The 55409-nt window shown below is 48.1% G+C and overlaps 3 protein-coding genes and 3 pseudogenes across 5 annotated transcripts; 3 read left to right on the forward strand and 3 right to left on the reverse strand.

The window, feature by feature from the left end:
- Positions 1-1032: 1032 nt before the first annotated feature.
- Positions 1033-1506, reverse strand: LOC110299521 (U1 small nuclear ribonucleoprotein C pseudogene; annotated as a pseudogene).
- A 9124-nt stretch (positions 1507-10630) lies between these two features.
- On the reverse strand, positions 10631-11233 carry LOC115031522 (peptidyl-prolyl cis-trans isomerase NIMA-interacting 4-like; annotated as a pseudogene).
- An 11836-nt stretch (positions 11234-23069) lies between these two features.
- Coro1a (coronin 1A) lies at positions 23070-28118 on the forward strand. Of its 3 annotated transcripts, none has more exons than XM_021166713.3 (11): positions 23070-23216; positions 24704-24902; positions 25758-25880; positions 25967-26096; positions 26177-26361; positions 26474-26593; positions 26787-26891; positions 27003-27148; positions 27247-27304; positions 27417-27632; positions 27907-28118. In XM_021166713.3, exons 2-11 carry the CDS (start codon positions 24705-24707, stop codon positions 28009-28011), a joined length of 1386 nt encoding a protein of 461 aa, XP_021022372.1. In that variant the 5' UTR covers positions 23070-23216; position 24704; the 3' UTR covers positions 28012-28118. The 3 variants fall into 3 exon arrangements, with proteins under 3 accessions (XP_021022372.1, XP_029335977.1, XP_085697451.1); XM_029480117.2 differs by lacking the exon at positions 23070-23216 and adding an exon at positions 23351-23441; XM_085841325.1 differs by lacking the exon at positions 23070-23216 and adding an exon at positions 23877-23898.
- Positions 28119-31053: 2935 nt separating this feature from the next.
- Bola2b (bolA family member 2B) lies at positions 31054-31894 on the reverse strand. The gene is made up of 3 exons (XM_021168495.3): positions 31648-31894; positions 31467-31564; positions 31054-31192 (listed from the first exon to the last, which is right to left on the reverse strand). The coding sequence occupies exons 1-3, from the start codon at positions 31708-31710 to the stop codon at positions 31093-31095; spliced, it is 261 nt and encodes an 86-aa protein (XP_021024154.1). The 5' UTR covers positions 31711-31894; the 3' UTR covers positions 31054-31092.
- Positions 31895-31958: 64 nt separating this feature from the next.
- On the forward strand, positions 31959-37345 carry Slx1a (structure-specific endonuclease subunit SLX1A). Its single transcript, XM_021167794.3, has 6 exons — positions 31959-32322; positions 35180-35231; positions 35325-35663; positions 35939-36066; positions 36181-36265; positions 36345-37345. The coding sequence occupies exons 1-6, from the start codon at positions 32144-32146 to the stop codon at positions 36372-36374; spliced, it is 813 nt and encodes a 270-aa protein (XP_021023453.1). The 5' UTR covers positions 31959-32143; the 3' UTR covers positions 36375-37345.
- Positions 37346-38030: 685 nt separating this feature from the next.
- Positions 38031-40257, forward strand: LOC110298065 (sulfotransferase 1A1-like; annotated as a pseudogene).
- Positions 40258-55409: the final 15152 nt, after the last annotated feature.

The following is a 55409-nucleotide window of genomic DNA, read 5'->3' on the forward strand; positions in this document are numbered from 1 at the left end:
ATCCACTATGGAGATCAGTGTGGTGGTTTCTCAGGAAGATGAGACTTGAAGACCTCGGGACTCAACTATACCACTGTCGTGGTTTGTATATGCTCAGGCATATACCCAAAGGATGCTCCATTCCACCCCAGAGACACTTGCTCACCCATGTTCATTGCTGCTCTTTATAATAGCCAGAAGTTGGAAAACAACCTATATGGCTGTCACAGATCAATGGATGAGAAAATGTGGTACATTTACACAACAGAATATTATTCAGCCATTTAAAAACTGAAATAATGAAATTTGCAGGCAAATGGAAGGAACTAGGAAAAAAAATCACACTGAGTCAGATAACGTAGACCCAGAAAGACAAATAAGTAATGTATTAGCTTACGTGTGAATATTAGCTGTTACGTCAATGATAACTGAGCCGCAATTTATATAATACCACAACAGTTAGGTATAGAGTAAGGGACTGGAGAGTACAGATAGATCTCCCGAGGAAAGGGAAATAGAATAGATAGTTATGAATGGATGGGGAAGGAGACTAGAACAGAAGACTCAAATGGAGTGGGGAAGGAAAGAGGGATAAGGGAGGGAATATGAAGAGAGAAAGGTATAAAGGTATCTGTGTTTTTTTTTTAACTAAAAGAACTGGGGGGCTGGCGAGATGGCTCAGTGGTTAAGAGCACCGACTGCTTTTCTGAAGGTCCTGAGTTCAAATCCCAGCAACCACATGGTGGCTCACAACCATCCGTAACGAAATCTGATGCCCTCTTCTGGAGTATCTGAGGACAGCTACAGTGTATTTACATATAAATAAATAAATAAATCTTTAAAAAAAAAAAAAAAAAGAACTGATGATTTTATTTTCACATTTCACAATATAAGTGAAAACTGCACTTTTTTGTATTACTTCTCCCTCCAAAAAATATTCTGTCAGGAAGGGAAGTTTCCTTGTCATGCATCCAGTACACACTCAGGCTCAGCACCAAGATCTCCTGGTGGAACAGAACAAGAAATACAAAACAATCAAGAGCGCTTCTGCTCTTATCTGTCTGGCCGGGTCATGCCAGGCCGTGTGGGCACCATCATAGGGCAGGCAGGAGGTCTCATCATTAGAGGCAGGGGCATCATGGGCATGTGGCCTCCCATGGGCAGTCTCATCCCAGGAGCTCGTCCCACGGGCACCATCCCAGGCAGAGGGGGGCTGTCCATCATTGGCATCATGGGAGAGCCTCCCATGTGGGGCACAGGCATCATGCCAGGCCGAGGAGGGCCCATGGTGGGAGGTGGGATCATGGCCCCTGCAGGTGGAGGAACAGAGAATAGAGCTGGAGGTATCTTTCTGTGAAATGCAGCTGTTGTTTTGTCATTCAGGCTCTGGGCCTGCTCTTCCATCCATTTCTGGTAACAGTCTTTTACATTCTCTTTGTGTTTCCGACCGCTGCAGTGTGTCTTCCTCACAGACAGAGAATTGTGGGTAAGATACGTATCACAGTAGTCACAATAAAACTTGGGCATGTTGCTCCACAAGCCGTTGGCTACCCGGGTCCTAAAGGTATCTTTTATTTGCCTGAAGTAATTGTTACCACAGAGGCTTCTTGCTGAATAAAACTCACTCTTTCTAGTCCCTTCTGAGCTCTGGCTGGCTGGTTCAAACTCCACTCCAAGCTGGCTGATTCAGTCTGACTTCTCTCAGCTTCTCACTGAAGTGCTCTGCTTGGTCTCAAATTAATTCTGGCAGTTCGTTCTAACCTTCTGGCTCCTTAATCTCTGGCTTCAGCTGCCTCTGCTGCCCTGCACTGAGCTGCACGAACTCACAAATGAACTCAACTACTCACTACTCCCACCTGACTGACCGAACTGACGACTGCCTCTGCCTGCACTGCTCTTTTAAGTCTCTCTTCTTCTCTGTCTCCAGAGAGTCGGGCGTATCCTATCTCTGACTCATTCTGCCAAATCTTACTCTGAACCGTCACTTTGTCTGCCTGCTCCTCAACTAGACATCCCTTTTTTCTTTCTTTTTTTGGTTTTTTGAGACAGGGTTTCTCTGTGTAGCCCTTGCTGTCCTGGAACTCACTCTGTAGACCAGGCTGGCCTCTAGCTCAGAAATCCACCTGCCTCTGCCTCCCGAGTGCTGGGATTAAAGGCGTGCGCCACCACTGCCCAGCTACACATCAGTTTCAAACATGGCTGCTTCCTTCTCTCAACTAACCTTACTTTCATTGTTTCTGATTAAAGGTGTGTACTAAGAGCGTGTCTGCATTCCAATCAGATCACATAGACCTAGATGTGATTCCCTTGCCAGAACAGTCATGTTGCTAGATTAAAATTCCTCTAGGATAGTCCGAAAACCTAATACAGAAGAAACTTCCTAAAATATACACATATATAAAGGTGATCAAAATGAAATCGCTGACGAGTGGGAGAGACAGAGCCTCAACTGGACTTCTCTTGTCATCAAATGAAACTTTTGATATCAGATTGGGTTGTATCTAATTAAGTTGTTAGCCAAAGAGACCCCATGGAACCCCACATACAAATCAAGGTGTTGTCAAGACTACAAGTTGTCCACAAACTGATGGCAAGGCCCCGTGGCTGAAGAAAACACTTTACAACTCATTGATCATGGAGAAGTCAGGTGGTAGCGTCTACATCTAGTTTCTTTGGCACAGGAAAGCAACACTGCAAGCTACCAAGGAGAAACTTGGACTCCAATCCAGCCACAAACCCTCTGATCTACTGCTGTCCTGTCTGTAAGATACCCTAGTGCAGTGCTGTCACAAAACTGTTGGAGTAACCAACCAGTATCTGATTTGGCTTAAGGCTCACTCCACAAGATGGAACCCATACCTGACACTGCTTGGGTGGCCAAGAACCTGAAACTAGATAGCCAGGCGAACTAGGGCAAAACCAAATACTATTGTTTTAAACAAGCAAGCAAGCAAACAAACAAAAACAAGCAAACAGCAACAAGAAGAAGAACAACAAACCAAGAGTAGTAATAAACTGACTCCTAATGACATTCATAGATCCCTGTTTTACTCAGGCCATTGTAAGAAAAGCTTCCTCTTGCCCAGAGGGGAACAAATAGAGAGCCACAGCCAGATGTTATGCAGAGTGAAAGACCTTGGAACACACAGCCTTAAAAGGGATGGCTCTATTAAATCCCTCCCCTCAGGGCTCAGGGAACCCCAAGAAAGAGGAAGAGGAAAGAGTCTAAGAACCAGAGGGCAAGGAGGACACCAGAAAACAAAGCCCTCCAAATCAACACTATCAAAGCTTATATGAATTCCCAGAGACCGAGGCAGCATAGCGTACATAGGGTCCACACAGGTTTTTACGAAGTGGGCCCTGGAGGTGATGGAGAAGTGGACACATGCCCCATCCCTAACCCAAGAGCAATCTCCAATAGATAACCACTTGCAAATGAAAATGTACTTTCCTCCAAGGAAAACCTACTGTAAAAAACTACTCCTAAGGCCAAGCCCCACGCCCAGCAGTAGCTGGTCAACAGGAACCAAACTCGGGGCACCTTTGCAGGTCCTAGTCTCATAAGAGTGAGGGCTTTTCCTTATTTTGGTGTTTCCTTATCTTATTTTTTAATTTAATTTTATTTATATTTCTCCTCTCTCTTTTTATCCTACAGTTCCTTTGTGTATATACTGTGGATTCTAATTTAGTGTTTTTTTTTTTTTTATGGGATTCCTGTGTGCTAACAAGTGGGTCTCTGCACTGATGTCTGTGTCTCGTGCCTTTTCTTGGGTGCCTTTCTTCCTGCTTCTTTTGTCCTATTCTGATGTATTCGTTTTTGCTTTATCTTATTATATTATTATACTATATTATACTGTGTTAATCATATACTATACTATATTATATTGTGTTAATTATACATTATATTATTAGCCCTTAGAAGCCTATTTGGTTTTTTTGTTTGTTTGTCTTTTCAAGTCATAGTCTCTCTGTGTAGTTCTGTTGTCCTGGAACTTGTCTGCAGACGAGGCTGGCTTGGAACTCTCTTACATCTGCCTCCACCACAACTCTGTTTGTTTTCTAAAGGGAGACAGAAAGGAGGTAGATCTGGATGGAAGGGGAGAAGGGGGGATTGGCAGTAGTAGAAGGAGGGGAAACCATAATCAGGATGTATTATATGAGAAAAAAAAGTCTTATTATCTATAAAAGTGGGAAATGCACCTCTGAAGAGGTCAAATATGTCATCCTCTCTACCTTTGGATTAGAGGGGAGATTTGGACCTTTTTGGTCAGACCCAGATTCCTTAGACTGAAGAGATGGCTCAGTGATTAAGAAGAGCACTGGCTGCTCTTTAAGAGGTCCTGAGTTCAATTCCCAGGACCCACGTGGTGGCTCACAACCATCAGTAATGGGATCCGATGCCCTCTTCTGGTGTGCAGGTGCATGTGCAGGTAGAACACTCATGTATAAAGTACATAAATAAGTCTTAAAAATAATATTTAGATTCCTGTCCTACTTACTGTTACATGATAGGTTGGATTTATAGTTTACAAAGTTCCTGGTGAGTACTCTTGGACTGGCTATTGCTGTCTCTTGAGGAGTCCTCAGACTCCTCCCTTGGAGAAATTTGAGAGGGTCTTGCAAGTTTCTAGAATTCTGGCCCCAAAATTGAAGATGCTCTTGCTGACTGTAGCAGAGGGGCCTGGGTGAATCTTCACAGATGCAGAAGCAGCTGGTCGGCCATTCTGCCATTCTCGAAATAGTTTCCTTTGACAATTTTTATTTGTTTATAATTGTTGTATGTGTACATGATGATATATGTATGTACATGATACATGTATGTGCATGATACATATGTATACACGATGCATTGTGTACCTGATGCATGTGTGTGCATGCTGTCTGTGTACATGATACATGTGTGTACATGATTCATGCATGAATGCATGCGAGGTGAGAGTGTCAGAAGATAACTGTGTGGAGTTGGTTCTCTCCTTCCCCTTATACGGGTTCCAGGGATCAAACCGTGGATCTCCTGGTTTGCAGCCCTCGTGAGCTGACTCATCCTGCGGCCCCCTGAACGCTTTACAGTTTTATTTAGGCTTTGACTCTTTTCCTCCAATAACTTGTAGAAGTTGGACAAAGGGAAAAAGAGAGTTTGTTTTGTTTTGAAATAGGGGATAGTTGGATTTCCTTTCGGGCTGTGCCGAGGTGGCGTTTTTAAGGTGGCATACACCACCAGATGTTGCGGTCTTTGCGGTTCTAAGGATCCAACCCACAGCTCTGTTCTGCTATGGACTGGAATCCATAAAAAACTTAGGGAATTGTTTTTCTGCCAACGTTGGAGAATGCAAGGTTTTTATAAAACACTTTGACAGATGGGTATATTTTCTCACTCCTTTAAAAATATCTATTGTGTTATGTGTGATGTGCGCATGTGTGTAGGTGCCCACTGAGGCCAGCAGGGGGTGTTAGAGTCCCTGAAGTTGGAGGTACAGACAGTTGTGAGCCACCCAACATGGTACTGGGAGCCAACCTCTGGTCCTTGCAAGAGCAGCAGGTGTTCTTAACCAGTGAGTCATCTCTCTGGCCCCTCAGTGATATATCTGTTTATTGAGTCAAGGTCTCACTATGTAGCCCTGGCTGCTCTGGAACTTCTATAAAGACCAGGCTGCCCTTGAACTCAAAGAGATCCATCTGCCTCTACCTCCCAAGTGCTAGGATTAAAGGCATGTGCCACCACACTGTTTTCAGGATTTAAGAAAATATCTGTCTGTCTGTCTGTCTATCTATCTATTTAATTAAATTTTTTTGAGACAGGGTTTCTCTGTGTAATAGTCTTTTTTTTTTTAAGAGATAAATCTTGGGCTGGAGAGATGGCTCAGCAGTTAAGAGCACTGACTGCTCTTCTGAAGGTCCTGAGTTCAAATCCCAGCAACCACATGGTGTCTCACAACCATCTGTAATGAGATCTGACACCCTCTTCTGGTGTGTCTGAAGACAGCTACAGTGTACTTATTTATAATTATAAATAAATCTTTGGGCTGGAGCAAGCAGGGCTGACCAGAGCGAGCAGAGGTCCTAAATTCAATTCCCAGCACATGAAGGCTCACAACCATCTGTACAGTTACAGTGTACTAATATACATAAAATAAACAAATAAATCCTTTGAGAGAGAGAGAGAGAGAGAGAGAGAGAGATCTTTACTGGGTTTGAACCTACAATCTGGATCTCAATGAAGATGCTGCTTTTGTTGATAGGATTCAAGATTTAACCCTGTCAAAGCTGGAGAATAGAAAATTAAGAGCTAGGCAAGCTACTAGAGGAGATAAGTCATCCCTGGTCTTCCCCAGGGGTCACTCCTGTGTGCTACAGCACTGACCTGCCAGGCAAGATATGCCAGCCTCCTGGTGCTATAGCGGCATGAACATTAGTGGGCAACCAACTTCTTTCTGATTGGATTTGAAGCTTTAAGTGTATGGGTGTTTTGTCTGGCACGTATTTATGTGTGCCATATGCATGAAGTGCCTCTAGAAGTCAGTCGAGGGAGTCAGATCCTATGGAAGTGAAGTTCAAAACTAGTACCACTACCCGGGTGCTGGAAACTAAACCTGGGTCCTCTGGGAGAGCAGCAAGGGCTCTCAGCCACTGAACCATCTTTCCTGGCCCAGAAGGCATTTCCTGCCTGACTGTAAACCTGGCCCAAAGTCCATGGCCCTGTAGTTCACAGGCTCATGATGGGGTGGGGAGGACTTACTACTGTTGTTTGGGTGAATGGATATGTTGTCAAACTGCTTTCTAAATATTTATGATTATAGTAATAGATTCATGCTGTTCTCAGCCTTGGTAATCGTCTTCCTATAGCGGGCAACAGTTAATGTGGAGTCTTACAATCCAAGTGCTGAGAATAAATCACTGTTGACTTAGCCCTAGGTGGGACTCAGGGGACATCCTAAAAGAAGGACCAGGAAGAATATAAGAGTGGGAGGGTGGGGAGGAGCACTGTGGGACGCTGACTTCCGAACGTGACACGGTAGCTGCCCTCACAGCAGCTGTGGTCACCTGCACAGGATCAAGCCAACAAACTCAGTCAACAGTCCAGAAGGCAGTGTGGACTGGGCGCAGTTTGTGACAGGGACAGCAGAGGACGCGAGAGTGGGAGAGGATGTCTAGGGGTGGTCATGGGAGTAGGAGGGAGGACAGACACATTGTATCACGGATTATATTCCCCCCAAACAAATAAAAATATTCTTTACAGATATTTGAAGTTTGTAAATAAATTCTATGCATAAAAAGCAAGGAAGAAAATGATGTACGAGGTACTCAAGAGTTAGAGTTAGAGCTTGACAGTTTACAGCTCGGATGGTAAACCACTTATCTCGCAGGCACTCGATCCCACAGAAAGGAAAAGGGGAATTAAAATATGCTTGCAAACGACTTCATTCACAGAACATCCTAAGGGGTTCACTGAGGATTAATTATTACAGAGAAGAACTGAAAGCCGCAGTGAGATTCCACCTCACCACCGTTAGGACGACTATGAAAAGCACAGATCGGGAGAATCAGAAAACCTAAGTGTTGATGAGAGCATAAAGAAATGGTGGTGGCGCACGCCTTTAATCCCAGCACTCTGGAGGCAGAGGCAGGTGGAGCTGTGAGTTCAAGATCAGCTCGGTTTACAGAGAAGTTCCAGGACAGCCAAGGTTACATAGAGAAACCCTGTCTCAAAAAACAACAGTAACAAAAAAGTGTAGAGAAATATAGACCTTAGGACCACTGAGATAGCTCAGGAAGGAGGCAGGTGTGCCTGGCGCTAAGCCTGAGCACCCAAATTCAATCCAAATAGTCCACATTGGTGAAGAGGGGAGGTACCTATGAGCCACAGTATGTCTATCCATGCATGAACATGCACACACAGAGACATTTATTCAGTGTGTGTGTGTGTGGGGGGGGGTCAGAAGACAACTTGTGAGGGTCCATATTCTCCTTCCATGTGGAATCCAGGGACCAAACTTGGGTCATCTGGCTTAGTGACAAGCACTGTTATGCTTTGAGCCGTTTTGAAGACTCGCTAAAGTGAAAAAAAAATTTTTAAAGAGGTGTAGCTGCTCTGGAGAGCGGTGTAGTGGTTGCTCCAAAAGGTAAATATAGAACCGCGTCTGCTTCAAAGAGTCCAGAAGAACTGAGATCAGACTCTCAAACAGTACTATTTATAATTGCCCAAAGATGGAAACAGCCTAAATACCTATTGATGGACGAATGAAGAAAGTGTGGGGTTAGAGAGATGGCCTAGCCGGTTGGTTACCTGCCTGCCCAGTTGAGACTGAGAACCTGGGTTCAGATCCCTGAATCCATGTAAAACTGGACACAGTGGGGTGAAGCCTATAATCCCAGCACCCCTTACAGGAAGATGGGGAGCTGTCAACAGGGGAGTTGCTAGACACATGTTGAGCCAGTTAGCATGGTATACACGGTGGTGAACAAGAGAGACCCTGACACAAACAAGCAGGAAGGTCAGGACTGGCATCCATGTACCTCCTACCATAGATGTACTGCACACATGCACACATGCACACATACATATGCGCACTTACACAAACTCTCAAACTCTCAAACTCTCTCTCTCTCTCTCTCTCTCTCTCTCTCTCTCTCTCTCTCTCTCTCTCAGAGAGAGAGAACCTAGCAAAAAGGAATTGTGATACCTACATTCAAGTCAACTACTATTATTCATCTATAAAAAGAATTTTATCAGCAGGGCAGTGGTGGCAGCACATGCCTTTAATCCCAGCACTCAGGAGGCAGAGACAGGTAGATTTCTGAGTTCGAGGCCAACCTAATCTACAGACTGAGTTCCAGGTTAGCCAGGGCTATACAGAGAAACCCTGTCTTGAAAAAACAAGCAAGCAAACAAACAAACAAAAACCCCCTACAGAACCAAAACTACAGGATCTCCATGACACAGGGCAATGACAGGATATCCGAGAGGAGTCCCAGTGAGGATGCAGTATTGATAGAATAGCAAAAGCCAGAGGCCTCATATCAGACCAATGAGTTATTGCAATGAACATTTGTAAGCAAAGAAGTGTGGACAAAAGGGTATGCTGTGGGACACACTGTAACATAATACAGCTTTCACAGTGGGAAGGGGAAATGAGTGGGATTGGGGTACATGATGTAAAATTCACAAACAATAAAGTTTTTTAAAAAAGAAAAGAAAACATTGTGTTTAGTGAAGTAAGTCAGATACAGGGTACAAACACTGTGGGGTCTATTGTGAGGCATCAAAATTGTTACACTCAGAAACAGAAACCAGAATGTTACTTTCAGGGCGTTTGAGCAATTGCTGTTCAGTGGAGGATATACATTTCAATTAAGCAAGATAAAACATTCTGGAGATTTGCCTGCAATACTGTGTTTGCAGTTAAGCCCTAGTCTCTCTCTCCCCCTCCCCCTCCCCTCCCCCTCCCCCCTCCCCTCTCCCCTCTCCCCTCTCTCCCTCCCCTCTCTCCCTCTCCCTCTCCTCTCCCTCCCTCCCTCCAGAGGGTATTTTCATTTGTTTTAATTTGTTGAGACAGGACAGCCCTGGCTGTCCTGGAACTCACTCTGTAGACCAGGTTGGCCTCAATTGAGGTAGATATTTGCTACCTCTGCCTCCTGAGTGCCGGGATTAAAGGCATGTTCCAATACTGCCTAGCTTACACACATATTTTAAACCTTTCTTTCTCCCTTCCTTCCTTCCTTCCTTCCTTCCTTCCTTCCTTCCTTCCTTCCTTCCTTTTATTTGATTTGATTTATTTTAAGACATCTCACTATGTAGCCCTGGGTGTCCTGAAACTCTCTAAGATGGTTAGGCTAGCCTTGAACCCATTAAAAACAAAAACAAAAACAGCAACAACAAAAAAGTCTTCCCATCCCTTCTAGGGGCTAAAATAAAATGCCTGTCCCAGGGTGGTCATTTGAATGACGATGTCCCTATAGACTCCACTATTTGAACATTTGGTCTCCAGCTGATGGTGCTATTTGGGAGTTTGTGGAGGGGGCTTGAGGAAGTGCATCACTAGGAATGGGCTTTGAGTATCTGAGTGAACCTGCCACCATGCCTGCTGCTCACCTCCCACCACAATGAAATCTAATCCCTCTGGAACCATAACCAAAAACAAATCTTTCCTTTCACAAGTTGCTTTGCTCAGGGTGTTTTGTCACAGCAGCTGTAAGTAGCTAATGTTGGGGTCCAGGAGTCGCCTCACAAACCACATGAACACTGGCGATCTCAGTCAGACAGGGATGGTTTCTTGAGCATACACTCCAGGACTGTTCAGTCCAGGCTCTGGAGCTGAACTGTGACACCCAGTCAGATCCTATAGGGCTTTTAAGCCTAAACTCTACAAACATCTGTGCCAAGTTACTCCACCAATCAGGATTTAGGGATAGAGAGATTTCCTTAGGACCATGTCTTTGCTGTACACGTATCCTGCTCCCATTGGTTTGGGTATCAACTGAGGCAGGGGACTTGCCTTGTCTAACATTTATGTCTCAACTTGCCAACCAGGATGTCAGTTCCCCACGTACTTGTCTCTTTCTGCCAAGTAGGATGTCAGTTCCCAGGAAGGTCTTGGGAACTTTAATTTTACTCAATTCCTATTTATTTATTTTTTCAGTCTTTCATGTTATTTTATTTTCTCCCTTCAACCATAATAATATAATATTCAAAATTTGTCTTAACTGGTGGGTCTGTAGACACAGGCTTATCCATCCCACTTACAGGCAAGGCAAACGCTGCTTCTTGAAATGGCCCCAGCATGGATCCTCTGTCACTCAACCCGAGTCACCCCCTTGTCTGGCTTTTTTGTTTGTTTGTTGTTTGTTGTTTTTGTTTTTTGAGACAGGGTTTCTCTGTATAGCCCTGGTTGTCCTGGAACTCACTTTGTAGACCAGGCTGGCCTCAAACTCAGAAATTCGCCTGCCTCTGCCTCCTGAGTGCTGGGATTAAAGGCGTAAGCCACCATGCCTGGCCTTGTCTGGCTTTATATTCACTATATTGTGTGACCACTTCACTGAACCTCATCCCAGACTTTAACTTTTCCATGGCTTCCATGATTCCCCCATGATTTTCACATAGAGTGTGTCTGACCTTTACTGCATTGTCACCGCCTTCAGGACCCTGAGCCTTCTTGTCAGCACTGTCACTCCCAGAGGCTGCACCTCCTTTCCCTCCTTTTCCAGAACCAGTTTTCCCCTTTGGTGGCAGCGGCATCTCTTAAGCTCACGGTTGAACTCTCCAGCAACTGTCCTCAATTCCAATTTAAAATGGAAGTCTTATTCTAAATAGGTGCAGGAGTCTCTCTTGTGTTGGGGTTCATCCCAGGGACAGCTTATGAAGGCAAAGACCATAAAAGCTCATACACAGATGCAGGCAGTGCTGCTGGGTGGTTGGCTAGGGTCTACGCTTACTGTGGCTAACTACATCAAACAGTTCTAACTGACTTCGTGATTGGTGTTCCAAGAACACCAAAGCACAGAGCACCCTAGTTAACAGCATGTAAGAAAGTTTCCTTACAATATTAGTAACAGCACAGATTGGCAGGCTAGACAGGTAACAGTTACCTACACCTTAATGTTTTTTACCTCGGCCTGAACAACTAAAACAGCCACCATGCCAGACTCTCTTTTACAAAGATAAATCTGGGGTGTATGATGTATGCGTGTACACATAAGGAGGCACGCTCGTGCTGTGTTGTGTCATGGATGCAGGAGTCAGAGGACAATGTGGGTGCCGGTCTTTGCCTTCTGCCTTGCTGTCTCTTGTTCCTCTCAGAACATGCCAGGATTCTCTCGCTGTGTCTCCATGCTGCTGTATCAGCTCTGAGATTACAGACGCTGGCTAAGCCTTCAGGTTTCCATAGGTTCTAGAGATCTAAACCCAGGTCCTCATACGTGCCTGTCGAGTGCTTTCCCTCAGATCTCTCCCCCAATTCCTCCTCTTCCTCCTTCCTTCTCCTTAAAAAAAGTATCTGTGTATGAGTGTATGAGTGCCTGCATGCATGTACATGCACCAACAGTGTGTCTAGCACTCTAAAAGACAGGGTGGGGCTGGAGAGATGGCTCAGCAGGTAAGAGCACTGACTGCTCTTCTGAAGGTCCTGAGTTCAATTCCCAGCAACCACATGGTGGCTCACAGCCATCTATAATGAGATCTGATGCCCTCTTCTGCTATGTCTAAAGACAGCTACAGTGTACTGTCATACAATAATAAATCTTTTAAAAAAAGAGACAAGGTGTCATATTCTCTGGAACTCAGGTTCCAGGTAGCTATGAATTACCATGTAAGGATTTGGAAACAAACCTAGGTCCTCTGGAAGAGTGGCCAGTGCTCTTAACCACTGAACCATCTCTCCAGTCCCATTTTCTCCTTTTTTTGAGATACGGCTTTCCTCTGTAGCCTAGGCTGGCCTCTGCTTCCTGAGTGCTGGGATTACAGATGTAAGCTGCCACATTCCAGACCATCAAAGAAATCTTGAAAAAGAATAAAGTTGACAGACTCACTCTCCTCATCTTTAAAATGTGCTCCAAGCCACTGAGACCAATACCTGGTGGCACTGGCTTAAGAATGGATCCACAAGCTAGGCTTGGTCATACACACCTTGGATGCCAACCCTCAGGAGCAGAGGGTAAGTGGGTATCTGTGAGTTCAGGGCTTGGCTGACATGGCAAGTTCCATGCCACCCAAGACTACTAAGAACTTGTGTCAAGAACAAAACAGAACAAAACGCCGGGCGTGGTGGCGCACGCCTTTAATCCCAGCACTCGGGAGGCAGAGGCAGGCGGATTTCTGAGTTCGAGGCCAGCCTGGTCTACAAAGTGAGTGCCAGGATAGCCAGGGCTACACAGAGAAACCCTGTCTCGAAAAACCAAAAAAAAAAAAAAAAAAAAAAAAAAAAAAAAACAGAACAAAACAAAATAAAAAGCATAGCTCCCCAGATTGGTGGGCTAGAATAGAGTGTTCAGAAAGAAACCCACAGTCCTAATCAGTCAATAGATTTTGGACAAGGATGCCAAGACAAAGCAATGGAGAACAGAACAGCCTTTGAATAGATAGTGTCAGAATATTCATGGACAACACACACACACATATATACACGCGCGCGCGCGCGAGCGCATTAAACAGTAAATTTGGAGTTGTGACTTTATGCTATATACAAAAAAACAACTATGCAGATATAGAATTCCCCATGTAAAAGCGAATGCAGTAAAACTCTGAAGAAATCCTGGGCTGAGTCTTTTGTTTTTGTTTTTGTTTTTCGAGACAGGGTTTCTCTGTATCACCCTGGCTGTCCTGGAACTCACTTTGTAAACCAGGCTGGCCTCGAACTCAGAAATCCTCCCGCCTCTGCCTCCCGAGTGCTGGGATTAAAGGCATGCACCACCACTGCCTGGCAGGCCGAGTCTTGGGATTGACTGTGGCTTCTCCTACATGTCACCCAGCAGAAGGCAAAAATAGGTAAGACGGACTTCACTAGAACCTCAAAGATTTTTTTCCCTCCAAGATTTCTTTTGTTTTCACTTTTCCCCTGCCATGGCAGAGTGGAGGAAGCAGAACTTGGTGGCACCGAGGATGTGGCTTCACCCATCCCAGCTCATCCCAGCACCGTGATTGAGGCAGGCTCTGCTGCTGGAGGTGTAATGGACATCTGTACTGCTTCGCAAGAGTTTAAAAAGGCCCTCAACAGAGATGGAATTCACAAAGCTGCTGAGACCTTTCATGCCAAGCCCAGCACAAATGCTTGCATCCAATGGTGATAAGCCAATAACGTCAAGTTGGTGGGGGCCCTTTGTGGTGGACGCCAAGTTAACCTAATGAAGACTGAAAACAAGTAGAACTCAGGAGAATTGGCAGGGCTCTGTGGAACTGACAGAAAGGGGAAACCTGTACAGTGGCTGATTGCAGTTCGTATAGTGGTTAAGGGCTGTGGGGGGAAAAATCAGGCCTGGGATGTCTTTGAAGAGTACTTCAAATATGAAAAATGAATACATTGTGAAAATATTATGTTCAATACAGGAGCACAACACAACTTATTATCATGGTGGAGTTTTCCAATGTAGGCATAAGTGAGAAATCGGGCATGGTAGCACGTACCTGCTGTTCTAGAGCTTGGGAGGTGGAGGCAGGAGGATCATGAATTTGAAGCTTGTCTAGGCTCTAAGTATAGAGATCGATCTGAAAACAAAAGAAGAAGAAGAAGAAAAAAAAACCAAACCAACCAAACATGGCTGTTATGATTAGATTTGCCTCTTAGGAGGTGGCTCTAGCAATGTTATATAAATGTGCTACAGAAGAATGAAATGCATAACGGGCTCAGAAGGTAAGACGGTCAGGGGCCTCAGAAGGTAAGATAGTCAGGGGTCTCAGCAGGTAAGATGGTCAGGGGTCTCAGCAGGTAAGATGGTCAGGGGTCTCAGCGGGTAAGATGGTCAGGGGTCTCAGAAGGTAAGACGGTCAGGGGTCTCAGCAGGTAAGATGGTCAGAGGCCTCAGCAGGTAAGACGGTCAGGGGTCTCAGCAGGTAAGATGGTCAGGGGCCTCAGCAGGTAAGATGGTCAGGGGTCTCAGCGGGTAAGACGGTCAGGGGTCTCAGCAGGTAAGATGGTCAGGGGCCTCAGCAGGTAAGATGGTCAGGGGTCTCAGTGGGTAAGATGGTCAGGGGTCTCAGCGGGTAAGACGGTCAGGGGTCTCAGAAGGTAAGATGGTCAGGGGTCTCAGAAGGTAAGATGGTCAGGGGTCTCAGCGGGTAAGACGGTCAGGGGTCTCAGCAGGTAAGATGGTCAGGGGCCTCAGCGGGTAAGACGGTCAGGGGTCTCAGCAGGTAAGATGGTCAGGGGCCTCAGCAGGTAAGATGGTCAGGGGTCTCAGCGGGTAAGACGGTCAGGGGTCTCAGAAGGTAAGACGGTCAGGGGTCTCAGCAGGTAAGATGGTCAGGGGCCTCAGCAGGTAAGACGGTCAGGGGTCTCAGCAGGTAAGATGGTCAGGGGTCTCAGCGGGTAAGACGGTCAGGGGTCTCAGCAGGTAAGATGGTCAGGGGCCTCAGCAGGTAAGATGGTCAGGGGTCTCAGTGGGTAAGATGGTCAGGGGTCTCAGCGGGTAAGACGGTCAGGGGTCTCAGAAGGTAAGATGGTCAGGGGTCTCAGTGGGTAAGATGGTCAGGGGTCTCAGAAGGTAAGATGGTCAGGGGTCTCAGAAGGTAAGATGGTCAGGGGCCTCAGCAGGTAAGACGGTCAGGGGTCTCAGAAGGTAAGACGGTCAGGGGCCTCAGCGGGTAAGATGGTCAGGGGCCTAGCGCAGTGGAACAGGAACCCTATCAGGCAGCCTCTGTGGAGATGGAGAGAAAGGGAAGGAGTCAGGCTCAAGAATTCCGGGCTGGTGAGATGGCTCAGTGGTTAAGAGCACTGACTACTCTTCCAAAGGTCCTGAGTTCAAATCCCAGCAACCACATGGTGGCTTACAACCATCTGTAATGAAATCTGATACTCTCTTCTGGAGTGTCTGAAGACAGCTACAGTGTACTTACATATAAGAAATAAATATTTAAAAAAAAAAAAAAAAGCCGGGCATGGTGGCGCACGCCTTTAATCCCAGCACTCGGGAGGCAGAGGCAGGCGGATTTCTGAGTTCGAGGCCAGCCTGGTCTACAAAGTGAGCTCCAGGACAGCCAGAGCTATAAAGAGAAACCCTGTCTCGAAAAACCAAAAAAAAAAAAAAAAGAATTCCTTCTCCCCAAGGTGGCAGCACCCAGAGGTGCTACTAGGACATACAAGTCAGAGCCACAGGTTCAGGGGCAGGGGGGGTTGAGTCATAGACATAGGCTGCAGATTGGCACTGCAGGTGGTAATTGAGGCTACAGGTAAGTGTAAAATAGTGTGGTGGCTGGTGTACCACAAGAAGGGCTAGAAGGCTTGGCATGTGGTATCAAGTGAAGGAAGACACTGGGGGGAGGGGGGAGGAGAGGCTGGAGGCATGGCTCAGTGGAACACCTGTCCAGCATGCACAAGCCCTGAGTTTTGTCCCAACACCCAGAGAAAAATTCATGTTTTTCTAGTGAGAATTTTGGAATATTAGTTTCTTTTAAAAACACAGAAATAAGCCGGGCGTGGTGGCCCACGCCTTTAATCCCAGCACTTGGGAGGCAGAAGCAGGCAGATTTCTGAGTTCGAGGCCAGCCTGATCTACAGAGTGAGTTCCAGGACAGCCAGGGCTATACAGAGAAACCCTGCCTCGAAAAACAAACAAACAAACAAACACCCAGAAATATAAGACTATGGTTTTGATTAACCCCAGGTCCCAGGTGTGGGGATATGGGGCTGCTTCACAGCAGCTGAGTATGATTTGCCTGGTGCTCTAGGAGGGGCATGGTTTTGCCAACTGCAGATAGTTTCTGTGACTATGTGACATTTGGAATTCTGGGGACTTCTCAGAGGGTATATACATGCTAGGGGTCCCAAGAGGCAGGGTGGGTTGTTCGTTGTTGATTGTTGTTGGTCATAGCTTGTTAAGTAGTTGTGCACAAAGGAGGAGGGGGAGGAAGAGGAGGAAGAGGAGGAGGGGGGAGGAGAAGAAAGAGGAGGAGGAGGAGGAGGGGAAGAGGAGGAGGAGGGGGAGGGGAGGAGGAGGATGGGAAGGGGGAGGTAGGGGGAAGGAGGAGGAGGAGGAGTGAATAATAATTGTATATCCTGATAGCAAAGACCAACCTTGACCTATGGAACACAACATCCCTAATCAGCAGGAAGTCGTCTAACATCCCCCCTTTCTGACCCCTGACTTTATTCTGGAATCTCTTTCCTTCCCTCTCTAACCTTTTTTCTTTCTTATCTGTGTTTGAAAAGGTTGAAGAAAAGGGATGGAGAAGGGTGGAAGAAAGAACCTATCAAGCAGCCAAAGACTGGCTACAATGTTTCTTATTTTCTGTTTTTTTTTTTTTTTTTTTTTTGGTTTTTTTTTTTTTTTTGGTTTTTCCAGACAGGGTTTCTCTGTGTAGCCCTGGCTGTCCTGGCACTCACTTTGTAGACCAGGCTGGCCTCAAACTCAGAAATCCGCCTGCCTCTGCCTCCCAAGTGCTGGGATTAAAGGCGTGCGCCACCACGCCCGGCTTTGTTTTGTTTTTTTAATTTACAGATAATTTATTCTCAACTTTAGATCAAGATTTTGACACATAGGAAGTTCCAAATAAAACAAAATGTGGAAAAGAACACTTTGCTATCAACACCTAAAGTAAAATGGGAACAAAAATTATTCTAAATAGGTTTTAATATTAGATAACCAAAAAGAAGCACTTCATATTAAGATCATAGGACTACTGCTGGTCTTGTCCAGGCAGTGTCCATGTTGCACAGCAGAGGCAGAAGCCTCAAGCAGGGAGAAAGGAGCTGAGGAGGAAGTGAAGGCCAAGCAGAAACTAGCCAGTCACAAAGTGTGAGTGTGAGGGGGTGGGTTGAGGGCGTGGGAAGTGGTTTGGGGCTGCAGCTTCTCCTGACACAGGGAACACGAACACCTACTCTCTCTCTCTCTCTCTCTCTCTCTCTCTCTCTCTCTCTCTCTCTCTCTCTCTGTGTGTGTGTGTGTGTGTGTGTGTGCTACGCAGAGTGTAGAGAGGTTAGAGGAGACTTTTTAGTAACCCCTTCTTTCTACCATGTGGGTTCCAGGGGCCACACTAAGATGGTCAGGCTAGGCAGCCGAGTGTCTTTGCCCACTGAGCCATCTCACAGGCATATTTAAAAAAAAAATGTTTGGAATGAGCACAGGAACATAGATAGGTTGGGCATGGTGGTATATACTTTTACTTGGGAGGGCAGAGGCGGGTAGGCAGATCTCTGTAAGTTTGAGGCCAGCCTGGTCTATATAATGAGTTCCAATCCATCCAGTTATATGGTGAGGTACTGTCACAAAAAGAAAAAGAGGGAGAGGGGTCTATATCTTCCCACAATGTCAGAATTTATTGCGTAACGATAAATTCACAAAGAAGTGTTGTGTCAATGGTAGCAGTTTGCTAGATATTCTCGCATTTCCTTGGTAACCCTGGCTGAAGCAAACACAGGCTCTTTTTATAATTTTATTTATTTTTATTTTATGCACGTGGGTGTTTTGCCTGCACATATGTCTGTGAGCTACGTGTGTGCAGTGTCCATGGAGGCCAGAAGACAGAATTACATCCCCTGGAACTGGAGTTTCCTTCTCTGTTTTGTTTTGTTTTGTTTAGATTTCTTTATGTAGTCCTGGCTGTCCTGGAACACACTACCCAGACCAGGCTGGCCTCGAATTCACAGAGATCTGCCTGCCTCTGTCTCTCAAGTGCTGGGAGTAAAGGAATGCTCCACCGAGCCTGGTTTGGAATTGGAGTTAAAGACAGTTGTGAGCCACCATGTGGGTGCTGAGAATTAAACCTGGGTCCTCTGCAAGAGCAGCAAATGCTCCTAACCACTGAGCCATCTCTCCAGCCCAGAACACAGGTTTTCTTACTCCACTTCTAATTAGCTATCCTGACTCCCTGTGGTGGTTTAGATGAGAAGGAACCCCCATAGGCTCATAGTTTTGAATTCTTGGTTCCCCATTGATGGATCTGTTTTAGCAGGATTAGTAGATGTGTCACTAGGGACAGCTTTTGAGGTTTCAAGGCCCTCCTGCACTTCTCAGGGCCCTCTTTCTTGGCTTCGTAGCTAGATACAAAGATGTGGGTTGTTTCCGCTACCGAGCCTGTGCTTTGCCACCACGGACTCTGACCCTGGGAAACCATAAGCCTAATTAAACGCTTTCTTTTGTAAGTTGCCTTGGCTGTGGTGTCTTATCACAGCCACAGGACGGTAACTGAGGCAGGTAATTTGATGTTTCACATATGTGGAATGTCTTTACTTCAAGGATAGCCTGCCCCCTTCACAGATAGCTCAGCCTTGGGGTGGGTCTGGAATATAGTCCTCAGGTGTGTCTTCTTCTCTTCTGTGCCTCTGCTGTCCTCTCAGTTACTTCTGTTGTCAGGCAGGTTTGTTTCACATGAAGGAGAGATGACACCAGAGCCACATAGACGTTTCATGCCCTGCATTTGTCTCCCTACTCCACAAAACTAGCAAGCTATGTACTTTGTAGACACATCAACGTCACTTGGTGAGGAGCCACAGGAAACAGCAGGGACAACTCTCCATGTCGTTGATCTCTGTCATGTCTCACAACCTCTTGAGAGGCAGACAGACTAGAGAAAGCTTTAAGAACCTCCTGCAGGACTTGGACTTCCTATATTTCTGTCTGTCTTTACTGTGCATATTTGGCTTCGAGAGTCTCTATGTCTCCTTCCAGGGAAGCTAGACCAGTTGGAACTCAGACTTACTAGTTTAGGTGTGTATGTGTGTGGGGGGAACGTTCTAACTTATATTTCACTGTACAGTAAGGTTAAGTGATTCTGGCCCGGCTTGATCCAGACGCTCCAATGATGCACAGAATCTGTCTTTGTGTCTTACCTCTCCAGTCCTCATGTGGGCTATTCTGAGTAGTTTTTTCCTACACGGTGACAAGATGCTCTCTCTTAGGGTTGTGTTTTCATATTCCGTGCAAAGAGGGCTTTCCCCACCTCACACAGCTCCAAGATGTGACTCTATTTCACAGCACAGATCAAATTAGTGATCTTCCCACAGCTAAGACAGGGAAAGTGGAGTTCACTAGACAGAAAAGCATGGCCACAGGGTGAATCCCAGATGGTCTGATGGAATGCTACATCCCTAAAAGAAAACCAAGGTGATGTCACAGATGAGGACTCAGGGGATAGCCGAGGGGCAGAATGCTTGCCTGGTATGCTCGAGACCCTGAGTTTGGTCTCCAACACACGTACACACCCATGCACACACACACACACACACACACACACACACACACGCCTATATTAGTGAGAAGCTGGGCCCACCTGTCACTGAGCTAACACTCATTCTTGTGTTCTGTCAACATCTGCTTTGGAGGACTCCCTCCCACTGGTTTCTGTGTCTGTCCTCTATAACAGCTTCCTGTCTTCATGCTATCTTCCCCTTCCCATACTGCAGACTGCGCCTAGGCGTGTGACTGCCTAGCTTTCTCTTGCTAGCCTGTAAGGCTCACCGCCCCGAAGGCATGGGTTTCACCGAGTTCTCTGTTTGAGTGTGAGTACTAGGCCCTCCGGGGCTGACGGTGGTATATGTCTATAAACTTCCTGCCAGAGCGAGAGTACCACCAAAGAGTAGCCACCCTCAGGGTGGAAGGTGGTTTTAGGATTAAGTGAATAGAGTACTTTTTGTTTGCTTGTGTTTGAGATAAGGTCTTGCTGTGTAGCCCAGGCTGGTGACCTGCGTCAGCCTCCATAGTATTGGAATTGGAGGCGTGTACCAGCATACCCAGAGAGCACATAAATCTATAATGTTTAGAACAGTCTGGCATATAGTAGCTGCATAATAAACACTAGCTATTATTGTTTGCAGGAAAGGCTTGAGATGGGATCTCATATAACACAAACTAGCCTTGAACTCCTTAATGTAGCTAAGAATGATCTTGAGTTTCTGAGCCTCCCACCTCTGCTATCCAAGATTATGGCCAATCACCATCTTACCTGGTTTCGTTTTTTTTAGATTTTTATCTGTTATTTTTCTGAGACAGAGTTTCTGTGTGTAGCTCTTGGAACTCATAGAGAACTCATAGCTCTTCAGACCAGGCTGGCCTCGCAATCAGAGATCTGCCTGCCTCCACCTCCCAAGTGCTGGGATTAAAGGCATGTGCCACCACCTCACGATTTAGACTTTTTTTTTTTTTTTTTCGAGACAGGGTTTCTCTGTATAGCCCTGGCTGTCCTGGAACTCACTCTGTAGACCAGGCTGGCCTCGAACTCAGAAATCTGCCTGCCTCTGCCTCCCAAGTGCTGGGATTAAAGGCGTACACCACCACTGCCCGGCCACGGTTTAGATTTTTAAGTTTTATTTTATGTCTGTGGTAGTTTGAATAATGATGGCCCCCAGAGGGGCTCATACATTTGGATGCTTGGATCACAGTTGGTGGAGTGCTTGGGATTCATGTGTGGTCTTATTGGAATAGATACAGACATTGGAGGAAATGTACCACTGAGAGTGGGTTTTGATGTCTCAAAAGTCCACACCAGGCCCAGTCTCTGTCTCTGTCTCTCTGTCTCTGTCTCTCTCTCCATGACTGTGGATCAGAATGTAAACCTCTCAGCTACTGTTCCAGAACTATGCCTTTCTGGCTCCCCGCCCGCCCCCCCCCCCCCCCCCCCCCGCCGCCAAGGTGATCATGGACTGACTAACCCTCTAAAACCGCAAGCAAGCAAGCTCCTAGTTGAATTCTTTCTTTTATAAGACTTGTCTTGGTCATGGTGTCTCTTCACAGCAATAGAACAGTAACTAAGGAAATAAGTGTGATTGTTTTACATGCCTGTATGTAGGTGCATCACATGCATGCCTACAGATGGTTGTAAACCACCATGTGGGTGCTAGGAATGAAATAAATCCTGGTCCTCTGCAAGAACAGTGAGCAGCGCTCTTCACCACTGAGCCATCTCTCTAGCCCGACACGTAGCTTATGTGATGCTGGAGGCCATAACTTTATGCATGCTATGAGGCGTTCTGCCAACTGAGCTCCATTCTCAGCCCCATTACTGTTATCACTTTGGCTGGAGACTCTAGAGTCGCTGGCTACAGTCACAGAGCCTCAGGCACTATCCAACCCTGTACTGAGTAACTGCAGAACACTTCAGGCTACACCTTCGTTTACGCACCGCACGTGTTAGCTGTGAGGTGGGCAGGACTTCTTGTTTCTCTCCTACAGAAACTGAGGTTCGGGGAGGTGGGGCCTCTTGGCCAAGATCACACGGCTAATCAGTACAACTGGAGCCAGGCCCCTTCTGCTCTTTCGAACTACTTCTACCTTAAAGAAGCATTTCTTCTGACTGGATCTTGCGATGTAGCCCAGGCTGGCCTCCTGCCTCAGTTTCCTGACTACAGATGACTGTCAGCACACCTGTGTCCTTGAGCTTTGCTGACACTGCGCCTCCGCCCCCTACCCTTCTCCAGAGCCACGTCTGCTGTTTCCTCTTCCTCCCAGGATAGCCCAAAGCTTTGGTAAATGGCAATAATGAAAAGACCCAACATCTTTTGGGTTTTTTGAAACAGGGTCTCACTATGTAGCCTTGGTCTGGAGCTTACATGTGGACCAGGCTGGCCTTGGTTTCACTGACCCTTCTGCCTCTGCCTCCGTAGTAATGGTTTTACAGGTGTGCGCCACCATATCTGACTGTAAGACCCAACACTAATTAGCACCTGCTACTCTGTAGATGCAAATCCAGTTATCCTTGGAGTGACCATCTCCATACTGAGGCAGGTAAGACTGTTATAGACAGGAAACTGGGGCTGAGATTAAATTAACCTGCCCAAGGTCACTCAAATGAGTGACAGCTAGGAGTCACAACAGTGGTTCCAGCAAAGGCCTTTCTTCCTCTGCCCTTGCTACTGTGACAACCCACCCCCCTCAAGGGACAGGAATGGACGATAGCCCAGTTGTGTGTGATATCAGACTTCTGTGTGTACTCAGTGGCTTTTAAACTGTGGCAGATGGACTCCCGACTCCCTCTTCCCATGGCCTGGGACTTCTCTAGAGGGGTAACACTACTCACTTGCCTCCTTAGCCCCAGCACAGAACAGGTGCTCCATAATGCCCAGTTATTTTACTTCTTCCGGGCCTCAACGCCACGAAGCAGAGGACAAGGATGTCCTCGCTGAAGCCCTGAATCCCTAGAAAGGAGAAATCCAAGGCCTCCCAGAAATCCATCTGGGGTAACGACAGGAGAGGTCCCTCCTGTAGCAGAGAAGGCTCTCAAGCTGGTTGAAGCCGTTCTAGAGCTTTCTGCGGTGCCAGGGAAAGGACCTCGAGGAGGCTGCGGGCGGCTGGGGGAGGGATGAAGGAACGGGATATTTTTGCGTTCTGACATTAAAAGAAGAGTTGATTCGCGTCAGCATCTGTTCGGGGGTTGGAGCTGACAGCATGGGGAGCGGTCCCAGTCTTGCAGCCCCGGAGCGAAGGGCCGGGCCTCCATGAGCTCCGCCCAAAGGGGCGCTACCACCCGGAGGAGGCCGGCGCACGGCCGCTGCTCATTCATTGTCTTGACAGAGCATCCTCGGTGGCCAGCCTGCGGCTCCTCCATCCTTCTCTCCTTCCTCCTCCACTTGGGAGGGGTCACGCTCAGCTCTCCGCAGCAGGTGAGGCTGGGCGCCGGGGGGAGGGCTGGTCACAAGGGCCAGGCAACGCTGCCATGGGCCACCTGTGGGGCCAGCGCCAGTGTGGGGGCAGGACTGTGGGACTGTGGGGGCGGGCGAGCTGTCAGGGCCACCAGGCTGGAGACAGAGAGCCGATTTGTGAGCCCTGCCAGGAGGATCGAGGACGAGGGAGTTCGAAGGGGCAAGTAGATCCCAGAGTGCTCCAAGGTGAGGGCTAAGGACCATCGTGACCAAGATGGAGGTGGGCTCTGGGAAGCGGCCGTAGCTGGGCTCAGAACCTATGCCCCGGGGAGGGAGCTTCTGAAGGTGGGGGGGTGCAGGGTGGGGTGAGCCAAGTAGCTGCCCTGAGCTTTGAGACAGGAAGGGGTTGAGTGCAAAACAAGACTAAGTTCCCCTTTCCGTGGTTTCCGGGCTTGGTACCTGGGTGGGGGAGGAGGCCGGGTGGGGCACATCTTCCGCCCCTACCTTGGATCAGGCTTTCCTCCCAAATCCAGACTGCTCACTGGGGTCTTGTGACCCCTTCCTGTCTTGGTGACTTCACTCAGGCACTTCACCTGCTTTTTTTTTTTTTTTAATAGACCTGGGAGCCTCCTTGGTGATACTGGGGTGTGCGAGGACTGGAGTCCCAGCACGAAGGGGCTCCCCATTAAGGCAGAGCAGATGGGTGAGGCTGGGGAGGTGGATAGAGGCTCTGGGCAGGATGCCTTCCACAGCGCAGCCGAGGTTCCTTTACTGAGCAGGAAGGTGGAGGGATTGGGCACAAGGATGGAGCTCTGGAACACAAGGATAGAGGCAGCCCCTGGGCTTCACTGGCTGGCTGCCTAGCCACAGTGGGTAACCATCTTAGCGGACCTCAGGGAAGTCAGGGTGGGCCTCTTCTGAGTGTAGCTTAATGGAAGCAGAGATGGCTCAGAAGAACATCTGCTTTTTTTCTGAGCGGAGGTTAGGAGCAGAGGTCTGGGGAGATGCTGGGACCCAAGCCATTGCTGCTTCTTGTAGCCAGAAACCTGGGGAAGCCATCCTGCTACTGCAAGCTGGCTTGCATTCCTCTGTGTGCCATCCCTGAGCTGGAAGGCCAGGGAGAAGCCCTGCCCTGCCTTTAGGAAGTTCTGTGTGGGTGTGAGGGATGTGGGATCTAGAGTTCAATAGGAGGGAACCTACCTCCAGGGTGTCTGGACCGCTAGGAAGGAGGTACTGTGACTTAGTCAAGAACCAGACCCTTGGAGCCACACCATAGCAGACTGTTGTAGGGGCTGATGGTGCAGGATTGAGGGTGTGGCTTGAAGTGCCTGGGAATTTGACAGAAAAACTGGGGAGGGTAAGCAGGGAGATAAGCAAGCTGTCAGTCATGGTCAGGGTGCCTCAGACGCCATGCTGGAACCCTCAAGGCCAGGCCAAGGGTTGCTCTGGGGATGACAACGTGTGGCTGGGATTGACCCAAAGAAAAGTTTACAATCTGTGTCTTTCAGGATGAGCCGGCAGGTGGTTCGCTCCAGCAAATTCCGCCACGTGTTTGGACAGCCAGCCAAGGCTGACCAGTGCTATGAGGATGTGCGCGTCTCACAAACCACTTGGGACAGTGGCTTCTGCGCTGTCAACCCCAAGTTCATGGCTCTGATCTGTGAGGCCAGTGGGGGAGGGGCCTTCCTGGTGCTACCCCTAGGCAAGGTGAGCTTCCGGAACCTCAGTGGTCCTGGGGAGGACTCTGCTGTCCATTGAGACTGTGGGGTCCTCAGTAGGTGACTGTGACCCAGCTTTCCTGGGGTTCTGTGTTGATATCTGTAAATGGGACAGGGCCATTTGCTGCTTAAGCTCTCTGGGCACAAAACAAGGGGGGGGCAGGTCCCCCAAATCTTGGCTTGGGGTTTTCTGCTAAGGATAAGGCTGCAGGTCTGGCGAGGACTTTGGGGACTCCTCAAGCGTAAGCCCTGGCTCACAGGTGGAGACGAGACAAAACCCTTTTGCTCCCCTCTGAGCCTGCTGCTCTTCAGCTGCAGTTCACTCCTGGACTCCTCAGGGGGTGAAACAGGAAGGGGAGATAGGCCCCAAGTTTTACCTTAAAAGGGCCGATGGAAGCAGAAGAGAAGAGGAAGTGGTTGTCGGGTTGAAGCTGGGCCTGCACCCTGCTCAGCTCCTTACACAGGAAGCAGTTGGCTCTCGGAAGAGGCCGTTTCCAAACCTCTGCTGCTGTCTAGAGGCATCAGACAGACCTCCAGGCCCAAATTTATAGGACACATCCAATAGCACTCTTCTCACACTCTCCTCTTGGGGACCACAACCCCATGCTCACCCTGGGTCCATGGTACCCACACGTGACACTGAGAAAGAAAGAGGGCCAGGATCTTGGCCAGAGTCTCATTTGGTGCTAGCTTTCTTGGGACTAGACAAAGCCAAGTTCCTCCCTACCTCAGTGCTCCCAGGGACCCCACAGCCTTCCTCTGTGTCCCTCTATAGGGGTGTGGGGAGGTTGGATTGGGTTCAGAGGTCAAATCGCCTCCATTAGAATCCCCGTTGTGCCCCCAGACTGGACGAGTAGACAAGAATGTGCCCCTGGTCTGCGGCCACACTGCCCCTGTGCTAGACATCGCCTGGTGTCCACACAATGACAATGTCATTGCCAGTGGCTCTGAGGACTGCACTGTTATGGTAAGTCTGTTAGGGATGTGTTCCGAAGGAGTCTGGAAGAAGAACCTGGTGTTTGAAACCCCAGACTCACTCGCCCCTTTCCGCAGGTGTGGGAGATCCCGGATGGGGGCCTGGTGCTGCCCTTGCGGGAGCCTGTCGTCACCTTGGAGGGCCACACCAAGAGGGTTGGCATCGTGGCCTGGCACCCCACAGCCCAGAATGTGCTTCTCAGTGCAGGTAGGGGGCGGAGGGAAGGGCTAGGCGACTTGACAGGGGGCAAAGGCTCATGGTTCAACGTTGGACCATCAATCGTGCAGGTTGTGACAATGTGATTCTGGTGTGGGACGTGGGCACTGGGGCAGCTGTGCTGACGCTGGGCCCGGATGTGCACCCGGACACAATCTACAGTGTGGACTGGAGCCGGGACGGTGGTCTCATCTGTACCTCCTGCCGTGACAAGCGTGTCCGTGTCATCGAGCCTCGCAAAGGCACTGTTGTGGCTGTAAGTTGCCGTGAAACCTAAACCTTGGGTGTTGCTCCCCCTGCACCCACCTGGGGTCTAGTCCCTTGGCGAGACTGTGAGAAGCTGACCTACTTTCTTTCTTTCCTCTCAGGAAAAGGACCGTCCCCATGAGGGGACTCGGCCGGTGCACGCTGTGTTTGTGTCAGAAGGGAAGATTCTAACCACGGGTTTCAGTCGCATGAGTGAGCGGCAGGTGGCGCTGTGGGACACAGTGAGTGCTGAGACACAGGGCCCTGCAGGCTGGGGATCAGGGCTAGCCGCTCACCCTACCATGTGTCTGTGGCCTCAGTTTTCCTGTGAGATGGGGAGTTTCCATGCTTAGTCTGAGGGCCCTTGCCTGCTGATTGTCCAGTGAAGATTTGACATGGCCCAGCCTGTTGCTCTATCACCCCCTGTCTCTACAGAAGCACCTGGAGGAGCCACTGTCCCTGCAGGAACTGGACACAAGCAGCGGAGTCCTGCTACCTTTTTTTGATCCTGATACCAACATTGTCTACCTCTGTGGCAAGGTGACTCAGGCAGGAGGGTTTGGGGGGCAAGGGAGGTGGGAAGGTGGCCTGGTGAACAGACAGCCGGGTGCCCTGTTCTGGTGGTACTGACTGTCTTGCCCACACCCACAGGGTGACAGCTCTATCCGGTATTTTGAGATCACTTCTGAGGCTCCGTTCCTGCATTATCTTTCCATGTTCAGTTCCAAGGAGTCTCAGCGTGGTATGGGTTACATGCCCAAACGTGGCCTGGAAGTGAATAAGTGTGAGATTGCCAGGTGACTGACCCCTAATTGACTGACCCCTAATCCTAGCCCGATCTTCAGCACCCAGCCAACCGTGCTGAAGAGTGCCGCTCATCTTCCTGTTTCCACAGATTCTATAAGCTTCATGAGCGGAAGTGTGAGCCCATTGCCATGACAGTGCCTAGAAAGGTGATACTCTTATGCTCCTCCCAGGGTGCCGGGACAGGAAATGACCACGGGGGTTTGTAGGGTGGGACAGAAACATAAACACTCTTGTGACCAGCCTTGGCCTTGCCCACAGTCGGACCTGTTCCAGGAGGACCTGTATCCGCCCACTGCAGGACCCGACCCTGCCCTCACAGCTGAGGAATGGCTGGGTGGTCGGGATGCTGGCCCCCTCCTCATTTCCCTCAAGGATGGCTACGTGCCCCCAAAGAGCAGGGAGCTGAGGGTCAACAGGGGCCTGGACAGCGCTCGCAGAAGAGCTACACCAGAGCCCAGCGGCACGCCCAGCTCGGTAAAGCGGGTGGGGGGCTGGGGCAAAGCCTGCATGGATGTGCTCAATGTCTCGTGGGGAGAGAGTCCAGTGTTAGACATGCCCAGGCCAAGGGCAAGGAGTGGGTGACCTGGAGGCCTTAGAAACCAGGTTGCAAGCTTATAGGCATGCAGTAACCCGGGTAGCATCTGCTGGGAAAGAGGGGCCCACCAAGCCTTGCAGCTCTTGGAAAGGTTAGCGGATGTCAGAGGAAGCAAGAGAGAAGCTGGGCCTGATGCAGGGCTGGGTCTCCTAGGATATCGTGTCAAGGCTGGAGGAGGACGTGAGGAATCTGAACGCCATAGTGCAAAAGCTACAAGAGCGCCTGGACAGGCTGGAGGAGACTGTTCAGGCCAAGTAGAACCCCAGAGCCCTCATCTGGGGCCAGCCATCCCCTCTGCTCCCACCCCACCCTCAGGCCATACGGTGAATAAGACGAAAATAATAAAACGGCTTTATTTTCTGGTACCTCTCTGACTCTGGTGAACTGGCGAGCCCCAAGGCTTCCCCCTGACAGTTCTCTGAATGCGCTGCCCCTGTTCGGGCTGTGGGTCACTTCCAAATGCACACTATAGCAGAGGAAAGGGCCTTGCCTGCAGGGATGGATGGAGCTGGACACTGTTCTCTGTTCCCTAGCTCCACCTCGGAGCAGAAGGTCTGAGTCATCCAAATCCCTAGCTTGGGGCCCCCAAGATGTCCACAGTCACCCCAAAACTTTTCTTGTTTTCTTTGACAGTGCTGGACTAAAGCCGTTAGTATGCTATAATAAGCTGTCATTCTAGCTATGTCTCTAGCCCTGACCCCAAATTAGCATTTCCTGGTCAACTCCAGCACAGCCTGCAAACCACCACACTGATAACTCCTTGAGCTACAGACTCAAGGAACAAAAATAACAAGACTGTGGAGCAGACGCCACTCACATCTATAATCAGAACACTTGGGAGACCGAGGACTGCTGCGGGTTCAAGCCAGAAACTCAGTTGACAGTGGCTATAGAGTGAGATACTGCCTCAAACCAAACCAAACCAAACCAGATGGGGCTTGGGTGTGGCCTGGCTGGCAGCATGCACCAGGCCCTGGGTTTGATCCCTTAACCCTGCATAAACCAAGTGTGGTACCCCCTATAATCTCAGCACTGGGGAGGCGATGGCAGGAGGGTCAGAAGTTCAAAGCCAGCCTAGAATAGAGACCCTGTTTCAAAAACAACTGTAATAAAGCCAAAACCAGGAGGTTGGAGGGATGCCTTAGTGGTTCAGTGGTTCCCTTGCAGTCATAGGGATTAGAACTCAGATCCCAGCATCCACACTACAAGCTGGGTAACCTTGCAAATATCTGCAACCCAGCTCTGATGCGGATAAAACAGGATTGCGGGGCTGGTGGCTTCCAGCCTAAAGAAGCAGCAAACATGAGTTCAGAGAGAGAGAGCCTGCCTCAAAGAAATCAGTTGAAAATGACAGAAGGCTGAGCAGTGGTGGCGCATACCTTTAATCTCAGCACTTGGGAGGCCGAGGCAGGCAGATTTCTGGGTTCGAGGCTAGCCTGGGCTACAGAGTGAGTTCCAGGACAGCCAGGGCTACACAGAGAAACCCTGTCTCGAAAAACCCAAAAAAGAAAAAAAAAAAAAAAAAAAAGACAGAAGACAGATATCTGACGGCCTCCACTCTCGTGAACAGGCTAGGGCAGCCAGGGCTACAAAGAGAGTCCCTGTCTCAAAAAAAAAAAAAAAAAAAACCCAACAACAAACAACAAAAACTAAGGGGAAAAAACTTGACAAAACAGACAACATCCCATAAAGACAAACAGAAATAAGGAAACAGTCTGACCCTGGGCTGAAACATGGAACAGGGTAGTGGTTGGTAGTTCCAAAACTATGGTCTAAGACCCCCAACCCCACTTCATTCTCAGCATCCTCCTGCCTCAGAGAATTGCCTGTAGGTTTCAGAGGACCTGGCCTCTGAGGAAGACAGGAAGGAACAGAGCTCTTAAACCCTATCTATAGGAGTAAGGTGTTTGTTTTTGTGTATTGTGACCGTTTCACACAGATCCCGGTGGTCTTGAACACCTGATACTTCTGCCTCTACCTTTCGAGTCCTATTCCAGGTGTGTGTCACAATGCCTGGTTCACATGGTACTAAAGACTGAACCTGGGGCTTCATGGATGCTAGGCTAGCACTGTCGACTACCTATATGAATGCATGCTTTTAAAAATATTCTCAATATGACAGCAGCTTCTGGTGCCTGATTGGTGGGAGACTCTAGTGCTGGGGTGACACAGAGCGGTTCCAGAGAGGGTAGAGCTGGGATGACACAGAACTGTTCTAGAGAGTCGGAGACTCTAGAGCAGGGGTGACACAGTGTTTCTAGAGAGGGTCAGAGACTCTAGAACAGGGGTGACAGAGAGGTTCTATAGCGTACCATGGCTGAATTGATACAATGCAGAGAACACCCAGGACCCCACCCCGACCCTCCCCTCTTCAGCACACCATGGAGTTTTCTGGGTATAGATAATGGAAAATTCTGCCTGCCAGCTTGTGCCTCACCCTGACAGGGCATGTGATCCTGGGCAAGCCCCCTCTCCCTATAAACTGGAGGGGGCCATCACTGGGGAGTGAAGGGGTCAGTGCTCTGGGGGTACAGGACCTTTCCTGTCCTCTTTTGGGGTCCTTGTGAGGAGACTAAATCACTAGTTCTCCAGAGGAACTGAAAATGTTCAGGAAATGATGCCAGGGACGGGGAAGACATGAACACCGACTACTATGACCCCAGCTTGACCCATCTCTGTGATGGAAGCAAGAGAAGATGGAGACAGAGGAAACTGGGTGGCAGAGACAAGCCTTGACAATATGGGAAGGACTGGGCATCGTGCTGAACGTCTGTAGCCATAGCTGCACGGAAGACTAAAGGCCAAAGGATCACCTGAGCTCATGAATTTACAAACAGCCTGTCTGAAAGACAAAACCAAAGCAAAGATTCACAGTGGAGAGGAACTAGCTGTGGGGAGCTGAACCGAACATCAGCGTGCACATCACCGTGCATCGTGTCCATCCCCCCTCTTGAGTGTGAAGAGACTGACAGAAATTCTGTATCTTGTCTCTGCTACCTCCAGGAACCTGGAGTGAGGGACCGTGGGAGAATGCTCAGGGTTTCTGACGGCTGGCAGAGCAGGAACACCCTGCTTTTTGAGGGCTGACCTTGGTGACAGTAGAGACCACAGGGATTGACAGTGAAGGCTTACAAGGCAGCCTTAAGAGCTGAACTTTCATCTGTTTCAGTTGGGACCTAGAGGGCTCAGGAAAGAAATCCATCCAAATTTGCTGAAACAATGGCTGGAGGAGAGTCAGGGGAAAGCCACATCCTTGATTTGGCCTCAGGGTCTTCAAACAGCACACTGAGACCAGCTGGGCCAGGTTTAAAATTTAATGGCTGTTCAGGCCTGGGCCCCTCATTCACGTCGCTGTCGGGTCCACTGCTCTGGGGTCAGCGTTTTCTGCTCAAAGGCATGGATGTGCGGGAGCTCTTCGGCTAAGCACTCGTTCACCAGCCTGGAGCGAGAGAAGGGAATGGGAAATGAGCGGCCTCAGCTGGAGTGGTGGGTTCCGAAGCTAGGGTGACCAAGGAGATCGGAGACGTCTCCTGGAAGTGGGGATTCAAGGAGAGGACAGGAATCCAATCACAAAGGCAGGAGCACCCTCGGGGCTATGGGTCACATCTCCAGGCTTTGGGAAAGAGTTGGTCCCACCCATGGCGGGCGGATGCCCGGGCTGTCATCCCGAGCCCGAGGCTCGGCTGGGCGAGAGGCTGGCTCCCGGGGCTCACCGGTGTCTCTGGAGCAGTGGCTTTCCCTCGAACTTAGCCGACACCACCAGGACTCGGAAGCTGGTCGCGCAACGGTTCAGAGTCGTGTCCTCCACCTCCTAGCGGGCAGAAGACCCGGACGATGGAACACGCGCCCAGGAGTCCTTCCCTACCGCCCGCGACCTCTCAGCATCGCACTCACCACATGCTCTGCCTCCAGGTCCTGCCGCAGCTTCTCGCGGAGGTAATCGGCGCTGAGTTCCATAACCACAGCCCGGCGGGGCCACAGCCCAGCGTGCAAGGAACCTCGCCTTGGGTCCCGCCACCTCGCTTTCCGCCCTCACTGCAGCCACTTCCTCCACGCCGCTCACTTCCGCCCTTCCTAGGGCGGCTTCGAAGGCAGCACTTCCGCCTCCTGGCTCCCCTGAATTCCCAACACTTGGGAGGTTCCCTTCCAACAGTTAGCCAATCCGAGCCGGGCTGGAGGGCAGCCGGTCCTGCGGTTCCGCTTGCACATCCTCCTCCTGCCAGCAGGCGGCGCAGCAAGTCGCTCTGCTGGTTTTCCAGGAATTTGCAGGACCATTCTCCCGTGCTTTTTCCTAAACCAAGGTTTTGCAGTCCTGGCTACCCAGCCCTTTCCGAGGTCCGAGGTCCCAGAAACCACACCCAACTCTGGCCCTTCAACCCAGAAAGTCCGGATGGACCATGCAGCAAGACCCGGGCGCTTCTTCGGTGTCTACTTGCTCTACTGCCAGAACCCTCGGCATCGGGGCCGCGTTTATGTTGGATTCACCGTCAATCCCGCTCGTCGGGTCCGGCAACACAACGCGGGTCGCAAGAAAGGTGGAGCATGGCGGACCAGCGGGCGAGGACCCTGGTAAGAAGGCGCGGGTGTCTGGTCGGAAGGCTCCGCGTAGGCAAAGGAGTGACAGAGGCGGGACCGTTTTTTTTTTTTTTTTTAAATCTGGGGCGGTGCTGAGTCCCTAGCCTGCCACCAGGGCAAGTGTAGCAGGGAGGTGGCACCGTATGTATATCAATACTCTGCGATGGCTGGATTAAAATTTGTGATGCTTAATTGGATTACGAGTGCACAAGTAGCCGGGCGTGGTGGCGCACGCCTTTAATCCCAGCACTTGGGAGGCAGAGGCAGGTGGATTTCTGAGTTCAAGGCCAGCCTGGTCTACAAAGTGAGTTCCAGGACAGCCAGGGTGATACAGAGAAACCCTGTCTCGAAAAACCAAAAAAAAAAGGAAAAAAACAAAAAACAAAAAACAAAAAAAAACCCACGAGTGCACAAGTTTAGGGCTGCTTTGTAACTCCACTACCAGAGTATCAGACGCCCTCTTCTAATCTCTGCATATACGTACAAAACATTCATGCACATAAATGGATTTAAGAAAAAAATCAGTTACAAAAGCTATGCTATGGGGCTGGTGAGATGGCTCAGTGGGTAAGAGCACCCGACTGCTCTTCCGAAGGTCCAGAGTTCAAATCCCAGCAACCACATGGTGGCTCACAACCATCCGTAACGAGATCTGGCGCCCTCTTCTGGAGTGTCTGAAGACAGCTACAGTGTACTTACATATAATAAATAAATAAATCTTTAAAAAAAAAAAAAGCTATGCTATGCAATTATCCTAGGTCCTTATCTTAGGGTTACTATTTTTTAAAATAAAAATTTAAAGATATATTTATTCATTTTATGTATATGAGTACAGTGTAGCTGCCTTTAGACACGCCAGAAGAGGGATTGTATGCATTGCAGATGGTTGTGGGCCACCACGTGGTGGCTGGAAGTTGAACTCGGAACCTCTGGAAGAGCAGTCAGTGCTCTCAACCTCTGAGCTATCTCTCCAGCCCCCTTAGGGTTACTATGGCTGTGATGAATCACCAGGACTGAAAGCTTACTGGGGAGGAACGCGTTTATTTGGCATACACTTCCATGTGAATGTGCTTTCATCTCCTCAGATGAAGGGGTGAGATGAGAGCCATACCCAAGCTGTGTGAATATATGGCTTGGGCTGAGCCAGAGTGTTTCTTTCTCTGTTCTAACTATCCCTAGGCCTACCCCTGGAAGCTTCTAACCTCTGTACAATCTATTCTTCCAAGATGACTGATTCAATCCAGCTTCTCTCAGCTTCTGACTGAATTGCTCTGCTTGGCCTCATGCTAGCCTTGGCAATCTGTTCTAATCTTCTGGCTCCTTCTCATTCTCTGGCTCCTTCTGTCTTCACCGGTGTCTAGCTTGTTCTCTCTACAACCTGTCTTGGTAAAACTGCCCTGACCAAACTTCCATACACATACACCCCTCTCCCTCTCTCTGCTTTTAAGTAGCCTCTTCTTTCCTGTGTTGTTTTCGTGCGAGTTGCACATCTGCCCTTTAATTAGATGTCATTTTCAAACATGGCTGCTTCTACAAACTCACCTTCACTGTAGGGATGAAAGGGTGTGTCTGCGTTCCAGCAGATCATACTGTAGTCCAGGCCGTGGTGGCATCCCAGCCCCATCATATAGACCTAGGTCTTTGGATTCCTTACCAGAGCAGCCATGTTGCTGGATTAAAATTCCTCTATATTTCCACGTCACCTTTATCGCTGAAGGAAGTCAGGACAGGAACTCAAACAAGAGCTGATGCAGAGGCCGTGGGACCCAGGGCCACCAACTCAAGGGCTGCACCACTCACAATGGCTGAGCCTTCCCACATCAGTTGTTAATTAAGAAAATGTTCTACAGGCTTACGTGTGTGTGTGTGTGTGTGTGTGTGTGTGTGTGTAGCCTGATCTTATGGAAGAATTTTCTCGATTGAGGTTCCCTCTTGTGTCAAGTTGACATAAAACTAGCCAGCACAGTGCCATCAACAGATGAATGGGTGGAGAAAATGGGACATATACAAGATGCAGGTTTTTAGAAACCTTTTATTTTTATGTGGTGTGTGTGTGTGTGTGTGTATGTTTTAACTAAACCTTCATTTTAAGTGCACTGAGTTCAGCAGTACTTGTAGAGGTCAGAAGAGGGCGCCAGAGCCCTTCGAATGGGAGTTACAAACTGTTCTGAGCCCAGATGACTGAATCACCACCTCTCCAGCCATTGCAGTTTGATTCAGCCACAATGATGAGTAAAATTATACCAGTTATGAGAAAGTGGATGGAACTGGACATCATCATGTTACGTGATATAACAGACAAATAGCTCAAGTTTTCTCTCATTTGGAATTTAGAGAAAGTGGGAAGAGAACTATTTGGAATGAAAAAGACCAAAAAGAAGGGGGAGGGGTGTTTATAATAAGTAATGTCAAAATATATTACACAGGTAGGAGAATATCAAGGCAACCTATTATTCTGTACAGTTAATATACAGTAGCAAAACTTGTTTTAAGGCCGGGCGTGGTGGCGCACGCCTTTAATCCCAGCACTTGGGAGGCAGAGGCAGGTGGGAAAAAAAAAAAAAAAAAACTTGTTTTAAAGACAGGGATCAGGAGATAGGGGCCCTGGTCAATAAGGCTGGGGCTAGAGTACAACTTCCAAAGGAGAGGAATCAGGGACCGGGTGAGGAGCCTGAAACTGGCAGATGCAGGGTCTTACGCCTCCGTGAAAGATTCAAGTTCTAATGGCCGGGTGTGAAGCGGTGTGGTTGTGCTGTCAGTGTGAACTGGAGCGGGTCTGGTGGAGGGATTCAGCTTCTATCTGGGTTGAGGTGGGTTGGGGACTCACTGGCCGTGCCCCTCTCCTTCCAAGGGACATGGTGCTGATCATACACGGTTTCCCGTCTGCTGTGGCCGCCCTTCGGGTAAGAAAGGTGTAAGGGCGGGCTAGACTGGTTTATCTAGAGGACCTTACCCAGGACCACCCTGACCTTGTCTTGGGTCGTCCCCTTCTATAGTTTGAATGGGCCTGGCAACATCCTCAAGCTTCACGCCGCCTGACGCATGTGGAGCCGCGCCTGCGCAGCGAGGCTGCCTTTGCTTTCCACTTGCGCGTTCTGGCGCACATGCTTCGAGTTCCTCCGTGGGTGCGCCTTCCTCTAACACTGCGCTGGCTGCGACCTGACTTCCGCCATGAACTCTGTCCAGCGCCACCAGCACACATGCCCATTACCTTTGGACCGCCACCACCCCAGCCCTCGGTCCCAAAACGACCAGCTGTAAGTGAGGCTGACAGCGAGCAACAGCTGGATCTAGGTACCAAGGCCAGATGCAGTCTGTGTGCACGTATGCTGCAGGTAAGGGCACATCGGGGTGGAGACCTGGGACTTTGCCCACCCTGACACATGTCTAATGAGTAGGGCAGTTCTTTCTGTTCTTTCCGAACCTATCAGTACCAGCCAGGGGTTGTTAGAGCCTCCGAAAAGACAACCAGCCATCCTGTGAGATCTTCCCTGGTCTCCTTCTGAAGTCACAGCTCTTTCGTGTGCTTCCTGCTTTTTCCGTGTCACTTTGTTGCCTCTGCATGCGGTGTGTTGCTCTCAAGTTACTTCTCATCTGCCACGTTTGACAGGATGAAGAGGGCCCCTTGTGCTGCCCTCACCCTGGTTGTCCCCTAAGGGCCCATATCATCTGCTTGGCAGAGGAGTTCCTGCAGGAAGAGCCCGGGCAGCTTCTGCCCCTAGAGGGACATTGTCCTAGGTGAGTCCTAGCCCTCTTCCCAGCCTGGGTAGGCCTGGGGAGAAGGTGCCCATGTGCCAGCCCTGGCGCCCTGAATCCTCACTCTGGCATCTCCACCAACTGCACCTTTGGCAGCTGCAAGAAGTCACTACTTTGGGGAAACCTGGTTGGGCAGTGCCACGTGGACACAGAGGAGGAAGAGGATTTGGAATTAGAGGAGGTGAGAGGTGACTCTGCCCCCCCCACCCCCCGGCCCCCATCTTCCTAGACTACCTCTGACCCACTCTTTGTCCTTACAGGAACACTGGACAGACTTGCTGGAGACTTGATCCTAAGTGTCCCCCTGCACCTTTTCTGCTTCTCTCTTCAGTAACTGGCAGCTTTTACTTGAGCACAATACAAAGGCTGAGATAAGGGTACCTTCTGATGTTTTCTCAGAGCTGGGCAGGAAAGGAAGGAGTGAAGTGGAAGCTTTGGCCTGACCATGCAGCCCTGCTTCCTCCCTTACCTTTCTCAGAGGTAATAGCTACTGTCTTCAGTTGCTTTCCCATGGCTATGATTAATGTTGGGACCAGCAACTTGGGGGAGGAGGGGGCTTGTCCCATATTACACTTCCAGGTACCAGCCCATCAGTGAAGGAAGGTTGGGTGGGAACTCAAGGCAGGAACCTAGAGCAGAAACCATGCAGGGGGTTGCCTATTGGCTCCATCTCTCTGGCTGGTACTTCATTCAGTCAACACTTATATAACCCAGAACCCCCTGCCTAGGGGTGGCACTGTCCACAGTGGGCTGGGCCTTCTCACATCAATCAGCCATAAAGAAAATGCCTGCACAGATGTGCCCACAGGCAAGTCTGGCTGAGACGGTCTCCCAATTGAGGAGCCCTCCAAATAGGCAGGGCTGTGTGAAGTTGACAACTGAAACCAAACAAGATAATAATTAAAGACTCAGAGATTAGCACCTGTGAGTTGGAGCCTCATTTGGGAACACAAAGGTCCTTGTGTTCACCACCAGGCATCCCTTGGAAAGCTACCAAACTTTTCGACTGGACTCTACCCCCAAGAGTCCATTGATGGGGGCTGGAGAGCCAGCTCAGAGGTTAAGTGGCTGTTCTTGCAGAGGACTCAAATTCAATTCCCAACACCCACATGGTCTCTCACAACCACCTACAACTCCAATTCCAAGGGATCCAATGGTATCTTCTGGCTCCTGAGGGACCAGGCAGACTGGTGGTTTACAGAGTGCAATGCAGGCAAAACACTCACATAAATAAAGCAATAAAGTTAAATTAAAAGCAAAAGTTCTTTAATGGCCTGGATACCTGTGGGATACTGAGAACATAGGATGTTCTACAGGTGAGCTACTGTACAGCCACACTGGTGATCACTGCCCTGAAGACAGACCTGCCTTCCAGGCAGCTACCACTAGCTGGCTCTGTGAGCTCCGGCACAGTGCTCTTCCCGCAAAGCCTCCTGGTCTTTCTCTTGAAGCCAAGAGCACCTCAAATGGTAGCGGTGTGCTTCTAGTGGAGGTGGCTGGCTGTTTCTGCAACATGGAGCTGGGGTGGGGCAACCCAGTGTCAAAGACTCTGCAGAGGGGATTGCTGCACTGCACAGCTTGCAAGCCTTTCCTGATGACCAGGAGAGTTCCATAACCAGGTCTGTAGTTTCCACCTTGGCAGGCAGAGCCAAGCCCTCAGCCCCGGTCACTTCCTACTCCCTGCTCTCCAGGTACCACCCGGGTCAGTGAGATACTTGGCATGGTCTATCAGGATGCTGACCTAGAGAAATGTCACTAGGCTCCCATCTGGTTTCAGGTTCCCTTCCTAGAGCTCAGAGGCCCTTGTGACCCCCTCATGTATGTGAAGAAATAGTAGGAAAATAATATGGAGACAGGACCAGGGTCTTGAAGCTCTGGAAGCACTCCAGCCCTGAGGTTCCTCAAAACTCACTTGCCTGTGTCTCTGGTCCCCCAGAGCTCGCTGGATGAAGGTCAAGGTGAGAAGCCAGGGCAGTGCTAGCCAATCCTGGATAGGCCCTTGGTCCTGTGCTGCTGAGGTCTCTGCTGTCTCATGGAGTAAGAGGCCATCTGCCTGTCAGTGTTGTGGGGTTCAGGATGGAGATCTGAGAGAAGGGGAGTCACAGAAAAAGGCGCTCACAGAACATGGAAGAGAGCTGGCTAGACCCAGACCTGCCTTGTTCTAGTACAGGTATGGCGGCCCCTCAGGGGACCAACCTGATCTAGATGTTTATATAGGTGGCTTGCCCTTGCTGCAAATAAAATAGAACTCCAGGTGCGTTCTGACTCTTGGCTTCAGGCCACAGTGTGTGTGTGTGTGTGTGCACACGCGTGCGAGTGTGTGTGTTTGGTTGTACTGAGGCAGGACATCACAGTGAAAGTGCATGGGGAACAGTAAGGAATGAGACCCCCCAGGAATGCCATCCAAACATGAGTCATGAGTGGATCAATCTCCACGTTAGGTCAGTTCTCATGAACTAGTTATTGCACAACAGTGCTGCCCAGCTAGAGTGAGGCCTTCAGCAAGAGTGATACCCGAGCCAGGAACAACCAAATTCCAGATCAACAGTACCCATATCACAAGGTTGCAACAGTCCAGCCTTCGACCCTGTTTCTCCTTTGCCATCACAGGAGAAAATTCCCTCAGTGTGCTGTGATGGGTGACAGGAACTCAGGATGGGTTAGACATGGGGTCAGATGCCTTTAATATCAGCGTTGGAGAAGCAGACAGGTCTTTATGATTTTGAGGCTAGCCTGGTCTACATATTGAATTTCAGCTCTCCCAGAGCTACTCCCCAACTCTCAAACCAAACAACAGAATAAAACACAACACAGCCAAATGTGATATTGCATGCTTTTAGTCCCTGCATTAGGGAGACAGGTGGAATTCTGTAAGTTCAAGGCCAGCCTGGTCTACATAATAAATTCCAGGACAGCCAGAGCTGCAAAAATTCAGTAATACCCCAGCCCTTCCTGCCAAGTCAAGAAAAGGCTCTAAGATGGGGAGGAGCCAGGACTGGCTTGGGACTTGGGGTGTGATGATGGCACCGGGGTGGGTCGGCTTCCCCTGCAGGTGATCTACATTGCCCGAAATGCAAAGGATGTAGTTTGTATTATAACTTCTACAAAATGGCCAAGCTGCACCCTGATCCAGGCACCTGGGAAAGCTTGGAGAACTTCATGGATGGGAAAGGTGGGTTGAGTCTGCAGCAAGGAGGGTCTGGACCTGAGGGGCACAGCTGCGGCTCACAAGGCCTGTGCCCACACCCTCTCCTCTCCCAGTGTCCTATGGGTCATGGTACCAGCACGTGAAGGTGAAGGAGTGGTGGGAGCTGAGACGCACTCATCCTGTTCTCTGTCTCTTCTATGAAGACATGAAGGAGGTGAGCCTGCCTGCTCCACTTCCTCCCCTGTCACATCTGCTGGGTGGGAACCTTCCTGGCCCTATCCTGGCCCTACCTCCTGCTCAGAACCACAGCACAGCTCAGCAGAGAAGGCTGCACAGCCCCTATCTTGCAGTAGGTGTCAGTCATATGTGCCACCACTGATCAGGTGGCTTGCTGCTCTTGCTTCTCCCTGCTCCAGAGGTGCAAAGCCTGGGCACCAGAGATCAAAGTCTATCCCTGTTCTCTCCCAGAAGGAACCCACAGTGATCATGCCAAAATGGCGGGGTAGGAAGCCACCTATTTTACCCCAGGGTACGAGGCTCAGACTTAAGACACTGGGAGTTAGGAGGTCCTGTCATGTCCCAGAGGTGCCTTCCCTTATCCTAGTGAGCACCAGCCCTCTGCTGAAGCATCCTTTTGTACTCCAGAACTCCAAAAGGGAGATAAGGAAGATTCTGGGGTCTTTGAGATGCTCCCTGCCTGAGGAGGCCAGGGACCTCATGATCCATCACACATCCTCGAAGAAAATGAAGGAGAACCCCATGTCCACACCACTCTCCTGTCACCACATGGGCTGCCCCGCTTCCCATTTCAGGTGGAAAGGTGGATCTTGGGTGGGTTGGGAGATTGGAAACAGCTGCCAAAGGCACTGGGGCTTTCCCTGTGATGGTCAGCTCATTTCTCCTCCATTCCAGGCATTGCTGGAGACTGGAGAAAACACCTTCACTGTGGCCCCAGTGAGTGCTTTGATGTCCACTACACTGAGTCGATGACAGACTGTGACCTCATCTTTCTCTCGCAGGTCTGAGTCACTGCAGACAACTGTTGACACAGACAAGACCTTGGGAGTAAAGGAGAATGTCCCTTCTCTGACAGGTCAGGGAAAACCCTAGCTGAAGGAATCACAACAAACAAAGACAAAACTTAAATTTAAAAAGGGCTGAGGTTCCATGTTAAAGTGATCTGTTAGCCTGTTAGGTCCAGATTAGATAATAACAGAAAGGAAAAATGTTGGTTTTGTTTGCTTGTTTTCTGTATGTATTAATGCCACAGGCATAGGATTGAGAGTCTAAAGACAACCTAGATATCCTAAAACACAAACGAAAGGTGCGACATGGTGGCACTGTCTTCAATCCCAGCATTATAGGAAAAGAGACAGGTAGGTCTCTGTTTGAGAAAATGTGGGGGTTCCAGGCCAGCCAGGGCTCCACAGTGATAGCCTGACCAACAATAAATAAATTAGCCCAGGCACAGCACATGCTCTACTCACAGCAGTTTCAAAGTAGAGACAGGAGAACCAGATAGATAGATGTTCAAGGTCATTCTCCAGTACATAGCAAATCCCAAGCCAGCCTTGGCTCATCATACACTGTATCAAAAAGAAGAAAAGGAGGAGGGAGAATAAAGCTGCCAGGCTGTGGGCATCCACAGGGGTTCAAATCCAGCCAGGTTCACATACAGCAAGGCTGCTTCAACAGCACTCAAAAGAAATGAAAAACAGAAAAAGGACACTGGAGCAGCTGGGCCTATTCCCATCACATGGCCTGCCTTGTCGGGGAGCGGTGGGAAGCTTGCTGGGGGTAGGGGGGTAGAATTTGTACTTGACCACAAAAACCCTTCATTGTCTTTCCCCCCAGAGGACAGCACTGGCTAGCTGATATAGCACTGCCTGGCTGATATAGGCCTGCCAGCCAGCCTTTCGTCTTCTAAGCTCTGTGAGGGGCCCTTGTAAGTCCCTACAGTGAGTGATGGAGGGATCTAATATCTTTTGTTAGCTTTCTACCCCCTATTAACAGGCAATTAGTGTCCACAGCTCTGTGAGCCCGCCCCAACAGAGCTTCCATTCTCTGAAACCTGGCCCATCTGCCCTCCTATGGGACAGGTCTGCCATACCACGTGTCATACCACAGGCGTGCCCATTCTTACTCCAGTCAATCAACAATTAGAGAGACAGAGAACCTCCCTGCTACAGATGGGGCACATAGAATCTTTCCAGTGGTTCTCAACCTTCCTAATGCTGCGACCCTTTAATTCGGTTCCTCATGTTGTGGTGACCTCCAACCATAAAATTATTTCATTGCTACTTCAAAACTGTAATTTTGGTACTGTTATGAACTGTCATGTAAATATCTGACATGCAGAATATCTGATATGTGACCCCTGTGAAAGGGTTGATACCCAAAGGGGTCAAAACCCATAGGTTGAGAAATATTGCTTTAGAACAATATAACAAAGTGAAGGAAGAGGAATCACTAGATAGGAAACTCTAAACCCAAATAAACTCCAAGCTTCAGATGGCTCAGCAATTAAGAGCACTTGCTGGGCTGGTGAGATGGCTCAGTGGGTAAGAGCACCCAACTGCTCTTCCGAAGGTCCAGAGTTCAAATCCCAGCAACCACATGGTGGCTCACAACCATCTGCAATGAGATCTGGCGCCCTCTTCTGGAGTGTCTGAAGACAGCTACAGTGTACTTACATATAATAAATAAATCTTTAAAAAAAAAAAAAAAAAAAAAAGAGCACTTGCTGCTCTAGTCAAGAGCACGGTTTGCATCCCAGTATCCATGTGGGAACCTCACAACAGCTTATGACTCTAGCAGCAGGAAACACATGCCCCTGGCCTTCACAGCCACCTGCACTCACACACACACACACACTTAAAATAATAAAAATGCAATTCTTTAAAACAAAAACAGAAAAGCCAGAGAGATGGCTCAGTGGTTAGGAACACATGCTGTTCTTCAGGAGGACTGAGTTCAGTCCCTAGCACCCACATGGTGGCTCACACTGAGTCCAGCTCCAGGGGATCATAGCACATGGCCTACACACACTTGCACTCACACATGCAGACATAACTATACATAATTTTAAAATAATAAAAATTAATATTTAAATAAAGAAAAGGAAAAGCAGCAGGACAGTGGTGGCACACGCCTTTAATCCCAGCACTTGGGAGGCAGAGGCAGGCGGATTTCTGAGTTTGAGGCCAGCCTGGTCTACAAAGTGAGTTCCAGGACAGCCAGGGCTACACAGAGAAACCCTGTCCCTACAAACAAACAAACAAACAAAGTAAAGGAAATCAGAAGTTGGGATTAAATGGGGGAAGGGAACTGGTTGTGAGAAGTCACAGAAGGGAGAGTGTGAGAGAAAACCACGTGAGAATAAAGAATGACATCATTCACTGTGACAATGCATGATAAAATCTATCCATGAATGAACAAAGAATGAACAAAGTTTTTCAGGCTGCTATAATCCTAGCACTTGGGATACCAAAGCTATCCTGAACGACAGACAGAGCAATTTTGAGGCCAGACTGGGTTAAATGAGGCTTAGAATGTTCACAAAGCGTAACGGGTACAAGATGCTCAAGCCCTGTATGGCACCAGGCCTCCGTAAGGCTGTAGACAACCACATGGGATTGGGCTGCCTTGAAGAAGTCACCTAAACCCCAGTAAGTGACCCCAGGGAGCTCTCCAGCTCACTCTGCTGGATCCAGGAGGTGTTGGGGTGCACCCTGTGAAGCTTGCTTGTCTCTGTACATTCAATTGTTCGCTGCTGTGCTTGCAGAGAGCCGAGTACTGCAAGATTTTGCTATTGTTAATCTTATGGCCCATCACCTGGTTTTCCATTTTCTCTTCTTTCTTTCTTTCTTTTTTTTTTTTTTTTCAAGACAGGGTTTCTCTGTATAGCCCTGGCTGTCCTGGAACTCACTCTGTACACCAGGCTGGCCTCAAACTCAGAAATCTGCCTGCCTCTTCCTCCCAAGTGCTGGGATTAAAGGCGTGCACCACCTCACCTGGCTGGTTTTCCATTTTCTAAACATTCACCTTCCACACTGATTGCTTAATAAAGAGCTGACAGACAATAGCTAGGCAGGAAGTGGAAGGTAGAACTTCCTAGCACAGAGTCAGTCTATGGGAGAAGTCAAGGGTGGGGAAACAGGGGTGGGAGGCAGGGTAGAGAGCTGGCCATATGGCAGGACGTGGGGCTATAATAGTTCGGATAAATTGAGATAGCTGACGGTCTGCCCAGCTAAAGACCTAAACTATAATAAAAATCAATACATTTCTGTGCCTTTAACCACTGGCGGGTCTAGGAGGTCCTGCTCTAAGGAGGTACTGTTTCTTTGCTCTGTCCTTGGTCCCCTTTTGGGGCTGAACAAACCAGACATTTGACAACATCTCCCCTGGAGAAGCCACCCAAATGCTCACATTCCCTACGACTGAGCAGCCATGGTCACGCTGGGGGCCACTGTAGTCATATCAAGCCTGAGAAAATGAAGACCCAAGCCCTACTAGGTTTGCTTCTGGGAGGCAGAAAACAGCATTCCAGGTGTGGAGGAGCAAGACTGAACAGCACTTCCTGTGAGGCCCATGGAACCCTCCAGAAGTCTGTCTTGCCTCTGGTGCTGAGCAATGGGAGAGGCAGGTACAGCCGCTTGGAGTCTGGGACCCCGAGATGTATCTCCTCCCTTGAGGGTTGACAGCAGCATGCCCTTCACCCTTCGGTCTGAGGGCTATGCGGTGGAGGGAGCATAGACCAGGTAGAAAGGCAGCGTGCAGGGCAGCCTTAGGAAGTACTTAGAACAAGAATTTCTTTTTTTTTTTTTTTTTTTTTTTTTTTTTTTTTTTTTGGTTTTTCGAGACAGGGTTTCTCTGTGTAGCCCTGGCTGTCCTGGCACTCACTTTGTAGACCAGGCTGGCCTCGAACTCAGAAATCCGCCTGCCTCTGCCTCCCGAGTGCTGGGATTAAAGGCGTGCGCCACCACGCCCGGCCAAGAATTTCATTTTTTAAAGTGGGGGCCTAAAAAGTCTAGATGAGGAGGGTAAGTCATTCAAGTTTACTAAGACAGTGACTGGGGAGAGGCAGGGAAGTGCCAAGTCCCTTAGTTACCTCGGAGCCCCTCTACATACAAGGACCCCATGGGCCTGAACACTGACTGACAACTTTCATTCAATCCTTGAGACTCCGTGTAGAAGGGGGTAGCGTGGCTTTAAGAGTACACGCTGCTCTTCCTCCGGTGCCTACAAATCCCTGGAAACTACAATGACAGGTCACATTAGTCCCCAAGTGGGTGCCAGTACTCCTTATGCTCCCCCATTCCTCTCCCACTGCCTCCCTTCCCGTTTATAGCAGGGTTTCACTATGAAGCCCATGCCCTTCAACAGACTGATAAAGTGAAAACTGGCTACAGAGGAAAGCTTTTTTTCTAAAGACATCCTAAACAAGGATGTGAAAAATAACAAGACCCACACTCACTCAGGACTGGGGTGTTTGTAACATGAGCCTTACCACATTAGCTCCTCCCACTTTCCCAAATCTAACCAGCATGCCTCAGGAAAACACCTCACAGCTTTTTAACATGGCGAAGCTGGAAGTAAACCACGTATATATTTTTCACTTGATCTTTAAACCTTAAGTTTTAAGTTTTGCTGACTCCTTCTTCTGAGATTTAATGCATAGGAGTGTGTTTTGTCTGTATGTATGCCTGTACACCATGTGTGCACTTGGTGCCTACTGATGTCAGGATATGGAAGGCATCAGATCTCCTGAAAGTGGATCTAACTGGAGCCTTCATGTGGGTGCTGGAAACTGAACAGCAGTCCTCTGAGAAGCAGTCAGGGCTCTTAACCACCCTTGCTCCAGACCATTTGCCTAATCTTTTTTTTTAATTGGTTATTTTCTTTATTTACATTTCAAATGTCCATTTGTCTAATCTGTAAACCTTGTCACAAATTGCATCCTATCCAGAGAAAGTGAAGAGTTAGTGTGTTAGACTCTGAGGCACCATAAACAAACAGAAGGCAGAATGGGACTAGTCTGACCTCGCCAAGTCTGTTTTTTAGAACACACACACACACACACACACACACACACACACACACACACACACACAGAGCTGGAGAGATGGCTCAGTGGTTAAGAGCACTGACTGCTCTTCCAGAGGTCTTGAGTTCAATTCGCAGCAACCACACATGGTGGCTCACAACCATCTGTAATGGAGATCTGGTGCCCTCTTTTAGTGTGTCTAAAGATAGCAACAGTGTACTCACATACATAATAAATAAATCTTAAAACACAGAGAGAGAGAGAGAGAGAGAGAGAGAGAGAGAGAGAGAGAGAGAGTGCCTCTGGCTCACGGGAAATGGAAAAGTCCACGGGGAACAAACCTAGACGACACATTTGAGGAACTTGATGCAACTATGGGACTACATTGGGGCATAGAGTTGTTTGCTTTGGGCAAGACAGATAATTTTAAGAGACAGTCTCTCTGCAAACATTCCTCTCTGGCTGAGTCAAGTTCAGACCTTACGAGATTTTTCACTATCAGAGTAAATGTATGTTGTTTACACAGGCATGACCATATCAAGGAGTGTTAAGGCCCTCCCACTTCCCCAGGGTGCTGGTCAGTGGGATGGCAAGGCCTTCCTCCAGTCAGAGTGCCAGTGTTGAGTGTTTGCAGAAAATATTCATTTCCCACTCTCACGTTTACAATCTCAAGACTGATCCCTGACAGGGTGCTCCTACCATGATTAACTAAACCTTATAACTGGGCAGTGGTGGCCCATGCCTTTAATCCCAGCACTTGGGAGGCAGAAGCAGGCAGATTTCTGAGTTCGAGGCCAGCCTGGTCTACAAAGTGAGTTCCAGGACAGCCAGGGCTACACAGAGAAACCCTGTCTCGAAACAAAACAAAAAACCCAAAAAACCCTTGTAATCCTGTTCAACTGCGCGCGCGCACACACACACACACACACACACACACACACACACACACAACACACATGCTAAGCTTCCAAATGCTTCAGCCCCTCCTCCATTCAATGCCAGCTCTTCCATACTTGTGGCCATCTGTCACTTGTCTTTGGCTTTGATTTTTTTTTTTTTTTTGGTTTGTTTGTGGACAGGGTTTCTCTGTGTAGCTCTGGCTGCCCTGGGTCCACTCTGTAGACCAGGTTGGCCTCAAACTCAGAGATCTCCTACCTCTGTTTCCAGAGTGCTAGGGTTAAAGGCATACATCACATGTCACTTCTTTGTTCCCTCAGAAGTACTCAGGGACTGCAGCCATACAGGATGAGGCAGCATCCTTTCAGGAAACTAACTTGAGAAGCCACAGGCTCACACAGCCACTGTAAAGATATCTAAGTATGATACTTTTTTAAGTAGCTCATAACCAGGATGCGTCCTTTTCCTTTGTGATTGTCTCAGTATTTAATGAACTCACTAACTGCTTTTCTCTGACTCACCCCAAAACACTTTCCTGGAGCAGTCAGGGATTGGACATTACCTAGTGGTCGTCTCTAAGCATCTCAGGCTGCTGGTGGCTGGGCTGGGAGGCACTCCAAGTCTTCTCCCACTACTGATAATCCTTAATTGTACTTGAGCTGTCTCCATTCCTTTTGGTTTGTATGACTAAAGGTTTCTCAATCTTGTCTTATCAAGAACCAACAATGGCAGTTCCATTAACCCTTGTGTTCTTCCAGGCTCTGTTCTTTAATTCCTGCCCTGCTTTCTCTCTATCTACTCGTTTGTGGGTGGATTTTCCCCGTAAACCTTGACATTGGCATGAAGAAACTTACAACCTCATAAATGCTAAGCAAAACTTTATCAACTGAGCTATATCCTTTGCCCCAATTCTTAGGAATTTTTAAAGTGTCCTCTCTGATTTCTTCAATGCAGAAGTCTCCCGTTCAGTTTCCAGGCATCTGTAAAGTTTGTGTTTGCGACAGGGTCTCTCTAGTGGAGATACTGAAACTCAATCTGTAGACCAGACTGGCCTTGAACTCACAGAGTTACACTTACACTTGCCTCCTAAGTGCTAGGACAAAAGATGTGAACCAGCCAGGCTGTGGTGGTACATGCCTTTTTCGTTTGTTTTTGGTTTTTTGAGACAGGGTTTCTCTGTATAGCCCTGGCTGTCCTGGAACTCACTCTGTAGACCAGGCTGGCCTCAAACTCAGAAATCTGCCTGCCTCTGCCTCCTGAGCGCTGGGATTAAAGGTGTGCGCCACCACGCCCAGCTGGTACATGCCTTTAATCCCAGCATTTAGGAGGCAGAGGCAGGCAGACCTGAGTTCAAGGATAGCCTGATGTACAAAGTGAGTTCCAGGACAGCCAAGCTACAAGGCTACACAGAGAAACCCTAAACCCTGCCTTGAAAAACAAAACAAAGAAAAAAATGCATCACCTGGCCTGAGTAGTTTCTCTAATTCCTTGTCATTGACCTTTATTCCACTCTGACCTTATAAAATAGAAATAAAATAAAAAAACAGGTCAGTGAGATGGCTTATTAGGTCCCAAGCCAGACAACCTGATGACTCAACCCCATGACTCACAGTGAAAATACAAAATTGCAAGATGTCCTCTGACTTCTACTGTGTGCTGTGTGTGACATATTCTCCCATACTGGTCTGCATGCCTGTACACACTCACACATACAAGTTGTAGTAAAATTTATTTTTATATAAAAATTGACTTTATTGGGCCCATCTGCCCTTTTCTCTCCATTAGTATTTATGAAATGGAAGGCCCAACATCTGTTGCATATATATTTACAAATGTTCTACTTTCTTTATTAATACATGCCAGCTTCTTGACTTACACTCTCTGCTCTTGATTTTTTTTAAAAAATATTTATTTTATGTATGTGAGTTCACAGTAGCTGTCTTCAGAGACCCCAGAAGAGGGCATCAGATTCCATTACAGATGGTTGTGAGCCACCATATGGTTTTTGGGAATTGAACTCAGGAGCTCTGAAGAGCGGCCAGTGCTCTTACCCGCTGAGCCCTTTCTCCAGCCCCTGACTTACACTGTTTTATACTCAGTCTCTCTGCGTGTCGCGCTGCCAGTGAGGTGTTTCCCAGAAACTGATCTACTTATTTAGCTTTTTAAAAAGACACACAGTCTTAGCCAAGCATAGAGAAACACAACTTTAATCCCAACACTTGAGAGGCCAGTCTGGTCTGCACAGTGAGTTCCAAGGCTATCAGAGGCTACAGAAGGAAAAAAAAAGAGTCTTACCAGGTACTAGGTCATCCAACCTGCCTCTTCCTTCTGAGTGCTGGGATTAAAAGCATGGTGAGCCTGTGGTACAAGGGGAACACCCCTCCACTGCTGGTAGGAGCACAAACTTTACCACCACTCTAAAAATCAACTGGGCAGTTTCTCACAAGATTGGGAATAGTTCTACCTCAGACCCAGCTATACCGCTTGTGGGCATATACCCAAAAGATTCTCTACCCTCCCACAAAGATACTTGCTCGGTTATGTTCATAGCAGCTTTGTTTGTAATAGCTAGTGCCACAGAATGAGGTGACAACTCCAAAAGGAGGAGGCCTGGAACCCCGGTTGTAGAACTCTTTTGTTTGTTTGGTTTTGGTTTTTTGAGACAGGGTTTCTCTGTATAACCCTGGCTGGCTGTCCTGGAATTCACTTTGCAGACCAGGCTGGCCTCGAACTCAGAAATCTGCCTGCCTCTGCTTCCCAAGTGCTGGGATTAAAGGCGTGCGCCACCACTGCCCGGCTTCCGTTGTGGAACTCTTGCCCAGAATAAAATATTAAGCCGTAGTTCTCATGGCAGTTTATCTGTTTTGTTTTCTTTTATTCCTTTTCTTATTTACAACATGTTCTCCGGGAGCCTAGGCCAAGATCTTAAGGGAGGGGCTGGTGAGATGGCTCAGTGGGTAAGAGCACCCGACTGCTCTTCCGAAGGTCCAGAGTTCAAATCCCAGCAACCACATGGTGGCTCACAACCATCCGTAACAAGATCTGGCGCCCTCTTCTGGAGTGTCTGAAGACAGCTACAGTGTACTTACATATAATAAATAAATAAATCTTTAAAAAAAAAAAAAAAAAGATCTTAAGCGAGAATAATGGGTAAGAAACTATCCCTTGAGATGGCGTCACTAACATGACCTTATCTCTGGGGAAACCAACGCTTTACTTTTTAAATTGTTTATAAAGTTATATAATAGTATTATATTAAAACTTTCCCAACCATAAAATTTCATATGACTATATGTGTGTCGTTGGAGGTGGTTTTTGGTATATGGTAAAGTAAGCCTTAAATAAAAAGAATTAAAATAGTTTAAATTTATGCGTTGATTTATAAAAAAAAATCAGGCATTAGATGTTAAACAATAATTGACTATAAAGATTAACCTGCTCTTGGAAATATGCCACTGACCTTGGATGACTGCCCCACTGAATACACCCTTTTAGAGTTGTTACCCTTGGATGATTTCTATTAATAATGATGCCACCTGTCCTGTCCTGTTTGTAATTCACTGAATACATCTTTTCATAGTTGTAATGTTTGCTTGACTTCTGTGCCTTACTGTGCCAAATGATAATGATGGTATTTATGATTGCTTCACTGAACACATCTTCAAGAGTTGCAATATTTGAGCTGGTCAGTGGTGGCGCACGCCTTTAATCCCAGCACTTGGAAGGCAGAGGCAGTTGAATTTCTGAGTTTGAGGCCATCCTGACCTAGTCAGGCAGAGGCTTGATGTGTGTGGGTGTGGGGCAGGGTTGACACCCAAAGGGAGGGTTTCCCCAGGGGAAGGTGGAATTGGGGAAGGACTTGCATGAGGGGGTACTGGGAGGAGAGGAAGGACTGATTTTGGGTTGTAAAGTGAATTTAAAAAATAGTAAAAAGCTGGGCGTGGTGGCACACGCCTTTAATCCCAGCACTTGGAAGGCAGAGGCAGTTGAATTTCTGAGTTTGAGGCCATCCTGACCTACAGAGTGAGTTCCAGAACAGCCAAGGCTACACAGAGAAAACCTGTCTCGGAAAGAAAGAAAAAGCAGGGCAGTGGTGGCGCACACCTTTAATCCCAGCACTTGGGAGGTAGAGACAGGTGTATTTCTGAGTTCGAGGCCAGCCTGGTCTACAAGAGTTCCAGGACAGCCAAGGCTATACAAAGAAACCCTGTCTCCAAAATAAACCAAAAAAAAAAAAAAAGAAAAAAAAAAAAGAAAGAAAGAAAGAAAGAAAAAAACATGCTCCTCCATGCCTTAGTCTCAGAGCACTGCTCTGGAGGGCCTGTGTTTTGAATCCCAGAGCTGTATGGCAGGCAGCTCATAATCTGTAACCCAGTTCCAGGAGATCCAACATTCTCTTCTGGCCTTTGCAGGTGCCATGCATACATGCCAGCAAAACATCCATACACATAAAATTTAGATCATTTTTAGACTTCTTAGAGCAGTTTACTGATTCTTGTCTTCTTGTTTTCTAATTGGTTAGAATACTGCCTTCTTTCTTCTCTATTCTTCTGATAGTAGATATTATTCTCATATTAGACATTTGTTTTTACTGAATCAAGCATGATCCATTGTTTTCTAATTCTCCTTTGTCCTTTGGGTCCTTTCCTAGTTAGCTTCAACTTGAAATGCCCCAGAATTATCTGAGGAAGTTTCAACTGACGGCTTGACTTGATCGGATTCCAGTCTGTGGGGCACTGTTTTGTTGATTGACTCAGGAGAGCCGAGCCAACCCAGGGCAGTGCTCTCCTTGGCCAGGTGGTCCTGGGTTGTGTAAGAAAGGTACTGGATACCTGTGGTGTGCATATATACTTGCAGACAAAACACCCAAACACACGAAATAAAAATATAAATAATACATATTTTTGTTCTTTATTGCCATCAACTATAGCATTCCTTTGGCCTGGCCTTCCATCCTTGAGAAGTCATTGCTCTTGTTAATGGGCAGCTCTGCTGTTTTGTTTTTGTTTTTTTAGAAAAGATTATGCAGCTTTCTGCCTGCATGTATGCCCGCAGGCCAGAAGAGGGCACCAGATTTCGTTGTAGATGGTTATGAGTCAGCATGTCATTGCTGGAAATTGAACTCTGCACCTCTGGAAGAGAAGGCAACACTCTTAACCCCTCAGCCTTCTCTCCAGTCCCTTTGCACTGGTTTTTGATTCATTCTTTTTTTTTTTATTTCCAAAATTTATATTTGTTTTTCATCTAAAACACGTATTTCTTACTGAGTTTTTTGTCATGTTACTAACTTTGTTTTTCAGGTCCCAAATTATTTTCTTACCTTGTCCACTTGCATTCTCTTTGAAGTGTACAAGTAAACTTAATTTTTTTTTCTTTTGTTTTTTCGAGACAGGATTTCTCTGTGTAGCCCTGGCTGTCCTGTAACAAGGCTGGCCTTGAACTCAGAAATCTGCCTGCCTTTGCCTCCCAAGTGCTCCGATTAAAGGCTTGCGCCACCACGCCCGGCTCTTTGATTTTCTTTTTTTTTTTTTTTTTTTTTTTTAAATGTTCTTTTTTTTTTTTTTTTAAAGATTGATTGATTTATTTATTATATGTAAGTACACTGTAGCTATCTTCAGACACTCCAGAAGAGGGCACCAGATCTCGTTACGGATGGTTGTGAGCCACCATGTGGTTGCTGGGATTTGAACTCTGGACCTTCGGAAGAGCAGTCGGGTGCTCTTACCCACTGAGCCATCTCACCAGCCCCTTGATTTTCTTAATAGCATACTATGTAGCCACCACTCCCACTTAAACTTTTTTTTCTTTTTCTTTTTTTTTTTTTAAGATTAAAAATAATTATGTGTATGTATTTGTGTCTGCCTGTGAGTGTTGGTGCCCACCATGAACACATGTATCAGACTCCCTGGAGCTGGAGTTACAAAGGACCGTGATATAGGTCCTGGGAATTGAACTCAGATCCTCTGGAAGAAAAGTGTTCTTAACTGCTCAACTAAATTCTCTGCCTAAATTCTGAATTCTTTCTCCAGCCCGCTACCCATTTCAGTATCTTGGATTTGGCAGTTGAAGTGTTATGCTCTTTTAGAGGGACCATCAGACCTTGTTTTTCTTCTGATCTGTGCACCTGTTGGGGTGGATATGATTGACTGTCATTTGAGGACTCAATCCCCAGTATTCCTCAGGGGGGTAGAAACAGTTCAACCCACCAACAGTAGTATAAGTCAAACCAAATATAGAAATGCACTTTAGCTGAGTGGTAGTGACACACACATACCTTTAATCCCAGCAACTCAGGAGGCAGAGGCAGGTACCTCTCTGAGGTTGAGGGTAGCCTGGTCTACAGAGAGAGTTCCAGGACAGCCAAGGCTACACAGAGAAGCCCTGTCTCATGGAAGGGGGTGGGGGTGGGGTCAAGAAACTCTTTAAATGTGAAGTTGAAAGATCCTGACAGAATGTAAAAAGGACACAGAAGCCCTGAAATTGGCAAGATAGATGTCAGTGTTAGCAGAACTAGCTTCACTGATTTAGAAAAATAGAGGTGCACAATGCTCTGGCCACTCCTTGAACCTGTGTATCTGCCAATGTTTTGACCGTTCCATTACCCATGTGTGTGCCCACTGATGAAGCCCATTGCCAGGTGTTTGTGATATTGGTTGCTGAGAAAGAGTCAGAAAATCTCCCCAGCAACCACAGCCCGGCCAATCCTGAGTTGCTGCACCTGCACCAGACTCTTTCCTTGTACCCCTCCCATACCCGTTTCTTGAGAATAGACATTGTTTAGATCTGGAAATCCTCTACTCTCCCCCTTCTCCTTTCCCTTGAGGGACTATAAAAACTGGGACCTCTTTCCCCTCGAGGTCGACTCCTCTACCCCTGCGTGGGATATGAGTCGTCCCCAGAGCTCTGGCTTTCCCCAAATAAAGCCTCATGTGGTTTGCAACAAACTCAGTCTATCATGAGTTCTTGGGTGTCCACTATTGTCCTGAGGCCTGAGCGAGGGGCTCCTCTCAGAGTCTTTCAAAGTCAACTATGATGCTGTCAATAAAGGACAGAAAATAAACTGTCCCAAAACAAGGGTAACTGGGCAGTGAGGTATGCTTTAGTCCCAGAACCCAGAAGGCAGAGGTAAGCACATCTATGAGTTTGAGGCCAAGTTGGACTACAGATCTATTCCAGGACTACATAACAGAGAGACCCCGTCTCAAAACACAAAAAAATAGGTAAAAGTAAAACAGTTTTTGAGCGTAAAAAGAGAAGAAGTTAGAATTTGTTCAGGTTGGTCTGCTGTTTGGCATTGTAATGCTAAATTCTGTCCCCATAGATCCAGTTAGGAGTAAACTTTCACTTTGACTAGCTTTTGTTGTGCAATCTTTTTTTTTTTTGGGGGGGGGTTTCAAGACAGGGTTTCTCTGTGTAGCCCTGGCTGTCCTGGAACTCACTCTGTAGACCAGGCTGGCCTCAAACTCAGAAATCTGCCTGCCTCTGCCTCCCGAGTGCTGGGATTAAAGGTGTGCGCCACCACGCCCAGCTTGTTGTGGAATCTTATTCCTTAAATTAAAACTACTGGTTACTAAAGATGCCTACAGCCTGTAGACATCCTATAGACAGCCTACAGCTGGGCAGAAGAGGGGTAGGAGGGCCTTCAGTTCCCAGGTCTGAGTAGAAAAGAGAGAAGGAAGGAAGAAGACGACCTGGGGTAGGTGCATCAGGGCAGCACTGTCATGAGGACCCGCCAGCTGGAGAAGAAGGCCCAGACAGAAAATGGCAAGTGAGTTCCCGAGGTTATTGACAGGGAAGTAGACAAAATAGCATAGAGGGTTGATCTCTGCCCAGCTCTAAGACTTATTATAAATATACCGGTTTGTGTCTTTTATTCCGGAGCTAAATGATCTAGGTGGGTTAGAAAACCCCAATTCCTGATTATGACAGGAATCTATAGCTGTAAGAAACAGAAGACAAGAAAAACATGTTAGGAAACAGGAGAGAAAATAGCAAAAATAAAATAAATGTACACTAAAGAGGAGGTATGTGAGCAAAATTAGATAAACATAAGAGGAGAAAAAACCTCTAAACTTTAAAAAATAAGATCAAATTGGGAGTGGTGTCACATGCCTAGTACCCCAGCACTTGGCAGTAGCAGGATCAAGAATCAAGACCACCCTCAAGTTATGTACAGAGTTTAAGACCACTGGGAACTACACAACACCTCTCAAAGTAAAATAAAATAAAAACAGCAAGAATATAGAGAAAGGGAAAACACAAAGGTTGTGGGAAATAAAAACAAAAAAAGTGTCTTGGAGTAGCTGCTTCTGGGTTTGGAATGTGGAGCCCAGAAGTCAGGAGAGGCAGTTAAGTTGGAGATTTTCCCACTTTATTCTGTTTAAACTGGCGCTGAGTCCGGAGTGTTCAAAGGTCAGTCCCTCAACAGTTACAATCCCTCTTTCTTGTGTACTAGAAAACTGCAGATTCTCATTTCACTTCAGAGACTCCTCAGCTTGTATACTTTGGGGCTGCTGGTGTCTAAGCCCAGATATGCTTTCTGAGTGACTGAGATCTAGTACTAGAGGACCCATCTTAGTACCTTCTACTCTAGCTTAACATCAAACTCCCTGCAGGCAGGCGCTGCGTGGAGTTTCCCATACATCTGCACAGCTGAGGTAGTCATGAGCTTGTGCCATCTCTTACCCTCTTGCGATTCTGTTCCCGTTCCTACAAAACTGCACACACACACAAAGGGTAGGTGATATCCCTCACTTTAAGAGTTGGCAGTCTTTAGTCACCTTACTTTTAGCTAAAGAGGGTGGGGCCACCAGCAGTCAATCTTCCCATTGGGTTTATCTAGTCTTCTAATCCACAAATCTTTACACAGCCACTGACCTCCCAGGAACTATAGCTAGTAACACTGATTTGTGGCTGGGCAGTGGTGGCGCACGCCTTTAATCCTAGCACTTCGGAGGCAGAGCAGGTGGATTTCTGAGTTTGAGGCCAGCCTGGTCTACAGAGTGAGCTTCAGGACAAACAGGGCTACACAGAGAAACCCTGTCTCAAACCCCTCCCCCCCCAAAACTGATTTGTGATTACTTCTTGTTTTTAGCCCCCACTCCCCCGCCCAAGTATCTTAGTGCCAAGCAATATGCCTCTTCCAAGACAGAACCAGGGTAGAGACAGACCTTTTAAGTATGCACAGGGCCAAAATGGATTCCTCAGGAGTTCTCTCACACAAAATGCCACATG

The sequence above is a fragment of the Mus caroli genome, unplaced genomic scaffold (genome assembly GCF_978045245.1).
Source record: "Mus caroli unplaced genomic scaffold, Mus_caroli_1 scaffold_8, whole genome shotgun sequence".
NCBI classification, from domain to species: domain Eukaryota; kingdom Metazoa; phylum Chordata; class Mammalia; order Rodentia; family Muridae; genus Mus; species Mus caroli.

What these genes read in the sequence shown, in the direction of transcription:
- Coro1a (XM_021166713.3), top strand. Translation starts at nt 24,705, where the DNA reads ATGAGCCGGCAGGTGGTTCGCTCCAGCAAATTCCGCCACGTGTTTGGA. An exon ending in TGGTGCTACCCCTAGGCAAG is followed by an intron (nt 24,903 to 25,757) that starts GTGAGCTTCCGG and finishes TTGTGCCCCCAG; the next exon opens with ACTGGACGAGTAGACAAGAA. An exon ending in GAATGTGCTTCTCAGTGCAG is followed by an intron (nt 26,097 to 26,176) that starts GTAGGGGGCGGA and finishes TCAATCGTGCAG; the next exon opens with GTTGTGACAATGTGATTCTG.
- Bola2b (XM_021168495.3), bottom strand. Translation starts at nt 31,710, where the DNA reads ATGGAACTCAGCGCCGATTACCTCCGCGAGAAGCTGCGGCAGGACCTG. An exon ending in ACCTGGAGGCAGAGCATGTG is followed by an intron (nt 31,565 to 31,647) that starts GTGAGTGCGATG and finishes TCTGCCCGCTAG; the next exon opens with GAGGTGGAGGACACGACTCT. An exon ending in CCACTGCTCCAGAGACACCG is followed by an intron (nt 31,193 to 31,466) that starts GTGAGCCCCGGG and finishes CTCTCGCTCCAG; the next exon opens with GCTGGTGAACGAGTGCTTAG.
- Slx1a (XM_021167794.3), top strand. Translation starts at nt 32,144, where the DNA reads ATGGACCATGCAGCAAGACCCGGGCGCTTCTTCGGTGTCTACTTGCTC. An exon ending in CTAGAGGGACATTGTCCTAG is followed by an intron (nt 36,067 to 36,180) that starts GTGAGTCCTAGC and finishes CACCTTTGGCAG; the next exon opens with CTGCAAGAAGTCACTACTTT. An exon ending in AGGATTTGGAATTAGAGGAG is followed by an intron (nt 36,266 to 36,344) that starts GTGAGAGGTGAC and finishes TTGTCCTTACAG; the next exon opens with GAACACTGGACAGACTTGCT.